Source organism: Apostichopus japonicus, chromosome 12 (assembly GCF_037975245.1).
Source record: "Apostichopus japonicus isolate 1M-3 chromosome 12, ASM3797524v1, whole genome shotgun sequence".
NCBI lineage: Eukaryota > Metazoa > Echinodermata > Holothuroidea > Aspidochirotida > Stichopodidae > Apostichopus > Apostichopus japonicus.
This window is the reverse complement of record NC_092572.1, coordinates 16,578,228-16,650,316: the sequence shown is the minus strand read 5'-3', so window position 1 is coordinate 16,650,316 and position 72,089 is coordinate 16,578,228. Positions and strand designations below refer to the sequence as shown.

Here is a 72,089-nt window from a genome sequence, read left to right as displayed (position 1 = left end):
CTAATACTTACAGCTCCCCGTGCAGGCACTTGCTGTAAAAGATCGGCAAAAGACGTCATCACCCGGGGTTCAAATTACGGATGCAAAAGAGAGTCTCGATCATCAGCTCGTACAGTGCGCCGAGCCATCGCGCCACTGTATGGACTGAGATATGAAGTGGATTAACTAATACTTACAGCTCCCCGTGCAGGCACTTGCTGTAAAAGATCGGCAAAAGACGTCATCACCCGGGGTTCGAACCAGGGATGCAAAAGAGAGTCTCGATCATCAGCTCGTACAGTGCGCCGAGCCATCGCGCCACTGTATGGACTGAGATATTAGGTGGATTAACTAATACTTACAGCTCCCCGTGCAGGCACTTGCTGTAAAAGACGTCATCACCCGGGGTTCGAACCAGGGATGCAAAAGAGAGTCTCGATCATCAGCTCGTACAGTGCGCCGAGCCATCGCGCCACTGTATGGACTGAGATATTAGGTGGATTAACTAATACTTACAGCTCCCCGTGTAGGCACTTGCTGTAAAAGATCGGCAAAAGACGTCATCACCCGGGGTTCGAACCACGGATGCAAAAGAGAGTCTCGATCATCAGCTCGTACAGTGCGCCGAGCCATCGCGCCACTGTATGGACTGAGATATTAGGCGGATTAACTAATACTTACAGCTCCCCGTGTAGGCACTTGCTGTAAAAGATCGGCAAAAGACGTCATCACCCGGGGTTCGAACCACGGATGCAAAAGAGAGTCTCGATCATCAGCTCGTACAGTGCGCCGAGCCATCGCGCCACTGTATGGACTGAGATATTATGTGGATTAACTAATACTTACAGCTCCCCGTGTAGGCACTTGCTGTAAAAGATCGGCAAAAGACGTCAATACCCGGGGTTCGAACCACGGATGCAAAAGAGAGTCTCGATCATCAGCTCGTACAGTGCGCCGAGCCATCGCGCCACTGTATGGACTGAGATATTAGGTGGATTAACTAATACTTACAGCTCCCCGTGCAGGCACTTGCTGTAAAAGACGTCATCACCCGGGGTTCGAACCAGGGATGCAAAAGAGAGTCTCGATCATCAGCTCGTACAGTGCGCCGAGCCATCGCGCCACTGTATGGACTGAGATATTAGGTGGATTAACTAATACTTACAGCTCCCCGTGTAGGCACTTGCTGTAAAAGATCGGCAAAAGACGTCATCACCCGGGGTTCAAATTACGGATGCAAAAGAGAGTCTCGATCATCAGCTCGTACAGTGCGCTGAGTCATCGCGCCACTGTATGGACTGAGATATTAGGCGGATTAACTAATACTTACAGCTCCCCGTGTAGGCACTTGCTGTAACAGGTCGGCAAAAGACGTCATCACCCGGGGTTCGAACCACGGATGCAAAAGAGAGTCTCGATCATCAGCTCGTACAGTGCGCCGAGCAATCGCGCCACTGTGTGGACTGAGATATTAGGCGGATTAACTAATACTTACAGCTCCCCGTGTAGGCACTTGCTGTAAAAGATCGGCAAAAGACGTCATCACCCGGGGTTCGAACCAGGGATGCAAAAGAGAGTCTCGATCATCAGCTCGTACAGTGCGCCGAGCCATCGCGCCACTGTATGGACTGAGATATTAGGTGGATTAACTAAAACTTACAGCTCCCCGTGCATGCACTTGCTGTAAAAGATCGGCAAAAGACGTCATCACCCGGGGTTCGAACCAGGGATGCAAAAGAGAGTCTCGATCATCAGCTCGTACAGTGCGCCGAGCCATCGCGCCACTGTATGGACTGAGATATTAGGTGGATTAACTAATACTTACAGCTCCCCGTGCAGGCACTTGCTGTAAAAGATCGGCAAAAGACGTCATCACCCGGGGTTCGAACCAGGGATGCAAAAGAGAGTCTCGATCATCAGCTCGTACAGTGCGCCGAGTCATCGCGCCACTGTATGGACTGAGATATTAGGTGGATTAACTAATACTTACAGCTCCCCGTGCAGGCACTTGCTGTAAAAGATCGGCAAAAGACGTCATCACCCGGGGTTCAAATTACGGATGCAAAAGAGAGTCTCGATCATCAGCTCGTACAGTGCGCCGAGCCATCGCGCCACTGTATGGACTGAGATATGAGGTGGATTAACTAATACTTACAGCTCCCCGTGCAGGCACTTGCTGTAAAAGATCGGCAAAAGACGTCATCACCCGGGGTTCGAACCAGGGATGCAAAAGAGAGTCTCGATCATCAGCTCGTACAGTGCGCCGAGCCATCGCGCCACTGTATGGACTGAGATATTAGGTGGATTAACTAATACTTACAGCTCCCCGTGCAGGCACTTGCTGTAAAAGACGTCATCACCCGGGGTTCGAACCAGGGATGCAAAAGAGAGTCTCGATCATCAGCTCGTACAGTGCGCCGAGCCATCGCGCCACTGTATGGACTGAGATATTAGGTGGATTAACTAATACTTACAGCTCCCCGTGTAGGCACTTGCTGTAAAAGATCGGCAAAAGACGTCATCACCCGGGGTTCGAACCACGGATGCAAAAGAGAGTCTCGATCATCAGCTCGTACAGTGCGCCGAGCCATCGCGCCACTGTATGGACTGAGATATTAGGCGGATTAACTAATACTTACAGCTCCCCGTGTAGGCACTTGCTGTAAAAGATCGGCAAAAGACGTCATCACCCGGGGTTCGAACCACGGATGCAAAAGAGAGTCTCGATCATCAGCTCGTACAGTGCGCCGAGCCATCGCGCCACTGTATGGACTGAGATATTATGTGGATTAACTAATACTTACAGCTCCCCGTGTAGGCACTTGCTGTAAAAGATCGGCAAAAGACGTCAATACCCGGGGTTCGAACCACGGATGCAAAAGAGAGTCTCGATCATCAGCTCGTACAGTGCGCCGAGCCATCGCGCCACTGTATGGACTGAGATATTAGGTGGATTAACTAATACTTACAGCTCCCCGTGCAGGCACTTGCTGTAAAAGATCGGCAAAAGACGTCATCACCCGGGGTTCGAACCAGGGATGCAAAAGAGAGTCTCGATCATCAGCTCGTACAGTGCGCCGAGCCATCGCGCCACTGTATGGACTGAGATATTAGGTGGATTAACTAATACTTACAGCTCCTTGTGCAGGCACTTGCTGTAAAAGATCGGCAAAAGACGTCATCACCCGGGGTTCAAACCAGGGATGCAAAAGAGAGTCTCGATCATCAGCTCGTACAGTGCGCCGAGCCATCGCGCCACTGTATGGACTGAGATATTAGGTGGATTAACTAAAACTTACAGCTCCCCGTGCATGCACTTGCTGTAAAAGATCGGCAAAAGACGTCATCACCCGGGGTTCGAACCAGGGATGCAAAAGAGAGTCTCGATCATCAGCTCGTACAGTGCGCCGAGCCATCGCGCCACTGTATGGACTGAGATATTAGGTGGATTAACTAATACTTACAGCTCCCCGTGCAGGCACTTGCTGTAAAAGATCGGCAAAAGACGTCATCACCCGGGGTTCGAACCAGGGATGCAAAAGAGAGTCTCGATCATCAGCTCGTACAGTGCGCCGAGTCATCGCGCCACTGTATGGACTGAGATATTAGGTGGATTAACTAATACTTACAGCTCCCCGTGCAGGCACTTGCTGTAAAAGATCGGCAAAAGACGTCATCACCCGGGGTTCAAATTACGGATGCAAAAGAGAGTCTCGATCATCAGCTCGTACAGTGCGCCGAGCCATCGCGCCACTGTATGGACTGAGATATGAGGTGGATTAACTAATACTTACAGCTCCCCGTGCAGGCACTTGCTGTAAAAGATCGGCAAAAGACGTCATCACCCGGGGTTCGAACCAGGGATGCAAAAGAGAGTCTCGATCATCAGCTCGTACAGTGCGCCGAGCCATCGCGCCACTGTATGGACTGAGATATTAGGTGGATTAACTAATACTTACAGCTCCCCGTGCAGGCACTTGCTGTAAAAGACGTCATCACCCGGGGTTCGAACCAGGGATGCAAAAGAGAGTCTCGATCATCAGCTCGTACAGTGCGCCGAGCCATCGCGCCACTGTATGGACTGAGATATTAGGTGGATTAACTAATACTTACAGCTCCCCGTGTAGGCACTTGCTGTAAAAGATCGGCAAAAGACGTCATCACCCGGGGTTCGAACCACGGATGCAAAAGAGAGTCTCGATCATCAGCTCGTACAGTGCGCCGAGCCATCGCGCCACTGTATGGACTGAGATATTAGGCGGATTAACTAATACTTACAGCTCCCCGTGTAGGCACTTGCTGTAAAAGATCGGCAAAAGACGTCATCACCCGGGGTTCGAACCACGGATGCAAAAGAGAGTCTCGATCATCAGCTCGTACAGTGCGCCGAGCCATCGCGCCACTGTATGGACTGAGATATTATGTGGATTAACTAATACTTACAGCTCCCCGTGTAGGCACTTGCTGTAAAAGATCGGCAAAAGACGTCAATACCCGGGGTTCGAACCACGGATGCAAAAGAGAGTCTCGATCATCAGCTCGTACAGTGCGCCGAGCCATCGCGCCACTGTATGGACTGAGATATTAGGTGGATTAACTAATACTTACAGCTCCCCGTGCAGGCACTTGCTGTAAAAGATCGGCAAAAGACGTCATCACCCGGGGTTCGAACCAGGGATGCAAAAGAGAGTCTCGATCATCAGCTCGTACAGTGCGCCGAGCCATCGCGCCACTGTATGGACTGAGATATTAGGTGGATTAACTAATACTTACAGCTCCTTGTGCAGGCACTTGCTGTAAAAGATCGGCAAAAGACGTCATCACCCGGGGTTCAAACCAGGGATGCAAAAGAGAGTCTCGATCATCAGCTCGTACAGTGCGCCGAGCCATCGCGCCACTGTATGGACTGAGATATTAGGTGGATTAACTAAAACTTACAGCTCCCCGTGCATGCACTTGCTGTAAAAGATCGGCAAAAGACGTCATCACCCGGGGTTCGAACCAGGGATGCAAAAGAGAGTCTCGATCATCAGCTCGTACAGTGCGCCGAGCCATCGCGCCACTGTATGGACTGAGATATTAGGTGGATTAACTAATACTTACAGCTCCCCGTGCAGGCACTTGCTGTAAAAGATCGGCAAAAGACGTCATCACCCGGGGTTCGAACCAGGGATGCAAAAGAGAGTCTCGATCATCAGCTCGTACAGTGCGCCGAGTCATCGCGCCACTGTATGGACTGAGATATTAGGTGGATTAACTAATACTTACAGCTCCCCGTGCAGGCACTTGCTGTAAAAGATCGGCAAAAGACGTCATCACCCGGGGTTCAAATTACGGATGCAAAAGAGAGTCTCGATCATCAGCTCGTACAGTGCGCCGAGCCATCGCGCCACTGTATGGACTGAGATATGAGGTGGATTAACTAATACTTACAGCTCCCCGTGTAGGCACTTGCTGTAAAAGATCGGCAAAAGACGTCATCACCCGGGGTTCGAACCAGGGATGCAAAAGAGAGTCTCGATCATCAGCTCGTACAGTGCGCCGAGCCATCGCGCCACTGTATGGACTGAGATATTAGGTGGATTAACTAATACTTACAGCTCCCCGTGCAGGCACTTGCTGTAAAAGACGTCATCACCCGGGGTTCGAACCAGGGATGCAAAAGAGAGTCTCGATCATCAGCTCGTACAGTGCGCCGAGCCATCGCGCCACTGTATGGACTGAGATATTAGGTGGATTAACTAATACTTACAGCTCCCCGTGTAGGCACTTGCTGTAAAAGATCGGCAAAAGACGTCATCACCCGGGGTTCAAATTACGGATGCAAAAGAGAGTCTCGATCATCAGCTCGTACAGTGCGCTGAGTCATCGCGCCACTGTATGGACTGAGATATTAGGCGGATTAACTAATACTTACAGCTCCCCGTGTAGGCACTTGCTGTAACAGGTCGGCAAAAGACGTCATCACCCGGGGTTCGAACCACGGATGCAAAAGAGAGTCTCGATCATCAGCTCGTACAGTGCGCCGAGCAATCGCGCCACTGTGTGGACTGAGATATTAGGCGGATTAACTAATACTTACAGCTCCCCGTGTAGGCACTTGCTGTAAAAGATCGGCAAAAGACGTCATCACCCGGGGTTCGAACCAGGGATGCAAAAGAGAGTCTCGATCATCAGCTCGTACAGTGCGCCGAGCCATCGCGCCACTGTATGGACTGAGATATTATACGGATTAACTAATACTTACAGCTCCCCGTGTAGGCACTTGCTGTAAAAGATCGGCAAAAGACGTCATCACCCGGGGTTCGAACCACGGATGCAAAAGAGAGTCTCGATCATCAGCTCGTACAGTGCGCCGAGCCATCGCGCCACTGTATGGACTGAGATATTAGGCGGATTAACTAATACTTACAGCTCCCCGTGTAGGCACTTTGTGTAAAAGATCGGCAAAAGACGCCATCACCCGGGGTTCGAACCACGGATGCAAAAGAGAGTCTCGATCATCAGCTCGTACAGTGCGCCGAGCCATCGCGCCACTGTATGGACTGAGATATTAGGCGGATTAACTTATACTTACAGCTCCCCGTGTAGGCACTTGCTGTAAAAGATCGGCAAAAGACGTCATCACCCGGGGTTCGAACCACGGATGCAAAAGAGAGTCTCGATCATCAGCTCGTACAGTGCGCCGAGCCTTCGCGCCACTGTATGGACTGAGGTATTAGGTGGATTAACTAATACTTACAGCTCCCCGTGTATGCACTTGCTGTAAAAGATCGGCAAAAGACGTCATCACCCGGGGTTCGAACCACGGATGCAAAAGAGAGTCTCGATCATCAGCTCGTACAGTGCGCCGAGCCTTCGCGCCACTGTGAAATATTAGGTGGATTAACTAATACTTACAGCTCCCCGTGCATGCACTTGCTGTAAAAGATCGGCAAAAGACGTCATCACCCGGGGTTCGAACCAGGGATGCAAAAGAGAGTCTCGATCATCAGCTCGTACAGTGCGCCGAGCCATCGCGCCACTGTATGGACTGAGATATTAGGTGGATTAACTAATACTTACAGCTCCCCGTGTAGGCACTTGCTGTAAAAGATCGGCAAAAGACGTCATCACCCGGGGTTCAAATTACGGATGCAAAAGAGAGTCTCGATCATCAGCTCGTACAGTGCGCTGAGTCATCGCGCCACTGTATGGACTGAGATATTAGGCGGATTAACTAATACTTACAGCTCCCCGTGTAGGCACTTGCTGTAACAGGTCGGCAAAAGACGTCATCACCCGGGGTTCGAACCACGGATGCAAAAGAGAGTCTCGATCATCAGCTCGTACAGTGCGCCGAGCAATCGCGCCACTGTGTGGACTGAGATATTAGGCGGATTAACTAATACTTACAGCTCCCCGTGTAGGCACTTGCTGTAAAAGATCGGCAAAAGACGTCATCACCCGGGGTTCAAATTACGGATGCAAAAGAGAGTCTCGATCATCAGCTCGTACAGTGCGCTGAGTCATCGCGCCACTGTATGGACTGAGATATTAGGCGGATTAACTAATACTTACAGCTCCCCGTGTAGGCACTTGCTGTAAAAGATCGGCAAAAGACGTCATCACCCGGGGTTCGAACCAGGGATGCAAAAGAGAGTCTCGATCATCAGCTCGTACAGTGCGCCGAGCCATCGCGCCACTGTATGGACTGAAATATGAGGTGGATTAACTAATACTTACAGCTCCCCGTGCAGGCACTTGCTGTAAAAGACGTCATCACCCGGGGTTCGAACCACGGATGCAAAAGAGAGTCTCGATCATCAGCTCGTACAGTGCGCCGAGCCATCGCGCCACTGTATGGACTGAGATATTAGGTGGATTAACTAAAACTTACAGCTCCCCGTGTAGGCACTTGCTGTAAAAGATCGGCAAAAGACGTCATCACCCGGGGTTCAAATTACGGATGCAAAAGAGAGTCTCGATCATCAGCTCGTACAGTGCGCTGAGTCATCGCGCCACTGTATGGACTGAGATATTAGGCGGATTAACTAATACTTACAGCTCCCCGTGTAGGCACTTGCTGTAACAGGTCGGCAAAAGACGTCATCACCCGGGGTTCGAACCACGGATGCAAAAGAGAGTCTCGATCATCAGCTCGTACAGTGCGCCGAGCAATCGCGCCACTGTGTGGACTGAGATATTAGGCGGATTAACTAATACTTACAGCTCCCCGTGTAGGCACTTGCTGTAAAAGATCGGCAAAAGACGTCATCACCCGGGGTTCGAACCACGGATGCAAAAGAGAGTCTCGATCATCAGCTCGTACAGTGCGCCGAGCCATCGCGCCACTGTATGGACTGAGATATTAGGCGGATTAACTAATACTTACAGCTCCCCGTGTAGGCACTTGCTGTAAAAGATCGGCAAAAGACGTCATCACCCGGGGTTCGAACCACGGATGCAAAAGAGAGTCTCGATCATCAGCTCGTACAGTGCGCCGAGCCATCGCGCCACTGTATGGACTGAGATATTATGTGGATTAACTAATACTTACAGCTCCCCGTGTAGGCACTTGCTGTAAAAGATCGGCAAAAGACGTCAATACCCGGGGTTCGAACCACGGATGCAAAAGAGAGTCTCGATCATCAGCTCGTACAGTGCGCCGAGCCATCGCGCCACTGTATGGACTGAGATATTAGGTGGATTAACTAATACTTACAGCTCCCCGTGCAGGCACTTGCTGTAAAAGATCGGCAAAAGACGTCATCACCCGGGGTTCGAACCAGGGATGCAAAAGAGAGTCTCGATCATCAGCTCGTACAGTGCGCCGAGCCATCGCGCCACTGTATGGACTGAGATATTAGGTGGATTAACTAATACTTACAGCTCCTTGTGCAGGCACTTGCTGTAAAAGATCGGCAAAAGACGTCATCACCCGGGGTTCAAACCAGGGATGCAAAAGAGAGTCTCGATCATCAGCTCGTACAGTGCGCCGAGCCATCGCGCCACTGTATGGACTGAGATATTAGGTGGATTAACTAAAACTTACAGCTCCCCGTGCATGCACTTGCTGTAAAAGATCGGCAAAAGACGTCATCACCCGGGGTTCGAACCAGGGATGCAAAAGAGAGTCTCGATCATCAGCTCGTACAGTGCGCCGAGCCATCGCGCCACTGTATGGACTGAGATATCAGGTGGATTAACTAATACTTACAGCTCCCCGTGCAGGCACTTGCTGTAAAAGATCGGCAAAAGACGTCATCACCCGGGGTTCGAACCAGGGATGCAAAAGAGAGTCTCGATCATCAGCTCGTACAGTGCGCCGAGTCATCGCGCCACTGTATGGACTGAGATATTAGGTGGATTAACTAATACTTACAGCTCCCCGTGCAGGCACTTGCTGTAAAAGATCGGCAAAAGACGTCATCACCCGGGGTTCAAATTACGGATGCAAAAGAGAGTCTCGATCATCAGCTCGTACAGTGCGCCGAGCCATCGCGCCACTGTATGGACTGAGATATGAGGTGGATTAACTAATACTTACAGCTCCCCGTGCAGGCACTTGCTGTAAAAGATCGGCAAAAGACGTCATCACCCGGGGTTCGAACCAGGGATGCAAAAGAGAGTCTCGATCATCAGCTCGTACAGTGCGCCGAGCCATCGCGCCACTGTATGGACTGAGATATTAGGTGGATTAACTAATACTTACAGCTCCCCGTGCAGGCACTTGCTGTAAAAGACGTCATCACCCGGGGTTCGAACCAGGGATGCAAAAGAGAGTCTCGATCATCAGCTCGTACAGTGCGCCGAGCCATCGCGCCACTGTATGGACTGAGATATTAGGTGGATTAACTAATACTTACAGCTCCCCGTGTAGGCACTTGCTGTAAAAGATCGGCAAAAGACGTCATCACCCGGGGTTCAAATTACGGATGCAAAAGAGAGTCTCGATCATCAGCTCGTACAGTGCGCTGAGTCATCGCGCCACTGTATGGACTGAGATATTAGGCGGATTAACTAATACTTACAGCTCCCCGTGTAGGCACTTGCTGTAACAGGTCGGCAAAAGACGTCATCACCCGGGGTTCGAACCACGGATGCAAAAGAGAGTCTCGATCATCAGCTCGTACAGTGCGCCGAGTCATCGCGCCACTGTGTGGACTGAGATATTAGGCGGATTAACTAATACTTACAGCTCCCCGTGTAGGCACTTGCTGTAAAAGATCGGCAAAAGACGTCATCACCCGGGGTTCGAACCAGGGATGCAAAAGAGAGTCTCGATCATCAGCTCGTACAGTGCGCCGAGCCATCGCGCCACTGTATGGACTGAGATATTATACGGATTAACTAATACTTACAGCTCCCCGTGTAGGCACTTGCTGTAAAAGATCGGCAAAAGACGTCATCACCCGGGGTTCGAACCACGGATGCAAAAGAGAGTCTCGATCATCAGCTCGTACAGTGCGCCGAGCCATCGCGCCACTGTATGGACTGAGATATTAGGCGGATTAACTAATACTTACAGCTCCCCGTGTAGGCACTTGCTGTAAAAGATCGGCAAAAGACGTCATCACCCGGGGTTCGAACCACGGATGCAAAAGAGAGTCTCGATCATCAGCTCGTACAGTGCGCCGAGCCTTCGCGCCACTGTATGGACTGAGATATTAGGCGGATTAACTAATACTTACAGCTCCCCGTGTATGCACTTGCTGTAAAAGATCGGCAAAAGACGTCATCACCCGGGGTTCGAACCAGGGATGCAAAAGAGAGTCTCGATCATCAGCTCGTACAGTGCGCCGAGCCTTCGCGCCACTGTGAAATATTAGGTGGATTAACTAATACTTACAGCTCCCCGTGCATGCACTTGCTGTAAAAGATCGGCAAAAGACGTCATCACCCGGGGTTCGAACCAGGGATGCAAAAGAGAGTCTCGATCATCAGCTCGTACAGTGCGCCGAGCCATCGCGCCACTGTATGGACTGAGATATTAGGTGGATTAACTAATACTTACAGCTCCCCGTGCAGGCACTTGCTGTAAAAGATAGGCAAAAGACGTCATCACCCGGGGTTCGAACCAGGGATGCAAAAGAGAGTCTCGATCATCGGCTCGTACAGTGCGCCGAGCCATCGCGCCACTGTATGGACTGAGATATTAGGCGGATTAACTAATACTTACAGCTCCCCGTGCAGGCACTTGCTGTAAAACACGTCATCACCCGGGGTTCGAACCAGGGATGCAAAAGAGAGTCTCGATCATCAGCTCGTACAGTGCGCCGAGTCATCGCGCCACTGTATGGACTGAGATATTAGGTGGATTAACTAATACTTACAGCTCCCCGTGCAGGCACTTGCTGTAAAAGATCGGCAAAAGACGTCATCACCCGGGGTTCGAACCAGGGATGCAAAAGAGAGTCTCGATCATCAGCTCGTACAGTGCGCCGAGCCATCGCGCCACTGTATGGACTGAGATATTAGGTGGATTAACTAATACTTACAGCTCCTTGTGCAGGCACTTGCTGTAAAAGATCGGCAAAAGACGTCATCACCCGGGGTTCAAACCAGGGATGCAAAAGAGAGTCTCGATCATCAGCTCGTACAGTGCGCCGAGCCATCGCGCCACTGTATGGACTGAGATATTAGGTGGATTAACTAAAACTTACAGCTCCCCGTGCATGCACTTGCTGTAAAAGATCGGCAAAAGACGTCATCACCCGGGGTTCGAACCAGGGATGCAAAAGAGAGTCTCGATCATCAGCTCGTACAGTGCGCCGAGCCATCGCGCCACTGTATGGACTGAGATATTAGGTGGATTAACTAATACTTACAGCTCCCCGTGCAGGCACTTGCTGTAAAAGATCGGCAAAAGACGTCATCACCCGGGGTTCGAACCAGGGATGCAAAAGAGAGTCTCGATCATCAGCTCGTACAGTGCGCCGAGTCATCGCGCCACTGTATGGACTGAGATATTAGGTGGATTAACTAATACTTACAGCTCCCCGTGCAGGCACTTGCTGTAAAAGATCGGCAAAAGACGTCATCACCCGGGGTTCGAACCAGGGATGCAAAAGAGAGTCTCGATCATCAGCTCGTACAGTGCGCCGAGCCATCGCGCCACTGTATGGACTGAGATATTAGGTGGATTAACTAATACTTACAGCTCCCCGTGCAGGCACTTGCTGTAAAAGATCGGCAAAAGACGTCATCACCCGGGGTTCGAACCAGGGATGCAAAAGAGAGTCTCGATCATCAGCTCGTACAGTGCGCCGAGCCATCGCGCCACTGTATGGACTGAGATATTAGGTGGATTAACTAATACTTACAGCTCCCCGTGTAGGCACTTGCTGTAACAGGTCGGCAAAAGACGTCATCACCCGGGGTTCGAACCACGGATGCAAAAGAGAGTCTCGATCATCAGCTCGTACAGTGCGCCGAGCAATCGCGCCACTGTGTGGACTGAGATATTAGGCGGATTAACTAATACTTACAGCTCCCCGTGTAGGCACTTGCTGTAAAAGATCGGCAAAAGACGTCATCACCCGGGGTTCGAACCACGGATGCAAAAGAGAGTCTCGATCATCAGCTCGTACAGTGCGCCGAGCCATCGCGCCACTGTATGGACTGAGATATTAGGCGGATTAACTAATACTTACAGCTCCCCGTGTAAGCACTTGCTGTAAAAGATCGGCAAAAGACGTCATCACCCGGGGTTCGAACCACGGATGCAAAAGAGAGTCTCGATCATCAGCTCGTACAGTGCGCCGAGCCATCGCGCCACTGTATGGACTGAGATATTAGGCGGATTAACTAATACTTACAGCTCCCCGTGTAGGCACTTTCTGTAAAAGATCGGCAAAAGACGCCATCACCCGGGGTTCGAACCACGGATGCAAAAGAGAGTCTCGATCATCAGCTCGTACAGTGCGCCGAGCCATCGCGCCACTGTATGGACTGAGATATTAGGCGGATTAACTTATACTTACAGCTCCCAGTGTAGGCACTTGCTCTAAAAGATCGGCAAAAGACGTCATCACCCGGGGTTCGAACCACGGATGCAAAAGAGAGTCTCGATCATCAGCTCGTACAGTGCGCCGAGCCTTCGCGCCACTGTATGGACTGAGATATTAGGCGGATTAACTAATACTTACAGCTCCCCGTGTATGCACTTGCTGTTAAAGATCGGCAAAAGACGTCATCACCCGGGGTTCGAACCACGGATGCAAAAGAGAGTCTCGATCATCAGCTCGTACAGTGCGCCGAGCCTTCGCGCCACTGTGAAATATTAGGTGGATTAACTAATACTTACAGCTCCCCGTGTAGGCACTTGCTGTAAAAGATCGGCAAAAGACGTCATCACCCGGGGTTCGAACCACGGATGCAAAAGAGAGTCTCGATCATCGGCTCGTACAGTGCGCCGAGCCATCGCGCCACTGTATGGACTGAGATATTAGGTGGATTAACTTATACTTACAGCTCCCCGTGTAGGCACTTGCTGTAAAAGATCGGCAAAAGACGTCATCACCCGGGGTTCGAACCAGGGATGCAAAAGAGAGTCTCGATCATCAGCTCGTACAGTGCGCCGAGCCATCGCGCCACTGTATGGACTGAGATATTAGGCGGATTAACTAATACTTACAGCTCCCCGTGTAGGCACTTGCTGTAAAAGATCGGCAAAAGACGTCATCACCCGGGGTTCGAACCACGGATGCAAAAGAGAGTCTCGATCATCAGCTCGTACAGTGCGCCGAGCCATCGCGCCACTGTATGGACTGAGATATTAGGTGGATTAACTAATACTTACAGCTCCCCGTGTAGGCACTTGCTGTAAAAGATCGGCAAAAGACGTCATCACCCGGGGTTCGAACCACGGATGCAAAAGAGAGTCTCGATCATCAGCTCGTACAGTGCGCCGAGCCATCGCGCCACTGTATGGACTGAGATATTAGGCGGATTAACTAATACTTACAGCTCCCCGTGTAGGCACTTGCTGTAAAAGATCGGCAAAAGACGTCATCACCCGGGGTTCGAACCAGGGATGCAAAAGAGAGTCTCGATCATCAGCTCGTACAGTGCGCCGAGTCATCGCGCCACTGTATGGACTGAGATATTAGGTGGATTAACTAATACTTACAGCTCCCCGTGCAGGCACTTGCTGTAAAAGATCGGCAAAAGACGTCATCACCCGGGGTTCGAACCAGGGATGCAAAAGAGAGTCTCGATCATCAGCTCGTACAGTGCGCCGAGCCATCGCGCCACTGTATGGACTGAGATATGAGGTGGATTAACTAATACTTACAGCTCCCCGTGCAGGCGCTTGCTGTAAAAGACGTCATCACCCGGGGTTCGAACCAGGGATGCAAAAGAGAGTCTCGATCATCAGCTCGTACAGTGCGCCGAGCCATCGCGCCACTGTATGGACTGAGATATTAGGTGGATTAACTAATACTTACAGCTCCCCGTGTAGGCACTTGCTGTAAAAGATCGGCAAAAGACGTCATCACCCGGGGTTCAAATTACGGATGCAAAAGAGAGTCTCGATCATCAGCTCGTACAGTGCGCCGAGTCATCGCGCCACTGTATGGACTGAGATATTAGGCGGATTAACTAATACTTACAGCTCCCCGTGTAGGCACTTGCTGTAACAGGTCGGCAAAAGACGTCATCACCCGGGGTTCGAACCACGGATGCAAAAGAGAGTCTCGATCATCAGCTCGTACAGTGCGCCGAGCAATCGCGCCACTGTGTGGACTGAGATATTAGGCGGATTAACTAATACTTACAGCTCCCCGTCTAGGCACTTGCTGTAAAAGATCGGCAAAAGACGTCATCACCCGGGGTTCGAACCACGGATGCAAAAGAGAGTCTCGATCATCAGCTCGTACAGTGCGCCGAGCCATCGCGCCACTGTATGGACTGAGATATTAGGCGGATTAACTAATACTTACAGCTCCCCGTGTAGGCACTTGCTGTAAAAGATCGGCAAAAGACGTCATCACCCGGGGTTCGAACCACGGATGCAAAAGAGAGTCTCGATCATCAGCTCGTACAGTGCGCCGAGCCATCGCGCCACTGTATGGACTGAGATATTAGGCGGATTAACTAATACTTACAGCTCCCCGTGTAGGCACTTTCTGTAAAAGATCGGCAAAAGACGCCATCACCCGGGGTTCGAACCACGGATGCAAAAGAGAGTCTCGATCATCAGCTCGTACAGTGCGCCGAGCCATCGCGCCACTGTATGGACTGAGATATTAGGCGGATTAACTTATACTTACAGCTCCCAGTGTAGGCACTTGCTCTAAAAGATCGGCAAAAGACGTCATCACCCGGGGTTCGAACCACGGATGCAAAAGAGAGTCTCGATCATCAGCTCGTACAGTGCGCCGAGCCTTCGCGCCACTGTATGGACTGAGATATTAGGCGGATCAACTAATACTTACAGCTCCCCGTGTATGCACTTGCTGTAAAAGATCGGCAAAAGACGTCATCACCCGGGGTTCGAACCACGGATGCAAAAGAGAGTCTCGATCATCAGCTCGTACAGTGCGCCGAGCCTTCGCGCCACTGTGAAATATTAGGTGGATTAACTAATACTTACAGCTCCCCGTGTAGGCACTTGCTGTAAAAGATCGGCAAAAGACGTCATCACCCGGGGTTCGAACCACGGATGCAAAAGAGAGTCTCGATCATCGGCTCGTACAGTGCGCCGAGCCATCGCGCCACTGTATGGACTGAGATATTAGGTGGATTAACTAATACTTACAGCTCCCCGTGTAGGCACTTGCTGTAAAAGATCGGCAAAAGACGTCATCACCCGGGGTTCGAACCACGGATGCAAAAGAGAGTCTCGATCATCAGCTCGTACAGTGCGCCGAGCCATCGCGCCACTGTATGGACTGAGATATTAGGCGGATTAACTAATACTTACAGCTCCCCGTGTAGGCACTTGCTGTAAAAGATCGGCAAAAGACGTCATCACCCGGGGTTCGAACCACGGATGCAAAAGAGAGTCTCGATCATCAGCTCGTACAGTGCGCCGAGCCATCGCGCCACTGTATGGACTGAGATATTAGGTGGATTAACTAATACTTACAGCTCCCCGTGTAGGCACTTGCTGTAAAAGATCGGCAAAAGACGTCATCACCCGGGGTTCGAACCAGGGATGCAAAAGAGAGTCTCGATCATCAGCTCGTACAGTGCGCCGAGCCATCGCGCCACTGTATGGACTGAGATATTAGGCGGATTAACTAATACTTACAGCTCCCCGTGTAGGCACTTGCTGTAAAAGATCGGCAAAAGACGTCATCACCCGGGGTTCGAACCAGGGATGCAAAAGAGAGTCTCGATCATCAGCTCGTACAGTGCGCCGAGCCATCGCGCCACTGTATGGACTGAAATATTAGGTGGATTAACTAATACTTACAGCTCCCCGTGTAGGCACTTGCTGTAAAAGATCGGCAAAAGACGTCATCACCCGGGGTTCGAACCACGGATGCAAAAGAGAGTCTCGATCATCAGCTCGTACAGTGCGCCGAGCCATCGCGCCACTGTATGGACTGAGATATTAGGTGGATTAAGTAATACTTACAGTACTAATACTACTACTTACTATATTATAATATTACTAATACTTGAGCTCAGCCAGAATAGGTTTGAGTAGTTTTCTGAAGCTAATCCTCAATTATACAATCTCTCTTTTTAAAGTTACCAATAATTCAAAATTTGGAATTCACTGTCAATAACTTTAAAAACTAAGAAAACAAGCTCCACATTTAGTAAATTGCTTAATCACATTAATTAAAATATCATATAATTGATTTATTGTCGAAACGTTTAATTTGGTTTTTAATTTTTTCTTCTCTTTTCTTTCTTCAGGGAGTCTTCTACATTATTAAGCTATTGTATGCTTTATAGAAGACTTCCTTTCACCTTGTATATTTGCACGTGAAAAAACAAAATAAACCAAATCAAATCAAATCAAACCAAATTCCTACCAAGAATAGCAGACCAATGAACTTCATGTACAGGCGAAATTATAAACCAGATAACATCAGGCGTTTTAACTATGAAATCGAAAACAAAAACTGGAACGATGTTTTAAGCCAAACTGATGTTAATGCTGCTTACGACACTTTCTTTGAATCCTTTAATTATACCTATAATAATTGTTTTCCAATATGTTATGTAAGCAAAAAGGAAACGACGTAAAAAGAAACATCCATGGATTACAACTGGAATGTTGACATCTATCAAAAGAAAGAACAAGCTCTTTAAAAGTTATTTAACAGCACCTACTGATGTTAACAAGGCTACGTATAAGCATTATCGCAATAAGCTTAACCATATTATAAGATTTTCTAACAGATTGTATTTCTATGATAAATTCAAAAATAATAGAAATAATATAAGTGTAACTTGGAATACAATTAACGAAGTTCTAAACACCAACCGAAAAAAGGTGGATATCCTGCTGCTTTTAAAACTGGTGATCAAGAAATCAGCAACGAGAATGACATTGCCAGCTACTTTAACAAATATTTTGTAAACATTGGACCCTCACTTGCAAGAAATATTACAAATAAAGGTAGAACAGAATATATTATTCATAATAATAACAGAAACAGTCAATCTATGTTCATTAATCCTGTCAGTGAGGAAGAACTTTCAATAGTTGCTATTTACAGCCTGAAACCCCAAAAAGCAGCGGGATATGACGATTTTAAACCAGATATAATAAGAAATGTTATTCACTTCATCGCCAAACCATTGACTTATATTTGTAATTTATCTTTTACTTCTGGTACATTTCCAGATAAACTAAAGATTGCTAAGGTTATACCAATTTTTAAAAAAGGTGACCAAGATGTATATAAAAATTACCGTCCTATTTCTTTTTTATCATGTTTTTCAAACATTATCGATAGGCTTATGTACAATCGTATCTTTAAGTTTCTAACCAAGTTTAATATCCTGTGCAACAATCAATATGGCTTCCGCCCAAAGCATTCTACAGAACTTGCTTTGGCAAATGCTATTGAAAGAAATATGTGCTAGTCTTGATAATACCAAAATATTTATTGGAGTGTTCCTTGATCTCTCCAAGGCATTTGATACTATTGACCATACCATTTTGCTAAGTAAATTATCTTTGTATGGTGTAAGGGGAACAACCCTTGACTGGTTGAGCAGCTATTTATCCAATAGACATCAGTATACTTCATATAAAAACTCTAAATCCGAACACGCTTTAACCCGTTGTGGTGTTCCACAGGGCTCAATATTAGGACCACTGTTGTTTATAATATATGTCAATGACATTTGCCAGGTGTCAACAATTGCCAAGACTATTTTGTTTGCTGATGATACCAATATTTTCTTCGAGTTCGAAAACGTACATAGAGTACATGATACCGTCTCTACTGCATTAACTAAATTCACTAACTGGTTTGCTGCTAATAAGTTATCACTTAATGCAGACAAAACTAACTATATAGTATTTAATGGAAGAAGAACGCTTAACTGGAATAATGACATAATAATGGACGGTAAAGTAATGAAACAAGTATCAACTACTAAATTCTAGGGGTTAATATTGATAGTAAACTTCCATGGAGTGACCATATTACAAAAGTTTGCAACAGCGTTGCAAGAGGTGCAGGAATTTTATTTTTTATTTATTTTTTCATTTTTTGGCCACAAAAGCCACAAAAGTTTTAGCAATGCTAAAACATTTCCTTCCCAGAATATACTCAGAATGCTTTATCAAACTTTAATAGCACCACTGACATCTGTATTACTGCTTGATTATCTGGTCTGGTACAAGTGTTTCTCATTTAAGTCACCTTAAATTACTTCAAAAGAGTGCAATACGTCATATATCTCACGCAGCAACCCGTGAACATACAAGCCCCCTCTTTAAGAAACTCAATTTATTGAAATTAGATGACATTATAAAAGTTAATATTGCAACATTTACATACAAGGCTTGGAATGGATCATTGCCAATCAGTTTTCGAAATTTTATAAATAGCAACACAGATTTCCATAATCATAATACCAGAACGGCTAACAACGCACATTATAAATCATATAAAACACGCACTGGTATGTTAAGCCTCAGAAACCGTGCAACCAAAATTTGGAATTCTCTGTCAATAACTTTAAAAACTAAGAAAACAAACTCCACATTTAGTAAATGTCTTACTAAAGAAATTATCATGTCTTATTAATTATGATTTAGCTGCATAGTCGCATAGCAGCATATTCACATATTTAAGCATATACGTATTGTTATTAACATTATTTTCACTATTTTCTATCTTTTCTTCATGGGAGTCTTCTGTTTTGTTAAGCCAGCATAGGCTTTTCAGAAGACTTCCATTCACATTGTAATATTTATGTGAAAAAAAAAACAAATAAATGAATGAATGAATATATATATATATATATATATATAAACATTAGTGAGAGAGGAAAAATGTCCATATCTTATGGATGAAATAAATCTCTGTCTATCTAATATCCTCATCAATAAAAATACTGTTAAAAAGAGTTTCATCGTTCTCTTCGCGTAAGAGAGGGTTATGTTAAATTGGTTGGATAAGCATCTCCTCTCTTGGCATAAAGGGGACTTATAGGGTGCGAACACTCGCGCAAAAAGAAACGTATAATGCCGGTAATCTAACCTAGTTTCGAATGAGATGTAACAAAAGTGTTGGACACCACCGTCGATCCCAGAAAATACACACACACAGCTTGCTACCATCGGTAATTAGACACTAGTTTACAGTCAGTGCATACAGCTGCGGTCAATACCTACAACACAGTGTACAGACAATACAGCGATGGACATCTTAGGTCCAGCTAAAATATAACAAGGTATCACGTTTCATTACCGTACTGTACTGTCTGCACTTTGTAGCGACACGAACAAATCGTCACTTGCAAGCCACGGAAAGTTAACTTTTTCAGCTCGCCGAACGTGGTTTTGGGCGACTCTCCAATGCCTTTAAATTGAACCAATTTTGGCTCAACTACAAAACTCCCCAGCCCCCTAGCTCCCATCCATGCACTTAAAAGCTTCTTGAAGGATCTTATTACTTAATTTCTGTTTTCATACGTTTTTAAAATAAACAATTAAGATGACAAGCAAGAAACATAACATATGTAAAGACATTCTAGTCATTCATGCTCTTCAACATGCAAGCCACAAAAAAAAAAAAAAAAAAAAAAAAAAAATCAAGATTGATAACGGGTCAAAAAAGATGTTCTCCTGATGCTTTTTGGAACATTTCCCGAGATAGAATAACAATCGGGCGGATCGATATCGACTCTAATAGGAGTCGTCGTCGTCGTCCTATGAGTCATGACTGACCCTTTGTGACCCTATTGATGATGACGTTCCAACCACTTCTATCCTGGGCATATCGGTGAGCTGCGCAGATGTTCATGCCGGTGATCTCTTTTATCCCGTCAGCCCATCGAACTTTTGGCCTACCACGTTTTCGTTGACCCTCAACATGACCTTGGGTAATGATCTTCTCCAAGTTGTCACCTTCTCTCCTAGAAATGTGTCCAAAATACTGCAGCTTGTTCTTATCTATCTTCTGACATAAGGTAGCCTTTGCTCCAATTTGGTTCTTGACAAAATCATTTGACTTACGTTCCTTCCATGATATCCTCAGCATCCTCCTCCAACACCACATTTCAAAAGCATGGATTTTCTTTCTGTCTACTGCTCCAAGAGCCCACGTCTCAGACCCATATGTAGCGATTGGAAAGACCAAAGCATTCATTATATGGATCTTGGTGTTCCTTGAGATCCCTCTGTCTTTCCAGATGTCGGTGAGGTTTATAGCAGATGATCTAGCCATGGCGAGACGCCGTCGTATTTCTTGTGAGCATCCACCATCATCTAATAGGAGTATGCCACCCTAAATCAAAAAACTTTATTGAAATGTGCAGACGACACTGCCATACAATTTTACAAACACATATTTTGTATAAAACGTGCGTAGGCTAACAATGGTTTTGTATTGTTTTAAAGAAAACATCTTGCCTTGCTGTGCGGCCTGATGTAGCTACCGAAATGGAGATGGAGTTCGTTTCTACAAAGACGAAAGATTTAGGAGACAAAATTTCAACTGCATGACGGTCTAGAGGCCTACCAAGCTGTTTGAGGTGGGGATAGGCATAGGGCCACAGGCACTACTACTAATCGGTACTAGGCTAGGCTTCAACAACTAGTATTACGGCAGTAAGAGTAGATCGGCATGTTTTGGTCATAAAGTCCAGGATTTCCTGTTAAGTTCCATTTTAGGCTTGGCTTACTACTTATTTGAGATCAAAGCAAACAAGCATAGGCCTATGGCTTCCTATGTCTAGGCCTACGACTGAGTTATACGACTGAGTTATAACAAGCCTAGCCTAGCCTAGACCTACAGTAGTTATACCAGTGCAACCAATGTAACCAAGATTCTAAAGTCTGACTGTAGCTGGGCTGAGTTAGGCCTAATGGACCTATATGCAGACAATTAGCTGTGTATCTCAATCATAGGAATTGAAGTTGAATATGGCCATAAGAAGTAGCCTACTACTAGTACTACTATGGGCATAGCAATACATATTCAAAGTGGCTATTCTTACGACTAGTCGTAAGAATAATTTCCGACTACGCATGCGCAGTTGCTATTTTCACGACCAGAAGTACTATTTTTACGACGAGGAGTAACAATAATTTCAGGTTAGGGTTAGAGTAAGCGTTAGGATTGAGGTTTAGGGTTATATGTTTAGGGTTAGGGTTACTTTACCCCTACTACATGCGCAGTTGCTTTATTTACTTTACTGCGCTTGAATTTGCCTTTGTCGTAAGAATAGTTTATGAATAATTGTTACGACTAGTCGTAAGAATAGCCACGGCCATACATATTACTAGGTCTAATGCTATGCATGAAGGCCGAGACTGTCTATAGATAAACAGTCCTTCTCAAATTCACTTGAGCATTAAGAATTTGTTACTTGATAAACTACCCCAAATACTGCCACTAGGATTCATCCTTGAGCGCACCTAATTAATTCACCAGTCAACATGTATGATTGTAAACATAAGTGCTCTAAATCTAATGGCCAGCACTACTTTCCTGTGCTTGAAGACATGTTTGGCTTGACCACTGAAATAATACTGTGTGTGTTTAATCATGAATTTGTGCAGAGGAGCATTAAGTCTGCCTAGCATTACCAAATGGGGTAGATATTCAATATCCCCTTTTTTGGCCAACAACAGGTAGAGTCAGTTGGTATTGCAATAAGTATATGGAAGATGGTAATAATGGCTTAGCCTAAGATACTCCTAGGGTAAGCACCTAGCATGCTATGCAACAACGCTTTGATTGAAGATTTGTTAACAGACTTATCAGCCATAAGGCTAGTTCTAAATTAGCTAGGCCTTACACAGTTACAGTTTCAGCCAAAAACTCCATAAGGCCTATACAATTTGGCCTACTGCCACTGGCTGAAGTTTAAAACGATAGGGTTAAGACTTAGACTAGACTCAGTACATCAGCAAATATGGTTTAAGTCGAAGACTATATTGCTAGGGTTTTGCAGGCCTGCCAACTCTCGCGGTTTATTGTACTGTACAACTCTCACTGCAAGTCTTCAAAATTTTACGAAAGTTTGTTATACCTTTGAGTTTGACATCAGCGTCCTCGAAATTAGGTCTGTTCACGTTTCACGGTTGCCAAAGGTAGCAAATTTTCAAATTACAGTACAGAACTTCTATTCTAAGTGAAAAAAATATAATTAATATCTGCAATTCATGAATTAGAATTGACCAGACCTTAAAACTATTCTGGAAATTATATTCAAGATGGTAGAAAAGTGTGACAATCTATAAATTTTCTAAAAGTTGTTCTTTTCTTAATGGTGGTGCCACTCCACCATTAATCAAACATATGTTGTTCATTTAAAGGCAATAATAATGAGTAGACAAACATGTTATTAATTCATAACCTTACTAAAAAAGATATATAAACTCTGAATAGGTTCCAAGTTCGAAACAAAGAAAAGTGATCAACAAGACATAAATTTATTAAACACAAGCCATGCTTGTTATTATACTAAGCAATACATTTCAATGTGTAACGCACATGCACACAAAATTCTTAGTAGTTGAATATTTGCACGCACTGTTCTGGCCTTCGGTTAAACATTAGGAGTTGAGACCATTAGCTTACTTAGCCCGATCTGATATTACAAGATGACTTCTCCTGAGCTGGATACCGATGAAGAGTACAGTATCATTGGAAAATATCGTTCGTCAGGACTGTGCCCTGAAAATTCAACATTAAATCTAAGAAGATCGATACGGAAAAGATCAAAGAGTTTAGACTAACAGGAGCAATAAACAGCCACCGAGCTTTGTGCTGCAAAGTGTGAGCAGTAATACTTTTAAATCAAGAAAAGCCAAAATCATGCAATTTAAATCATTGAAATTAAAAAAGCTTCACTGTCCAGTATCAAAAGTATTTGCAAACTTTGATACAGCATTCTGTTCTGTACAAGAATTGTTGATTGTACGCACCTTATTAGCAGTGTAAGAATACCTGCTTTTAGCACATTCAGTCATCGAGTAATCTTTTGTTAACTTTCAATAAGTATATATAAGCATGATTGGAAATCCTTAATAGCAGTATATTGTCTACAAAACTCAGACATAAATCACTTGAACATCAGTTGGTATGATTGTGTATGGTTCTGAATGCTATTTTCCTTTTTTTTTAGGTGGGTGTGGATATGATTGGACCCCTTGCAGAGACCATCAATGGAAATAAGTACATCATAACCCTATGTGACTATTTTTCAAAATGGCCAGAGGCTGTTGCTGTAAGAGGCAAAACAGCATAAACCGTTGCAAACTTTCTGTTTGAAACCATGGCCAGGTATATATCCATCTACTTTGCTTTTACTTTACATAACATATTTTTGAAGTTAGTTATGCAGACCTGCATTTGTTCTCAGTTTTACCTGTGACCCAGAAAGTGGCCAAATGGTTACAGGAATTTCTTGAAGTTATTTTATAAGTTAATGTTAATAAAATGTTATTGGGATAACGGTCAGTGCATCCAAGACCAGGTGTTATGTCAGTGCTTAACTTACTTGTTTTGAAAGAAGTGCTAAAAGAATCTCCTGATTAAACCACACGGCCACTCTGAAGATGCCAATGGTTTACTGCATTACTCATAACCAGTTCTTTAACAACTTGTTTAATTTTTCATTTATTTAGATTTGGGTGCATGAAAATTGTCATCTCAGACCAGAGAGGAGAATTTGTTAATGCTCTGAACAAGTCCCTGTTTGACATGACAGGGGTGGGCCACAGAGTATCCTTCAGCTACCACCCACAGACCAATGGGCTGGATGAAAGATTCAACCAAACTCTGCAAAATGCAAATGTCACTCATCAAAGTTGTCAATCAAAACCAAGATGACTGGGATGAAACACTGTCTCCCATTCTCATGGGGTACCGTACAGCAAAACATGGTTCTACAGGTCTTTCTCCTTTCGTTGTGGTTTGGAAGGTTTGTAATAATTCAAACCTACCATTGCTGAATAGAGGTTTACATTTGTAAAGGTCATATACGGAGAAAAGCAATCAATGACAAGAGAGTTTGGAAAAATCCTGCATAGCTACAGTACACTGATCCTCTATAGGATAAAATCTCATTTGACACATCCCAGGTCCTGGGAAAAACTGCTAAATAGAGGACCACCAATAACCCTATTTAAGTTACAAAACCTTAGTAAGTACAGCAAGTACAAAAGATGAACATTCATTAAACTATAAAAGCATGCCAATTAATTTAGATACATGCAATTAATGCCACTGATATTGGTTTTGTTTTTCAGTTATATATCATATTTTGGGCTGGTATGCAATTTGGACCTATAACAGCACAGAATATACTTTTGTTTTATATTTCTGCTGGTTTGAGTATGTGATGTGACTCAGATTTATGGTTCCAGGGTCTTAATAGTGAAAATAAAATATATAAAAATTTATTTATTCTTCAGTCAACAAAGTGTTGTGAATAATTGATTGTTAATTATCTTCATATATCCAGAGAGCCATTGTTACCAGTCGACATTGAAGACTCCATTGTCCAACCAGAATCTCCTGCTGCAGCGATGCACAGCGGGAGAGGGTTTTTCAACTCATGTCACAGTCGCAGGACATAATCAAAGGTTTTGTAAAAGAAAATATTGGCAAAGCCCAAGAACGGCAAAAAAAGAATTTTGATTAAAGGCAGCAATCAAAACAGGTAATTACATAATGCTATGTTGTGCATTGAAAACTGCACTGTAGTTAAATGAATGGCAACATATACATTGTATTATGATGTTTACGTATATATGCTGGATTTTGTTTTATTCAGAGCTTCAAAGTTGGTTCTATAAGTGTTCTCGTCCGGAATGCTAGAAAGGATGCCCGAAGAGGAGGGAAGCTGGAAAACTCTTGGCTTGGGCCGTATGAAGTCAAGGCTGTGAATGAGAAAGGGCTGTACACACATATTAACATTTCCACAGGCCTTCCTTTGAAGAAGAAATTCAATCCATTTTACTTAAAGAATTTCGCACAAGTAAGATTCCTTTACAGTCTTTTTATTTGGGAGAGGGGGGGTCGGGAGAGGGGTTTGATTGGCATGATTCCTCCATAATTTTCTTAACAATAATCAGTAACTTGATGAGTTCTGTGCTGGCTTATGTGAGGGTAAGGGCTGTAGCTGTCTTCACACAATAAATCAATTTTGACTCAATGGCTTTAAAAAATGAAACATAATTGCCAACAATAAAAGAGAGAAGAATAAGTTAATTAGAAAACTCCAGTTTCCAGACAAATGTTTTCAAATATTTGATTTTATTTGCTTAGTTTCAAGAGGAGAATTTTATGTGATGTCAGTTTGAAACTCAGCAATTAAATGTTCAACTTCTAATTAGCTTCTTGCCAGATCAACTTGGTAAAATCACATATAGTAACTATTTTCTTTGGTGTAGATATCATGCATGGTAATGAGTGGGCAGGGTTAACATGAAACTAGTATCAACATGTTGCTTGACCATTACAACATTTTTAATCTCTGGTTTATTCTGCTGATTGAATGTTTGTAACGGGCGGGACCAAAATAGATTTTAGCTGACGTTCTCTTGTTAGCTCCAATCTGAAGAATGGTAGGTTGGTTTGAGGTGATCCTTGCAGCAATGATGAGCTAAGGAGGGTCGTTATTGCTTTTGGTGCAGATATTGTGCAACAAAATGAGTGGGCAGAGCTTAACATTAATAACTGTTAGCTCCAATCTGAAGAATGGTAGGTTGGTTTGAGGTGATCCTTGCAGCAATGACGAGCTAAGGAGGGTCGTTATTGCTTTTGGTGCAGATATCGTGCGACGAAATGAGTGGGCAGGGCTTAACATTAAAACCTGATCTGCAATTGTTCACCAACCATATGTGGTATGACTAAATTTTATTGTGCTGAGCAGGTTGGGTACACAATGCAATGTTTTCAGTGCTATTATTTTGCTGCATATTGATGAGATGTGTGATAAAATAAGGTTCAGCTGAAATTTCCTTATAAACACAGAATCGGAAGAATTTTATTCCATTTGAGTTGATACTTAACATAATGATACCTCATAGCATGCAGGAATGGTCCGTCTCGTTTTCTTGGCATATATTTTCCACTTTCGCCCATGTTTGTTGCATCTCAATCATCATTTCCAGCTTTTTCTAATATTTGTAGAGCCTTAATTACTATTAAGTGTGTGCAAACCCCCTTCCCCCACACACAAACAAACGCATACACAAATTACTCATGTTACATCATGGAAACCATAATGCATTTTACCTTGGTTGATTTTTCATATATTGAACAAACTAAATATTAAGAAAATGTCCCTTAACATTTTACTTAATTCAAAAGGGAATTGCGATATAGCATCATTCCGGTAATGTTGCTTTACCATTCCAATGTTGTTGTTATAGGAGAAGTGATATACTGCTTAAATCTTCATGGTGGTGGCAGCAACCCAATGAGATTCCTGGCTTGCAGCCGACAATATCAGGAACTTGGCCAAAGTTGGTTGAGTTGATAATCTAACACACTGTCTAGACTGAGTTTGCAGCAAGAACAGCCATCAAATTACCATTTCCCCAAAGAGTGGTGTAGCTGGGAACCACATTGCACTTTGCATGTGTTGTTGGAGTATTAATTTTATACAGGTTGTAAAACACTGCATGAAGTCACATTTATTCTTTCATCAACATTGATTCTATCATCACAGAAATCCTCATAGAGGCATAAATTTCCAGAATAGGGACTGATATTGACCGAATTAAATTTCATCTGATCTTGAATTTGGTATGACCTCTATGTATTAACATATTCCTTAATTAACAAAGAAAAAAATGCAAATTTGTATTCAATAACCAATAAATGTCTCGGAGCGTTTAATTATTTTATTGCAAGAAAGAATTTTTTAACAAAAGGAATCGATATACATATGAACATATCCACAGTGTACTAACACAAATAATTGCTGACCTGTGCTGTGATAGGTTGTTGAATATAGCTGTTGCATGTAATCCATAAATTTAATTATTCCATATTTTAGGAACTTGCAGCCAGTATCATCAGTACAAACACACCAGATGAGGTTAACAGCCCAAGTTTGAATATGATTCAAATATCCAATAGAAGAAATTTGAATTAAAGGTAGTCTGTATAGGCAACAAATTAAAGCATACTTTTCTGAAGATTTCAAAAATTACATTCCTTGAGATTCTTATTTCCAGATTGGTCTCAGACATTCTAAATGAACACACAAGATGACTGAATGTCTCAGTGAGGTAAATTTCCTCCAGGGTGGTAATGACAACAGTTTAAAATGTTGACCAAATGTGGCCGTATTGGAACTTTTGGTATATTTGGGGCCAAACAAACCTCTGCCCCCCTGCACAATTTCCCACCCCAACCTATGTTCTATATTTCTCTTTCACAATATATGTTACCTTCTTACAGGGAGAAACATGATCTAGGTCAATACAGCCCCACAGTTATTGCATATATATCCAACTCTTGCAAAGAATACTGGTTTTTCTATTTCAAATTGAGTTTTCCATTTCATTATTTTATGGATATAGATCCATGTTATTGTGAATTTCTTGATCGTGGAAAATAACTGGCCATGCTCGAAAAGTCACATTAAATATTGTTAAATGTTTTTATTTCAGGAACAAAGCAATCCTGTTACTGTAAAGGTAAGTAACCTAAGACAACCCATGCAGCTTTAGAAATAAATTCATTAAGGCAGGGATTGCAAGCTACGGAGGTGCAAGACTTCATGTGACTTGATCCTCCCCACCTGGAAATGTTGAAAAATGGAAGACTTTTACTGTGCCAGGACCATATCCTTGACAAACTCCTATGCCTGGAGAAGGGAAAATCCCAACCTAAATGGGCACAATTGCAAGGGGCATTTTGTGATGTTCCAACCCCATCCCAAGGATTGGCACTTATTGCAGAATATCATAATTCTCACTTCAACAATGAAGGTTTTAAGTTTTATTATCCCCCAAATATACTAGATTTCCAACATGGGCACTCTCTTTGTCAAGTTCATGATACCTCTACTCCTTTCTCCCAGTAGCATATTCCAACAAATGGTTATTAAGATATGATGTGTTTATCATTTTACTTGATGAGAGTAACTTTTCAGCTACAGAAGCTAGTGACAGACTTCCAAGAAAGTGCTTTGAAACATCAAGCAATCATAAAAAATAGATACAAATGAAGGCTGCAACCCTAAAATTTTCCACTTATATTGATGAGCCACCCATGTCAGATGTAGATTTCCTACAAATCTAAATTTTCCTTCTTTTATAGCTTCTTTGCAGCATCATTCAACACTATGATGGACATAGCTCTGAATTAATGGAAGTAATCAAAGCTCTCTTCCAAGCAATTTCAACCTGAACTTCATGGGCCTCCTGTCTCGCAAGGTTGAAACAGATTCTTCCAGAGTTTGATTCAACTGCACAGGGGGATACATTAGAATTCCTTGGTGCAGTTTACACATCATCATGCACTTCCTGTAACCAAAGCCAGTGCAAACTTTTAGATGAGTAAGAGATATAGATCGTTCTGTGAAAAGCATCAAAGCAACCCCCCAAAAAATAAGTGAACTTTTCAATGTTTTATTTAAATTTATGCCATGTTGGCCCAAATATTCAAATTTGGTCACCTTTGGTCAAAATTCTATAAACTTTTTTTATTACAACTTTTGAGGAAGTTTACCTCACGGGGACATTCAGTCATCTTGTGTGTTCATTAAGAATGTCTGAGAACAATTTGGACTAAGGGCCTACATGAAAGTAACTTGTTAAAAACTTCTAGCAATTATAGCATCCTATAATTTGGGGCATATACAGACTACCTTTAACATTGAAACTGATTGGGAATTTGCTTAGGTTTGCAGGGAAGTAGTCATTTTTAAAAGAGGTATCATGGCACCAGTTAGATCTGACTGATAAACTTGCATCAATACAATGAGGATGCACATTTTGTAAGGCTGGGTTTAGATGATAGTCTGTATCTGATTTATAAGTTTGTTGCTCTTAATAGTAATTCTGATAATTTTAAGTAAAAGCTGAATGAAAGTTTTCATTTATACCTGATAATCCAGAGGGTAAAGGAACAAATGGAAATTGCAATAGAAATGCAACATTGTTGTAATGAGTAACTTATTTTTTCCTTTCCAGGTACTTCTTCTTACATACAACAAATGAGATGAAGTGGACTTCCTGCAATGAGACTTGGCACTGTCGGGCAAACTCATATCCAGTAATTCCAATATATCCTAGTAACAAGGGCTGTATGTCATGCTTGAGTATGCAGGGGCCTCTTGAGGTGTGTCTAGATTGCAAAGATCTTGAAGGCTTTAGTGAGTCCTGGTGAGTTCCTGCAAACTCCCTGTTTTTGTCATATTGTTTTCATTCCATGCTGTTTTGTGTTATGTAAAATTGTTTCAATATGTAACACAATGCATTTTTGTGAAGTAGCAGTATGTGTGTTTATGAGTGTAATGCTAAGAGCCTTTCATTACGATAACTCAATAAACTGACAAATGAACAGTAGTCAAATTCTGAAACTATTAGTGATGTAAGTTAATGGCCAGAATTCATATGTTGGAAATTTTCAGGTTTAGAATCCAGCTTGAGTTGAAATGATCCCATTGAGCAGTTCTAAATACTGTATACAGGCATCTTTTCATATTGACTGTAGATCTCTGGTGTTATGTCTTTCACAATTTATTAATTTATTAAGTGTTGTGGAAAGAGTTAATTTCACATAGGGTGACATGTATATGTGAAATTAATTAACTAGTTAATTGTATTTAATCATCCAGTGTGACGAAATTACACTAAATCACCATTGTCGCCCTAAGTGGTGAGTTTATGCTATGTCGTCCTAAGTGTTGTGAAAAGAGTTAAATTTACCTAGAGCAAAGATGTCGCCTTAGGAGCATTATGTGCAATTATATTTTTTAATTAAATACTTTGGTATTTGTATTAGGCAGAGGGATTATTATAAATAGCACACCATCAGTACGGTTCTCCTTCAATACTTCTCTCCAGAAAGGACACAATTTTCTGGCCAATGGTTCAAGAACGGGATTGATAAAGTATACCGTTTGTATTAGAAACCATTACTTCATCTAGCCAAGGATGTGAAGAATTATTAGTCTCCAGTAGTTCTTGATTCAGTGGTTCATATTCAATTCATGTTGAGTTTTCAGGAACTATTACCAGTTATGCAACGAGTCAGGGCTAGAGTCACTAAATTTCAGAGAAATAAAGTAACTCAAACACAAGTTCATGGACAGTCTTCCCATAGATCTAGATTATGCAGTGACCAAGACCAAGATTCAACTCAAACGTAGGTTTCATAAAAGTGATATCTTTATTAAGTATCTTGATAGTCACTGACTTTTTCATGTTTGCTGATAGTGGTTGTACCAGATGTCATTGTCTTAAACTCCACAAGTCACAAAGTAGCATTAATATTCGGCATAATTTTTTTTCTAATAGGTTCGTGAATGAGTGGAATGGTTTGCCTGAGAAAATTGTACTTGCAAGTACTGTAGTGTGAATGGGTTTAAGAATGCATTGGACAAGCACTTTAAGCATTGTAATCGGGTCTGATCGTTTGTGTCATCAGTTTTCTTCCATCTCCTATAGGGTCTTTGATGGGGACTTGAGTGTCCCTCCTGATCCTTTTTCTTTACTAAACTAATCTAAACTAATAAGGTCAAGCATAAAGTATGTGTGCTGTAGGCCTACGCAATTGCAGAAGCCAACCTTCTTAACCTTTTTGAACTAGCACTTTTAAGGTTAACTTAACCTTTTAGAAGGTAAGCTTAACTTTTTCTTTGCAAATGTAACACGAACACGATTGAGCAAGAGTCGTGCCAGCAATGCCACTGCATGAGGGAAATTCACAGTGACAGAGTAAATAATTTCTTTCCCACCCACGGATGAACACATGTTAGGTATATTACTATAACTAATCTGGGGAAATTGCATTTAAAATATAAATATGTTTATCAGCTGGTCAACAGTTATTTAAGGTATCATTTAATTGTTTTCATTTACTCCATTAGTGGTCTTCCCTTTTCCAACAGCTTTACTGGAAAGACTCTTGCTCAGCCGCATTACACAAACACTTTACGAACAGAATACTGCAGATAGCTGATCGTTAACTATGTTAGGAATCCACATGCAGTTCTGGTTATAAAAACAGTAAAGAGACAAGATCTTTATTTCAATCTATGTTTATGGTTAACTACGATTAAGAATAATGAATTGTAATTTTAATAAATGAGCCCTTCAGTACTGATAACCAGGATGTTAGTTATCTATTTTTTCTTTCTTTACAGTACAGAAATGCAGGGTTGCACTACACCATTTCCCACAGAGGAAGTATGGCAGAAAACAGGTGGAATTTTACATATAAATGCCAAAAATGTGCTGGACAGAAAGGTTGTATAAACTTTTGGAACATTAACACCTCATTCACTTACATGAGGAAACCTTTTCTCATAGATGTTGAATAAACAGTTGTAAGAAGATTAACATGTAGAATTGGTTCTGAAACTAAATCAGTATTTATGAACTCCTCACATCTATGATCTCACCATAAAAGAACAGAAGCAAGTTGTTTAGTTTGAAGAGTTTAAGCAACTTAAAATTAGGAAAAAGTTTCATATTCAAGAAGAAATCAAATTTCAACTTTATGATAAAGAATGGGATGATTGCATGGGTAGGTGTGAAAAACCTCTCAGCTACCTCAAAGGGGAAAAGTGAAAGTAATACCCATCACCTCAGAGCTTATACCATCACAGACTTACACTCACTAAGTAGTACATGTAGCTTATTTGATAGGGAAGTTGTAGATCTGATGAGTAGCCTACTTCTGTGCAGTGTAGCAGAGCAAAAGCGACAGAAGTTTAAAAGCATATATTACTACACAATGTGGTGTAAGAATCAGCTGAACTGAGCCCCAAGCTGCATTCAGAATAAGCTTAGGCCTATATACATTTAGAAATATGTAACTGGAAAGCTCACACCTTTGCAATTTCAGACCAAGATTGGATGGCATGGGCTGATGACATAAATGAAAAGTTGGCAAAACATACATCAGCCCCAGCAAGTTACACAGAGGGATGCAGAATGTGGACAGGTGCCTACACCATCAGTAAGCCAGGGGCACCAGCATATGGCATTATTTTCACAATGCTAACCCTGGCAGCTAAGAGAAGAGGCAGCAGAGTCCACATTCTGACATATATGCTCTTCAAAGTATTGTGCAAAGTAAAGAAATCTTAAGGACCAAACCATTTGACATCTCCTACATATGCCACAACAGCCTACGTGTGGAGAGAGGTGTCACATCTCTCAACAGTATCTTTCAGTGCAACACAGCAGAAAGCCTTGAAAGTTTGATGGCACTTGCCAAGTTTGTGGCCATCAGCTTGATTGCCTACTTCCCTGACTGAGTGATACTGTCTTAACTCATAACAGTGAGTGTGGATAGACTCAGTTTACAAATTACTGGCATCACTGATAAATATTGTCATCTTCATCATCAGTGTAGTTTTTCATCCTAGAGTAACTGGTCATGAATCAGTTGATCTTTCTTATAGATACTAAACTGGTTTATGTTTTTAGTTCTACCATGTAGCTTGTACTTTCTCTCTCTGAGTTGTGCTCTCCTCCATCTGTATGCTCTGCCTCTCTTACGTAATTCATCACATTGCTGTTTTCTTTGCATCTTTTTCAGAGTCTGGATACATGGACTATTTGAGCTCACCTTTAATACTGCAGCTTCCCATTATATGTTATGTGTATGGAACTGTAGTCCCTGTACTGACCAATGCACGAAAGTGTGGTACTATGTTTTGGATTGGTCACAGTGAAAGCCTTATTGATGACATCTGCTTTTGAGTGGAAGTCTCAAAACGAGTGGACCATAATCATTTGCTGCAGGTGGGTGTCTCAGATATTTTGTTTAGCTTCCTGCTGTCAGTGTGGGATATTAGCAGAGAACCCTTTGCAGCATTTGGCATACATGGAAATGTGTACTTCCTGCCCCTCTTGCATACAAATGAATGCTTTTGGCAATATAAATGATTTCCACTGTAGTACTTTGCAAGACATTCTAAACATGTTGATAAAGCGCTTTTGATATTTCAGATATAAGAAATTTATTGACCATAAAAATTGGCATTCAGTCCATCTCAGTAAAACAGACAATAAAACAATCATAAATACACTGAAAATACATAAAAATCTGATTCCTAAAACGAAAAATTAAGACTACTATGTCCTTGTTCTGACACATATATTTGGCCTATTTCCTACATAATTCATTGGCAAGATTGAGAATAGCCCTTTGCAAGAAAGAACGCCTGTATCTCTCGGTTCAGCATCTCATGACAATTAGTCTGCCTGTTTGATTGCTGTAATCTACCCGATGCCCCAGAGGATGTTGGGATGACATGATTGACTTCATATTACTCTGTGATACTCTGACAAGCAAATCATCTACTGAACTGAGGTCATGTGACCGACAAACTTTCCTTGCTTTAGAAACTAGTCTACTTAACTTGGTCATGTCTCTAGCAGTAGTATTTTCACCCCACGCGGCTAAACAGAATGTAATGGTGGTCTTGATTGCGGATTTTAATATAGAACAGAGAACTAAGAGTTGGTCTAGTCCGAATAAATTAAGCTTCTGTAATAGGAACATACGCTGATTAGTTTTTGCTAGAATACGTTTTACATGTTCATCCCACTCCAATTTATCAGTGATGGTTTCTCCCAGGTATTTATAAGATTGTCAAGCGCTTCTTAGTCACAGTTTTTGCAGGAACATATCAGAGGAGATTACTGCTTTAATATAGTCAGTGCTCTGCGGAGTGACTTGAGTAGGTGAACTTGATCTAACAGGTTAAGTTCACTTTCAGAATGAGTAGTTACAGCCATTGTACTACTGAACCTTTTACATGCCTTGCCATCAGCATCAGTTGTGAGACACTTGACCATTAGTGGATTCTTACCTGTAGGTAATTTGGATTCACAAATCTTTCCACCATTTTGTTCATCTCCGAAATAGGGCATCTTTGCTGAACAGCTCTCATTGCCTGGACTTTGTACCTTGTGATCCCTTCTTCTTTTCATTTCACCCATTAAGCACAACTTGTTACTGTGATGGTAACCAATAACAAATGTATCCATGGTGACATTCGCAACTATTACATCTCTGCATTGGCTTGCAGGAGCAAATGGAGTCTTACTTCTTGCATTATACTTAGAGGGTTGTGATATTGATGATCATAGTTTGCCTGAATTGGAAAGTCTTTGGAGAGGCCATGCAGTTGCAGTGTCTTCTTAATTAGAACCCTCTTTTGTGCCATATTATTTTTGATTAATTTCTTTCATTACATGTAGGTACAAGCTGGTTGTAGTGTACTGACCACAGGACTGGGAAGAGACATGCTGTAGAGCAATCTACGAGCTGCACTTGAACTGCCCACTACTCAGAGGCAGCGGGGGCTACCCGTTCCTGGGAAAGGCATCCATACCTGGCGCTTATCCTGTAGTAAGTAATGTTTATATGTACATGCTATTGTGTCTGGGCTGGGTAAAATATAATTCCTTATCCAAGGTTGCCAGGGTCAGCTCTGTGCATCGTTGTCTTTGTAGAGAGTTTCAGAGTATGTTTGGTAGACCAAACCAACTGTGAATGGGAAATAACGGCTTTCAAACAGCATGTGTGTGTATTTGATTAGATGTGTGTGTGCGTGAAGCTATGGGGTTGGAATGGGATTTATTGTGATTGGTGATTACCCAGTATGTGAACATAGAGCATTCGATATTATTTATTTCTTTTGAATTCCTTTTGAAACAGGATTACTGGAGCATGAAGTTGATGGACAAATTTAGGAATGAGAGGAACACATGCAAGCAGTAAAGAGGAGAAGAAACAGTTAAGTGACACCTGTTCCACTGAAAAATAACCAAGTAGATGACCCAGCTAGCAAACAAAGGCATAACATGTAAGTACAGGTATAACTTTTGAGAATGAAGCTCATCTTGAGGAAAATAGACATCATTAAATAATTAACATACTAGACTAAAATTGCATTATGCAGTCCTATTCACAAATTTGATTTGTTTATCACGTGAATATATTCAATGTGATAGGAAGTCCTCTAAAAAACCTTCAGATGTCTTAACAAAGTAGAGGACTCCCTGTAAAGAAAAGGAAAAAGAAAACAAAATATATAAGAAAAAATGAACATGTTCAATTAATAAGATGCAATAATTCTTTGAATAAAGTTTCTTCTGAATGATTTTGCAGAAGGTTTATTTGTAATATTGTCTGATAGAGAATTCCATGTTTTGATTGTACGTGCCCTCAGTGATAACATCCCCATTGTAGAATTATACCTGTTATAATGTGCATTGCCTGAAGATCTGGTATTGTAATGATGAATATCACTGTTACATATTAAGTAGTCATTAAAAGCATTTGGTAACAGTCCATTCCATGCCTTAAAAGCAAATGTAGCAAGGTTAACCCTAATAATGTCATCAGCTTTTAACAACTTAGAACGCTTAAAAAGAGGATTTGTGTGGTCCCGTGGTTTGGCATGTGTTATATGGCGGACTGCTCTCTTCTGGGTAATACAAATGGGATTCAGATTGGTATATCTAGTACGCTACAACAATACGTAATATGTGGCTGGACTAATGTCTGATAGAGAATCTTTAATATATGTTGTGGCAGATAATGCTTAGGCTTAGCTAAAACACCGGTGTTTTTTGCAACTTTTTTTTAATACAGACAGTTGTAATGTGGTCACACCATTTAAGTTAATGATCTATATATACGCCTAAAAATCTAGTACTATTGACTTGTTGTAGTCTTTTACTACCCATAGTAATATCAGCATTCTGTGTAAAATTTTTAGAAGTATTAAAAACTATATAGTTTGTTTTATCAATATTCAATGATAATTTGTTGCCAGCGAACCAGTCGCTGAACTTGTCTAATTCAGTCGATACTTCAATATGAAATAAAGTTCTCGATTGTGATACGAAGAAAATATTTGTGTCGTCAGCAAACAAAACAACTTTAACTTTATCAGAAACATTGGTAATGTCATTAAAATATAGGATAAAAAGCAATGGACCAAGTATAGAGCCTTGTGGCACACCACATTGAATTCTCTCCGGTTGGGAATGAGCATTTTTGTAGGATGTATATTGGTAGCAGTTTGCTAAGTAACTGTCGATCCAATTAAGAGGGGTTCCTCTTATGCCGTAACGGTGTAATTTATTAAGCAGAATTGTGTGGTCTATTGTGTCAAAGGCCTTTGAGAGGTCCAGGAAAACCCCGACACAGGTACTATTCTTGTCAAGATTACTATACAAATTGTCAATGGCATCAGCTAGTGCTAGCTCAGTGGAGTGTTCAGGACGGAATCCATACTGTTCCTGGCATAAAATGTTATATTTTGAAATAAAGTTAAAAATACGATTATACATAAGCCTTTCAACTATTTTGGAAAAACATGATAATAGTGATATAGGTCGATAATTTTCAAAGTTTTCTGAATCCCCTTTCTTAAAGACAGGGATGACCTTGGCAATTTTTAGCATATCAGGAAAAATACCGGTATTGAATGACAAATTACAAATGTGGGTCAATGGTTTGGTAATAAATAGGATAACATGTCTTACAAAACCAGGCTTAAAATTATCGTATCCAGCTGCTTTATCGGGTTTCATGCAAGAGGCTGCTGTTTTTAACAACTCCTCCTCACTGACAGGATGAGAAAACATGGAATGAGTGTTAACATCAATGTTCACAGATTCCTGTGATTTACGTTTGTGGTTGATTTTACTTGCCAGTGATGGCCCTAGATTGACGAAAAAGTCATTAAATTTATTAGCAATGTCATGGTCGGTGTTAATCTCTTTGTCACCATCCTTGAAAAAGAGACAGATACGATGATTGTTTCCGACCTTTACGGAGTAGTTGGTTAATGGTATCCCATGTGCCTTTTGGGTTACTCCTCGCATTATCAAATTTATTGTTGAAATATAATTTTCTAGAAAATTTGATAACATGATTGAGCTTATTGCGATATTGAGAATAAATAGTTTTATTTACACCAGACAGGTTCTTAATATGTCTTTTAAATAGCTTATCTTTTCTTTTGATAGAAACTAGAATACCTGCAGTAATCCACAGGTGTCTCTTTCGACGTCTCTTAGATTTGGTGACGCGTTGCTCAGGAAAGCATTGATTATATATGGCATTGAAATTGTTATAAAACATAGAATAGGCAATGTTTGCATCAGTTTGGGATGAAACATTTTCCCAAGAAGCATCTCGGATTGTTGAGAAGAAATTCTGTACATTTGTTTTGCAGTAGTTCCTCACATACATAGGGCCCCTTTGCCTACTTTTGTGTATGGCAGTTTGGAGAAATAATGGATAATGGTCACTGAGATCGGTTACAAAGATACCAGTTATTAGTTTGCAGTCATCATTGGTTATAACATTATCTAAAAGAGTTGCAGAAGTGCAACCCACACGGGTAGGTTTGGTAATAGTAGGAAAAAATCCACTGGCATATAGTAAGTTTAAAAAGTTAGCAGATTTAATATTGTCAGCAAGATCGATATTATAATCACCCATAATGTACGCACTATGTCGTTCATTCGGGAGTTGGGTTAAAATTTTGTTTACGTATGTCAGAAAAATATGCAGTGAACTTTTTGGAGGCCTATAAATTATGCCTATGGTATAATTTTTCATTGCTGATGTTATGTCAACCTCTATGAACATTGACAGAATCATTGAAAATGCTTATATCATTTCTGAGTTTGAAATTTAAATCGTTGTTAACAAATAAACAAACACCGCCACCTCTCCTTTCGAGACGATGCCTTTCAACAAGCGTATTGTTATTGATATGGATTAGGGGGGATATATCTGCAGTAAGCCAGGTTTCGGTAAATCCAATGACAGAGAAATCCTCCTTCAATAGAGACGTAAATGTAGTTATGTCGTCTAAGTTTTTGTTAAGGCTTCGACTATTATGATGGAATAAAGACAATATGTGTTCGCTAGACATCTTGTTGTATGAAACAATATCGTAGTAATTGCATGTGATAGCTTCCTCCCCTGTTTCAAGGTATTTTGCAGCTTGCATCGCTATAAATAAATAAATGTATAACATGAACGCCATCATCTTTGCATAGGTTCTGCTGAAGAATCCTTTGTTCTGACATTTCTCGCTCTGCTGAGATTAGGAATAAATGTTTTCTTCTTTAGTCTGATAGTTTGAAAGCCGTCTTCGTCTAGGGATATTTGCCTTTTGTGGGGTTGGATGTTTCCCCCTTTGTGTGCTTGCCCCCTCCATACGCTGAGATCCAGTCTCCGGTTGTGTTCTCCGTTGTTCTACTACTTTTTGTGTTGGCAATGTCATCTTTTGTTCAGTTCAACTGTTGTTGGTGGGTTTTCTTTGACTCCTGGTTAGGATTACTCGGGTGCCTGGAGTTCGCGTTATTTTTCTTCTTTGCTGTTGAATCTGTGTTTTGTTCGGATTTCTGTGCCCTGACCTTGTTAGCTTCTTGAATAGCGTGATCGTCCTGTTCAACTGACCCAGTGACTAATCCCTCAGACTGATATTGTGTTTCGTTTTCATGTGTATCTAGGGTCGAGCCAGCGTCTGTGTTGTCATGGCGATACTCTTCAAACGTCTCAGGACAATTAAAGTAATAAAGCTTTTATGTCCAAGTTCTTGGCATTTAAAGCATCTGACCTTTGGGCAATTAGCTTCCCGGTGCCCTTGGACATCACAAACTTTACATTTGTAGTTAGGACAGTTTTTCCTGATGTGATCACTTTCCAAACACAGATTGCATACTTTAGTTTGACCATTGTGCTTTAAGTTCATATTAATCCTGTTAATTCTAATCGCGTAAGGCAAACTCTTGTGTTCTTCAGGTAGTTCTAACTGTACATATCGTATTCTGTTCTTGATATTTGGGAATCTGGGGAAGGTCTTTCGTTTCCATTCGCCTCTTATTTTACACCGATACTCAAAGTTTTCCTGTTAGATCTTTGTCGTGTATGAATGAAGGTACTCCGAAAACACTAACAGTTAGGAACGTTCTGTTGACACCAGTAGAAACTGATTCCCATTCACGAGGAGTCCACTGTCCAAAATAAGATCAGCTTGTTCCTTTGCTTTTAATGTGATAATCCAGCATCCCAAAGATTTCACACAACTAGCAATTCCATCTCTACCAACATCATTCATGATAGCATACAAAATCTCAGTATCTTTATATGAACTGTCGGCAACTCTGATGCTACACTCTTTTAATTTCTCCACTCTCGCAGAATCGGTACTAACAATCTTGTAGGCTAACGAACGTCGCAAGACGTCATTGCCGAGATCTCCAGTGGAAAAAGTATTCCAAAATTGGAATAAAATAAAATTTTCTGCTAAATATTGTCTCAATTAGTGTCTCAAATAATACAATTTGCAATGATGTAGTGAAAACCACTCTATTTAACCTCGGAGATCATTAGAAAGTAGAAAATATAAGAGCTCCTCAAGGAACAGTGTTAACAGGTTGACGGTTGGTTATCCAATAACGGTTGGTTATCCAATTTTTTGACTTCATGAAGTCAGACCAACTTAAAATTGATCTCAAGGATTGGGCTTTTTGATAGGTCTATTTATATGTAGAGATATGCACTAGTTAATTGCAATTTCAGCCCTCCAAACTAGTGTAGGGATATGCACTAGTTAATTGCAATTTCAGCCCTCCAAACTAGTGTAGGGATATGCACTAGTTAATTGCAATTTCAGCCCTCCAAACTAGTGTAGGGATATGCACTAGTCAATTGCAATTTCAGCCCTCCAAACTAGTGTAGGGATATGCAATAGTTTATTTGCAATTTCAGCCCTCCAAACTAGGGCAGGGATATGCACTAGTTTATTTGCAATTTCAGCCCTCCAAACTAGTGTAGGGATATGCATTAATTTATTTGCAATGTGACCCTTCAAACTGGTGTAGGGATATGCACTAGTTTATTTGCAATTTCAGCCTTCAAAACTCCAGGAAGTTGCGGGTAAGGAACCTGAAAAAGTTTGTGGTCAGGACCATTGACAACGTGGTTTATACACGAAATCTAAGATTTATGTATATATCCAAAAATATCAGTTATTTTTATTAACCTTCCCTGCGTCAGTTTATCATCAAAAGCTCTATGAGGTAATAACATGTTTCATTTGTAACTTTTCTAAGATTTTGACTGATATGATGCTTTTTTTGTAGTTTGACGTGAAGTTAGGCGTTGCAGAAAATGTACGTTTGCAGTGTATGCTGAGGGCAGCTATGGAGACCAGGTACAATCAGGTAAGTTCGTTCCTTACTTTTTAAACATCTTAGGTCCAAGCATGTGTTATATTATGTGATATGCCTGCTACTACTGTACTAGATGGAATAATTATTTCAGTATGTGAACGAAGACGTTACAAGTATTCATATTTGCTTGCATTTCATTTTTATATTGTAGGTGATTTCTGTTGGTAGACAGCATAAGGCTAGATAGGTTGTACATATTCTGCGGTATTTGCCAGTAGCACCCTCAGTTTTATCACAAGTTTTTGTAGTATAAGATGGCCGTGTCCATGTGTTCGATAAAGGTAACTGTTGTGTACATAATGTTGTTGGCGTTGGTACATAATAGTATTCCATGGCATTGGGATTAGTTGGTCATATGTACACTAAGAGTTGTAATATATAAGCTGTATTGATTCCCTTCAGCTATCATCTATTGACAAAGCAAATACTTTTTTAGATGGTTATGGATTTTGGACAAATTTAAGATTTTATATCTTATTTTTTTTTATCATATGTCGGTTATAGCCATGATTTTTAGAATAGAAGGTTAATTTTTGACATGAGATGCATTGTGGGTTGCATGGCATAAGCATTTAAAAGAGCCCTTCTACTCCTTAATATTAAAGGAGCCATTCACTCTTTAATATTTTCTGAGCATTAAAGGAGTGTTCCAACATTTAAAAGCTAGTTTATGATTTTATCAAGCATTGTTTATTACACATTTGTTTTCCTTTTCCTCCTATTTTTTGATGTAGAGCTTGCTAGTGGGGAACAAAATACCAGCGCTTAAAGAGAAAAACTGAGTTCTGCCTTCCCTTGCCATACTATATCTCCCCCCACCCACCCCCCCCCCCCCTTGGATGTCGCAACCAGACTTCTCTAACCACCCAATCCTTTATATATAAACAATGTCCAATCAATTGCCAGGTAGTGTTTATAGAGTTATAGAACAACAGTGTTTGTTTCAATTATCAAGGAGACTTCTCTGCATATGCTGGTCTTCTCTACTGCTTTCAAATGCTAGCTAATGGTTAACTTGATCAATTGTCTTGCATTCTTTTGTTGATATAGTTTTGCCTTCTTTTGTGTAATCTAAATAATTAAGTCACTCACTGTTTTATTTAAAGGCAACAATGAGCTAAGGGATTTTTTTTTGATCAACAGATAACTTCTGGAGATGAGTGGAATAACCCCAATGTTCGATGCTTCTCGGCCAAAAGATGTTTTTCTCATCAACTTCAAAGCAGTTGCTACATATTGATAGATAGTGTTCAAAGTTAAAAGTCTGCCAAAGCAATAGTAATAATAATAATAAATCCAGACCAGGTACTAAATGCATTTAACATGTGCACACTTCGGCAGCCGCTGCTGTGAGTATCCACCTTATTAATTACTTTAATGATTCTTAGAGCAGGTTCCTTTTTTCTTTAATTGGATTTTGATCACTTTTTTGTAAGATCTTTAGCTTGACTTGTCACATTTCGATTTGTTTTGATTAATACCTGGTTGACTTTATAAATTTGCTGACCACTTAAAAGAAAAGAAAAAGAAGAAAAAAACTACCTTAAAAGCAATGATGTCATAGATTATGGAGGATTTTAAATGTTCTTTGAATATTCAATATGTTTGCCTAGCATTACCCTTCCTGCAAGTTGTTGACCAAAGCAAATCGTTAAAAGCAAAGATGTCATAGAATATGGAGGATTTTGAATTTTTTGCTTTGAATCTTGACAGGTCTCAACTATGAAGTGTGGCCTATTGCCGATCAGTCAAGATGCCTTGATTTGTGGTGAGATCTCTATACTATGACTACACGGAGATCGTGGTCGAGGAGGAACAGAAGGATCAAATCATCAGGGCCCCTGGACCCAAAAACAAGATCCTATTCTTGCATAACCATGGTATCGTCTGCTGTGGTGGGTCCATAGAGGAGGCGTACTTCCTATCCCTCAACTGTGTAGCAGCATGCGAGATACAGGTAAAGAATTAGCTGGACTTGGTCCAACGTGGTCGGATTGCTTGTAAAACTTAGCATTGTGAGGCCAAATGTTTTCTGGTTATGTTACAGTTTGTTCATTCTCCTCAATTTCAGAATATTTTGGAGACCTGTGAAAGTTACAGAGTTTTCCTTTTTTAAGCTGTTTTTTAAAGAGCCGGGAATGGGGTAAGGGGGGGGGGGGAGGGGGTTAGGGTTGAAAATGGACAAGATTAGTCAACTCTAAACACAAAGTAAATGGTATGGATTGAGTTAATCTTTGTTATGACCCTCTCCTCTGAGAAAAGTTATGTGAAATTTTCCAACTGTTTCCAAACAGATAGATAGAGAGATAGATAGAGAGAGAGGTGGAGAGAGAGGTGTGGAGAGAGGTGGAGAGAGAGACAGAGAGAGAGAGATAGATAGTCCGATAGATAGATAGATAGATAGATAGTCCATAAGATATGGAAACTTGTCGCCCTGCAGCAAAACACATAAGAAATCAAAGTTTTGAAGTTACAATATGAAGTTTACAATATAATCAATTTGGAATTTTTATTGTCTTGGGAATGATTGTATCTCCTAGCCTACACGGAACTTGATTTTGCCATTAGCATAGTCTACTTCTGTATCAATATGTAGTCATTACACTCTCCTCAACTCTCTCCACCCCCGAAGATTCCGCTTCTGTACAAACTTTTGTTTGCTATTTCCTGAGTCAAACTAGGCTCTGAGTAACAGCAGAAAGCCACCCGCAATAGCAAAGCCTGCTCCATGAAATGAAAAGAAAATAACAGCGGTTGAAAAAGTATGTTTGACTGGGGTAATTGCTAGTCTTGATGCGACTTGCCGACTCTAAATCGGATTTATGGATTTGGATTAAGGCATAGTAGGGGATATTTGCTTTCTAACATGTATGTGCACTAATAATGTTGACATTCAGCGATAAAGTTCCCATAATATTCTTTTTGATGTGTGACCCCAAGGGCAAGGTTACCCACCTGGGAGATGTGTTTCATTATTGACCTTGGAAACCAGGGTTTTTTGGCTAATGTAAATCCTTAGAAAAGCTACCAGTTGAAACTGTGGGAAAAATTTCCCTTAGAGATCATTCATGAAAGTCATAATTGAGTTTTCTATTTGTATGCCTTGAAGGTTCAGCAACACACTTTACTAGTGGGTTAGGATTTCAAGTGGTGGGGGAAGTGGGGGGTGTTGATGGGCAGGAATGGGAGTACTTGGTCCTCTCTTCTCCCTGCAGCATCAAGAGTTGGTTGTCTGGGTTTTGTCAACCTACAATTTTATCAATCGGTGTGTGTGTTTTTTTTTGTCGAGTCTGGGTAACAAACAATGGTCGTTACAAAGCGGATTATCTGCTTTCTAATAAAGTTACCCTTACCTAACACGAATATAGTCGATAAGTATTCAAAAAGTATTCAAAGATTTCCTTAGTATTCAGAAAATTTACCATATAACACCCAGTACAAAATAAGTATTCCAATACTAATACGAATAACTATAAGCCTTCATCAGAGCCAAAATATGTAAATGAGTGAAGTATTCGAATACCTGTTAGGCATTCAAATAGGTATTCGAATAGGTATTCGAGTAGATTTGGAATAGCTATTTGAATACTTAGCTCATTTACATATAAGTATTTGCTAATTTAAATAATTCGGCTCTGATGAATACTTATAGTTACTCGAATACTTATTCGCTAGTATTCAAATACTTGTATGCTAATTAGTTATTTTATGAAGGCTTAACAGGTTTCTGAATACTTACTCGAATACTTATTGAATACTTGTATGCTAATCAGTTCCAAGTAAGGAGAGTTAGGAATTTGGCCAGCTTGTTGTCCTAGTTATTGATTAAAACTCTCCAAACAAATAATGAGAATAACCAGAATTCTGAAGTCTCCTTTTTTATTCAACAACTATAAAATTACAAAACAAAACAAAACAAAAATAAAATACAGCTTCTTCAATTTCATGTATCTTGGAGCATTCGTGCACTTGTATGCAAACCGTTTGTTCATCTCTTGTGGCTGTGGCTCTGTCCACTGGTTTCTGCCACACATACTGTGAATGTACTCTGAACAAAAAACAAATAGAAATAATTAATAATGATAGGGCACAAATATACATTGGCACAATAACCACCCACCAGAAACGGAAAATATAATATATAATATTCAGTGCATAATATAGGGACGTCGCAGTGCAGGGGAGAGATGAGTGGCTTTAGACCCCACTTTTTTTGCAAGCAAGCATGTTTACACATGTCTTACAACATGTCACAAAGTTTATATATAACCTTACTAGCCCTCCCCCCCCCCTGTAATAATTATTAAAATGATGAAAAATTTGGCTCCTTGCATATAACCACATATGAAAAACAGAAATGTAATCACATTAAACCCTGCATGCCCAACACTTAAATATTTTGCATTTTTATAACGCTATTTCAATGGTAAATAAAATCTCTGTAGTACGGTAAGAGAAACGTCAGACTTGAACGTGAAGTTTGAATAGGTAAAACTAGGAAAATCCAAGTACTGAATGTCCAAATAATTACCAAACATGGGCATTGCCCCATGCACCCATAAGAATAAGCTTAACTGTAGTAACCCTATAAGTTTAGGCCTAAACAAGAAATATACTACACATGTAGCCTTGTCTTATTTTAATTTGATTATTAATTTGATGCTGTTTATCGTGGCACAAGACAGGAGAAAATTAGAAGTTGAACTTGGTTATTGTGCCACTGTCAGAAAGTTTCAAATGATTACACATAGAAATGAAACAGAAAAAAGGTCAACATACCACTTATTTTGATGATTTTTCTAGAATACGGCCCCTTTCCTCTCCACTTTATCAAGCAGACTGCATTTTCAGTTGCATTTTCTTTGTCCATCACCGACTCTGTACTAACTTGTTGATCTTTCATCCAATAAATAACACATTTTTGAGGCTTGGTCTTCTTTGATGGGTCAACAATATTTTACATATTCTTGGATAACTGCAGCAAGTTCTGAACATTCATTATTGGATATTTAGGCCTAGGCCTATCGCTGTGGGATAAAATTTATTTTCTTCCAAGTTTCAGCCTAATGTTTATAAAGTTCAGTCGGGCTGCAAGGACTGGAATAAATTTAGTCCGACTCAAAAACTGAAACATTTATTTCTGCTAACTCAAATTCAATCTGCTAATAAAAGTTGAATAACATTCAAGAGGAATAAATATCTATTCAAAACGGAGTATTAAGCACAGAATACTAAAACAGTAAGTCTATGAATATGATCGATGAGATTTTGGAAAGGCTTCAGTTTTCAATCCTCCGCGGTATATTCAAATACTGCCGCGCCTGTGCACTTCACCTTAGCCAGAGAGCGTATTATAAATACATGTGATGACACTAACATCATGAAAGGAAAGCTGGGATGCTCCTGAGGGTCTTTGTAAGTTTGATGAGCTCAGCTTGCGCCCGCAGGCGTCCACAGGATTCTGTATCAAATCGTTTGGAGAAGAGGCTTATAAACACAAACTTCCGTTTTCCTGATAGTGTTACAATGCTTCTATTGTACCTCATACATATTGTACATAATGCTTTTGCCTATTTGCTATCAAGGTGCCTTGCAGAATCCAGGCATTGGTTATATCCACCATAGAGAAGAGACATCTTTTTGTTCATTAAAGAGCAAATTATCAAATAGCCAAGTTTGGTCCAGTTTTGTTGACAGACAAATTTTTGTTGTTGGATAGGAACAAATGAAGTATTATTGCCCAGACAGACAGTTCCTTAAATATTTGCCTGTTGAAGGAGAAGTGCATTTCTGTGTTTGTTCTGTAATGGCAGTATTTAGCTCTTTTGTCCCTTGACAGAGAGATGGAAGACAAAATGCTTCAATTGAGAAGGATTCAAAGGTTTCATCAAAAGGACGAAAGTTCAAACCGGATTTAAGCTAAAAACGACCCTTTAGTGGGTCTTGTATTTTTGAAGCATGAACGCCAAACGGATGGTTTCTTCGGCAAATCATGTACGATGTTATCGTTCTCTTATATGAAATTGTTGAGTTTCACTCCTCGGATGGCATATACAAGATGACAAATATAAGAATCTCCTTAGTAGTGTTAGGACCAGCAGAGCAAAGTCAGCGACGAGAAACGACATAGGAGGAATAAGAGTGATTAATAGAGTCGCTCGTAAGACTTGTGTTCGATAATGTAACAACAAACTGCATTCAAACGCATTACCGTATGCTAATTATTCGTGACAGATACATGCCGTAGGCCTGGATAATGTCATCCACCTACCGGATGAAGTCAGAGACAAGGTCGGCGAAGGGACTGCCAAGGACGCAGGTGGGGTCAGTGAGACAGGACACAAACTGAAGGTCGGTGAACTGGAGTTCAAAGCCATGATGAGACATTTGGACAATATGGTAAGATTTCAAAATGCAAAAATTCCAACTCACTTGGCCTGCAACGTCTGTGCAGCAGACCAACTAGCCTTATTTGCATTTAAAGATCTGGGCAGATATAGCAAGCATTTACTATGCTAATTGCCAACCGATGGCGTCGCTAGTTAACGTATGAGGTTTTTGATCATATGTGTACCAAGCTAATACGCTTTATTAAGTGAGATAATTCAGTGAGAAGTGAGTTGTAGGAAGTCAGTGTGGATAAGCAGGTAGCTTCGTTCAGTCAAAGTAAACAGCTGTGACGTATCAGGATGGTTGGATACACCATTTGATTTGATTTGTGTCTTACTTGAAACTCTAATTGTTACAGCTTGATACTCTCTTAGATTCAATATATATATATATATATATATATATATATATATAGTATTGGCAAGCTCTTGACTTAATAATCAGAATGGTTTCATACGCTATTGAACATAATCCAAACTTTATCGGTTTGGGGAACTTCATGAAGCTCCCTACAAGTGATCTGTCGCACACCCCACCCATTTTGAAAATAGTTTCAAGATCACCTGCATCCAAAATTGTGCAGTATTTCATGGAAATGGCATAGAAACGGAATGTTCCAATTAGTTTGTCCTGAATGCACCAAAGACCAAATGTGTGAGATTTTCAAAGAGATACTTGTGGAAGACTTGATATGTAATCATTTCATAAGTAAAACAGCAAAGAAGACAAAGATGGAGGAATGTTGTGCTGCTGATGTTAGATGTAAGAGTGACTTAGATCTGCAACCAGCACAAAAATTTGATCACAGGAACTTTTTAATTTGTTACAGGGTTACATAACAGGCAACGTGTACGGCCAGCCGTTTGTGATACACGAACTGAAGCCCAAGAGCGAGGTCGGCTACCCGGCAGCCTCCACCAACTTCATCTACATCTACGACAACGAATTTGAGAAGAGCAGATACGAGTCACCGATCAAGATGTTGAACAGGAGGCAGGCAGAGGAGAAGACGAAACGGCTGAACACGCCAAACACATACTCCAAGGTGGAGGTAGCTCAAAAGTACGCCAACTGGGGAGAGAAAGGGGAAGACGAGGGCTACAAGACAAAGATACACCTGAGTAGTAGTGACATGTAATTGGTGGTAGGCACATCATCCGTTTGACAGAATCACCCGACACAATCCTTAATTTTGGGCAACTTGGGGACTTTGACAATTCAAGACATCGAAGAGGCACTTGCCAAGGTGATGAAAATGTTTTGATTTTAGCACTTTCCAGAAACAAAAAAATCTAAATCTAAAATGTCCTACAGATGGAATTATCAGAAGTTAGTCATCCTTTGTTTGTTTGCTATTTATTTAGCAAATGTTTGATCTTTTCAGAGGGAGAACAGGGATAGAAGGGTTGTTGGGGGGGAGGGGGAAGCGGGATTGTCACCATTCTGGACAATGTGATCCGGGGCGGTGATTTGTTTCAAATATTGATGGGGTACATTTGCTTGGGTGCAGGCGCGTAGCAACTTTCATGCCCCAAGAGGGCCACCATCGGTTGGCACGCAGCGTACAAGAAAATTTCTGGTTTTGATAGCCCCCAGATCACCTAAAATGACACTTCTCAGGCTTGAAAATGACCAACCAGATGAACACTTTTGCCTGAGAACCAAGTTTTTTCCAAATAGTTTTTTCTTTCATCCATTACCTACTTTAAGATTGACACCAGTCACACATCATGTTGGACCTCATTGCATCTTCTGTGGATCATTGCTTTTGTAGGTAATACTACGTAACGGCCCACAATACCCGTCAGCCCCACTTTTTGAGGTTTTCAAGCCCATTATTTGTTCAGAATTTGAATAAACAAATTCACTTCAAACATGCCCATAATGTTGCACAAAATATCATCTATGGACAACCAATATAGAAAAAAAACCTTCAACCCCTAACAGACCGGTCAAAATTGCACGAGTAGAGGGAAGTATGATGAAGAATGTTGGTCAGGGAATTTTCGAAAATTCAGACACAGTTAATTTATTGGTGAACAAATATTAAAACCTCTTATAACAGCTACTATAAAACTTCGATATCATAAAACAAATCCAAAAAAAAAATCGAGGGGGGCGGTCTCCCCCTTCGCCCCCTGGCTACGCTCCTGCAGTTAGAAATCTTGTAGGAAACAGGCCAAATGGAAACCCAGTGATTATGCATCATCCACAACTCTTCTCTCTGGTTACATTTTTCACAGTGGGTAGGTGACAAGGACCCCAAGAGTGGTGATGCAGTCACTATCACCGATCCACAACAGTTTGCAAGACAGGGACAAGATCATAAGGAGTACAAGAAGAAGGTTTAAACTGTACGTTGATGACGTTATACACTGTTATTTCTAATTGATTGTTTTATTTTTGTTATTTGTCACCACTTTCTCCTTCCTCTCACTTCTTTCCCATTTTTGGCCTTTCCCCTAATTCGGTCTTCCGAGGAGTGAATGATGTATCTAGTATGTTATAGAAAAAGTGGTAAAAAAAAAGATAATGTAAAAGTGTATCAGTGGGTGTTGCCCTGGATTCGTTGAAGCGGACTCCCCACGTAGGTAGGGTTCTCCCCTTGTAGGGAGCGGACTCCCCATTTAGGGAGCCATTTCCACATGTAGGGAGGGTTCACCCAAGAAAGTTTTTTAAGTTGTGCTATTTACTACTTTTGTATTTTTATGGTAGGTTTAAGCGGATGGGTGTATATTTCCTCACGCCCCCGACCCCCTTCCCACCCAGGATCATTTTACACACAGCAGACCCTTAGCAAGCCTCAAAAATTTGCTGTGAGAACTTTAAACATTCTTAAATCTCTCCTCCTTAGTATCACTATTCAATGTCCTCTTAGTGTTATGTTATGTGTCTTCTTAGTGCTATGTTATGTGTTCTGTCATTCTGACATCTTTGGTAGATGTCCCAAAGAGTGTCTGCCGGTGAAATTTCCGTAACCATATTACCCAGAAATGAAAAATTGATGAGGTCACACCTGCATCCAACAGAACGAGGCATTTAGCACTCATGCCACATGCTCCTTGCAGCTGATGCCAGGACCGCGGTGGCAAAAGGCATGGATTTTTAATGCCTCATCCTTAATGGCAGAGAGACTATGAATAGAAGTGTTATAATGTTACCAACGAGGATGTTGTCTACTCTTTGAATTTCAGATTAGGCAAGAGCGTTTTGGGGATAAGACGCACCCTGGACCCATCTCTGAAGATCTGGCAGGTATAACTTATGGAGATGCTTGCAGAACACAGGTGCGTTGGAATTTTCCTTGTCTCTGGCCCCCTCTACTTTCCATTCTTCTCCCCACCCCCTCTGCATTTATCTATTAAGTCCACATTCTTAAAGAATATCTCTTGTTTTAGATTATGAAGAGCAGAGCCACCCACCTATTTCTGTTTATGATTTGCATACTAGTATAAAGTATACCGACTAAGTTCGGTAGTATGTCAGCTGATAAGGCTTTTTGTTTCATGGACAAGACCGTAATAAGTTGGTGTAGGGTTACACAGCAGTTGTGCGGGTATGCTACTGTAGACAAGGACAGAATAAAGCGCCCTCGCTACCTGTTGTGTTCTAACGCGTCTCATTCCAGCACAACTGTCCTGTTTCATTTAAGCTTTTACACTGGTTCGAGAGTAAACCACCTGTATCAGCCCGATGATCCTCTAGTAATATTGTAAACATTGATCAAGATCTAATAATATGGTAAAGTTTGATCAAGGTACCAGTTTACTTAAGAATAGAAAGTCTTTTTTTTTCTGTCTGTAGTTAGGTAATAGCTTGGCTGGCCTATCCCCCAATCCCAACAATTATTTTTATGTTATTTGATTAAGCATTATCTTGACCGCACCTACCAATGGGCTGCCAAAAACTTAAGTATCCTTGCTTAGAAAAATTGTAAAAATCTTCATCATTAATCCAAAACAAGCACTAAGTAATAGAAAGAGAGAAAATAAAAGGGAGGGGGGGGCAATTTTGTTTTATCAATGTGCCTGGTGTGACAGTCGTTAGGATACGATTCATGTGTACTTATTAAAGAGTGGTGAAAATGACGGATGGTCTCGACATTCTTTCCGTTAGGTTCTATGTAAGTAATATCAGTGAATGTACCACAAGAAAGTACATGAGCTACGGGGAAAAGTTGAGATATTAGCCACTCCCCCCTCCTACCCCCACCCCACTCCACCCAGTAAAATGTGTGGGTAAATTGACACTGAAGCTAGTACTTGGACATGCCACTGAAGTTGCACTTCACTTCATGTTAAAATCAATAGGTTGAACAAACTTCCATTGATAAGATCGAATTAATTGATGAAGCTCAACTTACTAAAGCCAGCTTACTCGGAAACAAATATCTTTCAGTTGTGGCTTGTTTTGATATCCTTCATTAATGATTACACAAAGTGATTGGTTTTAAGTGTAGAAATCATGTCACCTTTTATGTGAGTCATAAATCAATGCTTTGCTTTACTTTTGTTGGTGAACTCGGTTTGATCAGTGCTGTTCTACCCAACCTCTACCCCCCACCTATCCCCACCCCCCAAATTGCAGTTGTTTTCGGATTGGTTTGACTAGACTCACATGTTTGAAAGACTTGCCTGCAGCTATTGTTTACTTTTCAATTGAGTGTTTTGTTTTGAAATTATTTTTGAAGTGATATTGTTTTCGTAAGCTTCACTTTCACCCTTTTTTTGCATGACAAAATGTTTTTATGGTAATGTGTGTATCTTTGCTGAACATCAGAAAGAAAAAAAATACAAGAAGATAATATCATAATGAAACTATAGTTTAGAGAATTAATACCCAGGAGATTCTCAAAGAATATTATTTTAGATTTGCCAGATTTTCTGAAAACATCGGTTCTGATCCTGTCAGACTCTATGTTTATTGTTCAGTTAAAGTAGCATTCAGCTTGAAAAATCTCAATAAAAAACCAAACCATGTATTCCATATCAAATACGAACATAATTGATGTTCAAATGATAGAAATTACACAAAGAGGAAGTTTTAACCTCCAACTATGTCCATATTAGCTGTTAGCGTTAGTCTTTACAATGTTTTTACTGTTTCTAGCTTTAGTGTTTGGCTAACGAACAGTTTAAAACAAAAACAATGGGGAAAAAAGTGCTCCTTTAATCTAAATTGCCTGCATGGAATATAGCTCCACTTTTAGTCAAATTGCAGTAGTGCATGTCACCTTTAAACCCTGTCTTTCTTCAATCTCCTTAAACTAGATCCCCCAAAATTGCTTGACTTTCTCTCCAAACTGGGATGTTGCCTCGACCAAAAAGAGGGGAGAAAGGAGAAACTGTTTTCTTTCTTAATTCAGCCATCTTTTTGGGCATTTGTTACAATGATGTGATTTTGCTGTGACGTTGTCACACCTTGTCACAACGTGTCACAAGTCTGTATTTACTCTGTCGTTGTCGTTGATGTTGTTGCAAGTTTTGGTTTTCCTTCCCCACTCGGTCGACCAGGATGCGCCACTGTCGGATTCTCGTGACGGTATGTAACCAGGCCAACAGGAATAGGAAATAAATTTAATAACAAAACAAGAACAATAGCGCATCTTGGGAATAAAAGCAACCGAAATATCATCATTTTGTCACAGTGGATTTATATTGCAGACTTGAGGTTTCTGTATTATCTATGAGGACATTATTAGAACAAACATCAGTAGCAACTGAAGTTCTCTCTCACCCTGTTTACTTCATCCATTTTCATTTTTCTTGGTGGTGAAGGGTGATGGGTGTGGGGAAGTGGGGAGGTTAAATGCCACCCTGAATATTTAAAATATGCAAAATTCTTAAAACCACAGAAAGATCAAATGTAAGAGAGGATTAAGATGTCTTACTTTACTTTTCATATAGCAGAAGGGACAGAGGTGATCAGGCTAATTAGCCATGTGAAGTTGCACCTCTTTGGGTGTGGGTTGGAGGGGGAGAAATACACCAAGGGTTTCGTACAGAAATATTGCATAATATTGCCTTCACCTGGTGGTAATTAGAATCGAATGAAAAGTGTAGTACGTTAAATGCTACTTCACAAAATTGATTGATGTTTTAGCTTTCAATTCAGGCTTCGTCTCTGAAATGCTCTCTCAACCGATTCTCCATTCAGTCAAAAGGACATCTGGATTCAACTTTAAGTCTCTGCTTGTTTGTTTGTTTCTGTCCTCTCTAAATATGAAAGTCTCAATATCTGTCCCATCCATGTTTTGCCATGCCAAGCATCATATATTTACGGACTAATTGCACCCATTTCGACGGTGCTGAAGTAAAACTCATTAAAGTGTTTTTAGGGAACTATCCAGTAGCTACTTGACCCGACTGTCAACTTATTTTCTATGGTTTCAATTTTTTCTTTTAAATCCATTGGGATATGGGTATTTTGAGTTTTTCATATGACGTAAACACAAACAAAAATGTTGGTCATGAATAGCACACAGCTCCTCTGTTTTTACTTAATTTCAAAACTGAGTAAATTGGTTGGTTTTATAACTTGCCTCGTAGTTGTGTTCTGATGAATATCCTTCATTGTTTGTACTTACTTTCATGTGATATTTAGGTATAAAGCCCCATGATGCCTTCCATTATAAACACAAACAAACTGTTCCCTAACCCTGTTTTGGTACCATTGTGTAGTTAATAAGCAGACAATCTTGTAGGTGCATTGTTTGCCAAATATTTTGGCCGAATCTCAGAGAACGAGCGAGAATAGAAACCTCCAAAACATTATTATTCAGACCGTCCAGATGGAATGCATAGTGAGACTTTAACATCAAAGGACAAGATGTACAGTGACCTTCGAGTTAATGTTATATATTCTTTGATGGTATGATATTCCTTTTATTAACCCTATATTTCTTACATCATGGTGAAGCGTGTAAAACCTACCTTTATAATCCCCACCGGTTTCATACACAGTGTATCAAAGACTGGAACAGTATGAACTATCTTTTTAACTGTTTCCATTCATTTAGAAGATAGTACAGTATTCAAATGGTGGCCTTTACTGTTGAGTTGTTTACTCTGTTGTTCACACTGAAAGTTGAGTATAATTAAGTTACATAATATATGCTGCAAGACACTTGGGGCGATATTTTATGAAGGAAGTACGTTCCTTTGTAGCTACTTGTTCTGTTTGCTATATGATCTAACTGTTAACAATGAATTATTTGACAACCTGTAGGCTTTATTTTCACACTCAAATGAGTACTTATTAATGATTACCCACATTGTTGATTATTATAGATGTGATTGAACACACAATATCACAACCTAATTAAAAGGCTTGTATTAGTATACATCTCTCTCCAGAGGCTCCAGTTCACTGTACTTTCATCAAGGGATGTCATTTTCTTATCATGTTTTCAGTTTTAGTACTTTTATCTTTTATGTTACTGTTTAATTATCATTCACTTATGGTGTGTATGTATGCTGTTGATAAATAAAAAGGATTCCAGCTTCCACGGAGTGGTAAAATAAATGGCTGTCCTTTGAGTATTTCTTATAAAGCTAAGATTTATATCAGAGCTGTAACATTATGTAAATGTGGTTTTCTGTTTCTTAATCTTAGCGTCCAATTGCACTACACATCCAACAAGTGCAGATACCCCCTCCCCCCACTCCAAAGATAAGAATGGGGTTACACGGCCATTGTAATAATAATAATGAGCAGTTATTTTTACAAAGCTTAACCAAACACAAATGTGGGAGAAGCCCGCACAGGCGTATGGATCACAACTTACACTACGGGTGGCTTCCAATTCAACATTTTATATAAAATTTAGAAACTCATTTCAGATGGGAAAACTGTAGACTGCTCTTGGATGATAAACCCACCTTACATAGAACCTCCTGATTGCCAAACCTCATTGCTTCAAATGCCATTGCCTTTATCCACTCGATCACAGCACCAGTGGTTCATCCTAGATGAAACCTGGCAGAGGGAGGGGGGGGGGCACCTAAGATACAGTTACAGCAACTGAAGTAGATATAACTATTGATTCTATTAAAATTTAGCAAACCTCTACTTTACCCAACCTCTACTTCAAGACATGCATAAGGAACAGATGCTCTAGAACTCTGCACAAAAAGGTTAGAATGTACTTTAAGAACAAAACCTCTACATGGATCACAGAAACAGTGAATTTCATTTACCACCTTCATTTATATTGGAGAATGGGTTAAAAATTCAGACAATATATCTAAAAAATCTCAAATGTGACATTTTATCACAAAATTCAAGCAGTTTTTGCCAAAATTTGTTGTATCTGAAAATGTTCATGCAGCTAGCTAAACAATTTTAGGCTGACATTTTTATGTCAAGATTCGCCCCAAGAGTCCCCCTCAAAATGTGTAAATTATTATCTTTAGAATGTCTGTCCCATGGATACGCCAGACCTACACCCTCCCCCCCCCCCGGGTTGATCATGACAGTAGGCCTACTGTCCCGCCTAGGCCTAATGCCAGACCAACCCATTCGGGTAATGATATATTGGTCATTAAAACAACTTTTCTGACGAGATTCGCAGCGAACTCAATAAATTATCTTGACCAACATGTTTAATGACCTTAGGCCTATGTCATGAGACCATTTGAATTGTTTCGTTGTAAATGTAATGATTTCAAATGGATATGCATCTAGCATGTCATTGCTAGTTTATTATTTTTTTTCAATTAATACGTTGATATATTATGCGGTGTTTGTCCCACATGGCTTGCCATAGACGCACACGGTCATGGTCAAAGGTTAAGCAACGGAGCGCGAATTATGATCTGTATATAAAGCTCACGAAAGGTTACACGAGCAGTGCAGTTCGCTTCTTGGCAGCCGTTGGCTAACAATTCATACGTAATTGTAATTTCTAGCCTATTCTGTATTGGGGGTAATTGCCAAAGAATGTGAATGGCAGATATATTCGCCAGCTCGAAGGTTGTGTATTAGTTTTGTGGAGCAAGTTAGTACTTCACCTTGTTTGTGTCAGCGAGCGTGAGAAATTACGCTAGCCTATCATATAATAGTATCGCTTAGGCCTAACGATAGGCTAGCTCACGTAGGCACTGGCGTCTATACTAGTTGGAATGCTAATCTAGGCCTAATATGATATTCACTAGACAATTAACGTAAGTAAAGTAAGTCACTTTATATCTTCCGACAAAATACTAGACCTAGCTGGTTGGGCCTAATTACTTTCTGTTTAAGGCTAGCCTAGTACAGTTAGGCTAGGCCTAACTTAATTAGCCTAGGCCTAAATGTCTTTAAATTCCTACCAGGGTAGCCTACCATAGCCTAGGCTATGCCATCTAGCACTTAACAGTAACACATCCTAAAGAAACTAACTCGCAGCCGGACAAATTAGTTTAGGATGAAAGCTCTCTTTCTTTCCTTTTTTTTTTCCATCATGACAGGCAAGGCCGTTGGTTTCTTCTCCAACTTCTCAAGAATAAAAACAGTAGTTTCCTCCCTGAAATTATTTTCAGGGGTTGAAACCAACGTTTTCAGGGGAGGAAAGAAAGACGGCTTGGCTGTGGAAAGAATTAATTTAGGTATAGTGAAGCAACTGTACGTAGTAAATGTGTCTTGTGATTTAGGAGAGTTTGGTGAAAGAAAGGAACATATTTCAAAGAGACACTTGTACTTGTAGTAATTGAAGAAACTGGTAAATAGGAAAACAAGGAGAGGAACCAAGGAGGGCATACCTACTGTATAGGCTAAACTGTCTATGTTATTTCATTCCCACAATGAATGCCATACAAGCAAACAACCCATTACCACTATGAATTCCACGCATGTAAATTACCCCATGTTCGCATACAATCCTATGCAAACAATCCGGCCTATTCACAAACATTTTTTATCTTCCAATCACTGAACAGTTACACAAGGAAGATACCTGGTCACATTTTCTATTTTCATACTATCACAACTTTCTTTAGCTTTACTCTACAAGAATATGCAGTCAGAGCCTACAGAACAACAGTCTCCTCCCTTGAAAATAGTATGTTAGTTTCCTTAACCATGTTATTTTTCACCCTTAAACTTTACCTTTCTCCCTTTAAATCTTTTCTTACAGTTATTCCACTTACAACATCTATTCTTTCCACATAGCCTAGCCAATATGCCTCCCATGAAAAACCTTAGTTAACTCCCCTGGAAATGTTAGTTTCCAGTGAAAACGTACTTGACTCCCCTATGATGTAGGGGAGGTAAGTTACTCAACTTTTAAGTGGGAGGAAAATAACGTTGTTAGGGGAGGGAACAAATGGCCCCAGGCTAGGCCTACCACCAAATGAAAATGGGAAACCTAGGCTAGCCTACCAAAGCGAAGGCTAGATAGAGATGAGGACGAACTAGCCTATCCTAGGCTTCTTATACAAGCAATGGTACTTTGTAAAATGAAATTCTCAAGCAATTAGGCCTAGCTCTGTGGTCTAATTGATGTTAGTGACAGGCTTGGGGCGATTACATCTGAATGTAATCGATTACGATTACTTGAGAATGTATGATTACGATTACAGCCTAAAGTTGAAGTAATCGATTACGATTACATTGTAATGTAATCGTGATTACAATCATGATTACATTGTGGTTACTTGCACAATCCTCTGCATATCTGTTTAATATAACTCTCTGCCGGGAAATAGGGCAATGAAATAGGGCAAAGGAAGGGCATTTACAGTATATACGGACAAAATTGTGGAAGTATATCTACAATTCCTACCAGGCATTACACATTTATGCCTTAACACGTTTAAGATGTGTAACCCATAAGTCCAGTAAAATATACAATTTAAACAGACAAAGAGTAAACAGACAAATACTAAAGTAAAACAAATGAAGATTTTCATGCAGCACTATATTTTGTAAACTAATAGTTTCTGCATAGCAGCAAAACTAAAAACTCTTTTACATTATAACACCAAAATAAAACTAAACAGCTTTGATATGGGGCATTCCACAGTACATGGGACATGGAAGGCCAAAGTAAAAGTAAATTATTTTCATCGAAAAGTGGTCAACTCTGGTAAAGCAAATTCTGATCCACCAAAATACTTAATTTGCAGTGATTTTTTTTTAACAGAATAATTCAGGTGATAAAAATCCTTGAATATGGCGATCAAATCCCCAGTAATTTATGTTTATTGTGCTAGAGAATTCTAGAAGCAGGAACACTTCTTTGGTCACACTAAAAGCAAATAGTAAGAATTAGTTTTAATCATTTCTACTAATTTTGCCCTTCTCATTCAAATTTCACTGTAATCATAAATGTAATACGATTACGATTACTTTGCCCTTGTAATCGATTACGATTACTTTGTAATTACACAAAAGTAATCGATTACGATTACTTCAAAAAATGTAATCGATTATAATTGATTACGATTACTGATTACGATTACCCCAAGCCTGGTTAGTGATGGTTCAAGTATGGAGAAAACTCTCCATGAAAGCTGATGTTACCTAGCATAGGCAACTAAATTGATATACATGTATTAATTTGATCAACTAGCATAATTTTGACCTGACGCTAGGCTTAACAGTATTGGTCCAACTCTTGGCATATCTTTATCAGATCATACTGTAGCCTTCTTTTGATGCCTAAGGCATGATTTTATGGTCTGCAGAACTGTTTCACTGAAACTTTGATTATTATTAAACCGAATTCAAACTTTGCTAAGTCAACCTCTCATTGTTGAGTAATTGTCTTTAATTTGGTTTTTAATTTGAAAACATTGATTGAAAGTTGTGAGAAACACAACTCATGGTAAACACATATTAAGAGTATTGAGAGATAAGTACAAGATATAGTATCTCTGTCCTTGTTGATATAGAATATTATTACACAGGTGCTAGAAGTCATGGAAGCACATGAGGGTTTACCATGAATATACTAATATGTTGTTGGTACTTGTGTATTGGCTGAAAAGCCAGTTTTCATCTTTGCTAAGTGTACATGTTGTAGCTTAAGTGTCGGTCCTTATTTCACTTGTCAAGTTTCTCGTTTCAAGAATGATGATTATTTCAGACATTTTTCAATTTTCCAGTTCCTCATGAATGCTCTCCAAATTGTTTGGCTGATGAAATGTTCTCAAATTGTGTTGAATTCATTCCTTTCAATCAGCTTGACCATTATAGTGAACAATATACATCAAAGGAAGTTTTGGCATTTTACGAAGTACTCCATAGGTTTGATAGCAATGTCTAGTAAGGTTCATTAAAGAGTCATATTGCAAGTATTAAAAATAAACAGGCACTTAGTAACAAAAAGAGGTACAGTTTATTCATGTTTGTAAACATTCATCAAAAAGGTATCTGCATACGCAAACTGGAAGATGATCTTATGTAAAACTACTTTAAAAAAAATACTAACATTTATTTCACACCAAAGGTATATATATACTGTACATATTGCTTTGATATTTGTCTTTACAGCATTGCATTGGCCACACTGATTCACAAGGAGACTCCATGAACTGTGACTGTAACATCCTGCTGGAGGTCTGAGACATTGAAGATTCTGTAATGCTTCCGTTTGGGTATGCAGTTTACTATAGTAACACAGAAATATTTAAGCTCAGGTATTTGTTTCATTTATTTCTGCCATTAAACCACAATCATATACATTTGTTTATACATAGTTATATCAATGAGGCAGCAGTCAGGGTTGTTTAGGTAGTCAGGGGGAGGGAGGGGAGGAAGGGAGGGAGTGTATAAAAATGAGTCTAGTTGCAATGTCTATCTGCTTTCCAATATATGAAATCTTATCTTTTACAATACTGTCTCAGGTGAAAGAAGAAGATGAAGAAAATTGAAGGAAAATTGTGAGTCTTGGATGTCTGTAATGAAGCTGGATCAGGCTTAGAAGAAGTGGTTGAAAGATCATAATCTCCACCAAATACGAGAAGATCCTTCAAGCCTGTCCTCTACAGAGAGATCTGGAAGTGTTATCTGGAGGTGAATTAACAGAAATTGGAGAAAAAGTAAGATTCAAGGAAAACATCAGTGTGAGCCAGTATCATGAACATCAGTCTTGTCCTCTCAACAGTTGATTGTTGTCAAGATCATTTCTAAATGTAGGAGACACGCCTTAGCCTGTTGGAACCAGTCGGTATTTGGTGTGGTCTGTTTTTGTGCTAACTGTACGAGACACAGTGCCTTAGCCTATTGAAAAAGGTATTTGTTGTGGTCAGTTTTTGTGCTAAATGTACGAGACACAGTGCCTTAGCCTGTTGGAACAAGTTGGTATTTGGTGTGGTCAGTTTTTGTGCTAAATGTACGAGACACAGTGCCTTAGCCTGTTCGAACCAGTCGGTATTTGGTGTTGTCTGTTTTTGTGCTAAATGTATGAGACATGGTGCCTTAGCCTGTTGGATCCAGTCGGTATTTGATGTTGTTTTTTTTGTGCTAAACTACTATTCTTACAGAAAGGCTGAACAAGTTCCATGATATAGTTTGTACAGAGTAACACATTCCACTCATTCCAAGCAACCATGACAACACCAAAATGAAGCTAATTGGTGTTTTAGTTTATTGGCATGAGATACTAATTAATGTAGTCTGTTTTTGTGCTAAATTATTGAGACATGGTGCCTTAGTTTATTGGTATTAGTTTTTAATTAGAAATGTAGGAGACATTTTTGTGCTAAATGTATAAGACCTCAGCCTTAGCCTATTGGAACCAGTCGGTAGTTGGTGTGGTGTGTTTGTATTAAATTGATAAGTTCTGCCTTAGTTTATTGATATGAGTTGCTAATTAGTGTGGTCTGTTTTGTGCTAAATTAATGAGACCCCGGTGCCTTAGTTTGTTGGCATCATTTTGTAATTAGTAATTTGGTTGTCTTAAATTGATGATTGTTGCCTTAGATTGTTGGAAAGAGTTGCCAATTAGTGTGGTCTGGGTTGTGGTAAATTAAAAAGACAGTTGATTGTTGTCAAGATCAGAAAATTCAAAGATGAGCTGATTTGATGGAAAAACACCAGCTAAGCTGGAAAGCTGCAATATACAGTCAAGGTTAGTCATAAGAAAGAAAGGTTCATAAAAATGTAATATATATTTAATTATGTTTCCACCAGTAAAGTTTCAATCACAGCCTAAAATTTGTTGGAATTAGTTGCTAATTAGTGTTTAATGTTTTGTGCTAAATGTACGAGACTTACTTTGAAGAAAACTGGCTAATTTCTTTTGCATTCCTCTCCTTTCCTTAGGATTCTGTGGATTATGTTGGCCAACAGTTAGCTTTTTGACATAGCGCCACCCCATCATCCTTCTCTCTATGACTTACTCGCCATTTACAAAACGTACGCGTCCTTGGATACCAACACAACGCTGCCGAGTACACTTTCGATTCATAGTGTGTCTCTTCAAAAGGAGTTCCTATTCTTTCTGTCCGCCGTCTTAGGCTGGAGACTAATTCTTTCTGGTAAGTGAAGTTTATGATCAATTTCATTGTATAGAAGCCATTTAAAACCCGTAGGAAGGGGCTGTTTTGCCAATATGACAACCCCTTACCCACCTATAACCGCCCCCCTAGTCGAAAACCTAAGCCTCTCTGATTTTGACATAGACATTAATGACTGGATCCCTGTACAAAAATAGCCAAAAAAGACAACGTCCAATCTACGTTGAAATAAACCCATCTCCTAACTCCAAACCAACCACCAAAAAGTCCGCTCAAACAATCATTGTATCAGGAATCTTACCAGAACTATCAAAAAACCCAATAAACACTTGCTAAACTAATCAATGAAGAAAAACCAAATGCCATGATCTCAAATATAAACCGTCTTCGTAGTAACGACATCCTAATCACCCCCATGACCCTAAATCTGCAAATATCCTCCTGAAACCATGGACTCAAAAGACTAAACTAGGCAACCCCAAACCAAGAATCCCAAAAAAAGTATGACAAAGAAACTTCTCCGTAGTAGCCTGTGGCATAAACCCTGAAATTCAAATCAAAGATATTGAACAAGAACTCAAAGACCAAGAATACACCCCAATACAAACTAAAAGACTCACTAGTCATGCCACAAACAATACAACTTGGAAAGTAAAAATGACGTTTGAAGAACAAGAGCCTCAACAATCCCTAATCAAACAAGGTTTCTACTTAGGATACTCTAAACACAAAACAGAAGAATACCACGAACCCCCCCAAATCACTCAATGTTTCAAATGTCAACTTTTTGGACACACCCACCATACTTGCAAAAATCAAACCATATGTCTCAGATGTGGCGAAAACCACAGAGTTAAAGACTGTCCCAAACCAAAAGAAAACCCAAAATGTGCCAATTGCTCAGGGACTCATGTCGCCCTTTACAAAGGATGCCCAAAATTTAAAGAAGCTAAAACTGAAAATAATAACAAACAACAAGAACAAAGAACCTACGCAAATGTAACCAATTTTACCCCTAAAATTGAAATAACAAATAAAATCGTCACTGAAAAAAAACTTAATATCGCAACCTTTGTAATTGAATTAGTACAATACACCTTCCAAAAAGCCAACATTAATATTAAATCTGAAGACCTTGCCAGTTACGCCACCGTGTTAGCACTAAAACACCTAAACTTAAATATCCCAGAAACTGTAATTATGGAACGTCTCCACCATCCTTCAATATTTAGCCCCCCTCAATCACCTACATGACAAGCACACTCCCTCCTTCGGTCAAGTTCCTCCACCTAAACATCAACAGTATCCTTCCAAAATTAAGCCTCCTACTTACTATGTTCGCCAACCACTCCCCGGATATCATTTCGTTAAACGAAACTAAACTAAATAAAAATTCCCACCTTAGCATCCCTGGTTACCAAACTTTCAGACGCAATATCTCTCGCTCTATGGGAGGAGTACTTATTGCTGAAAAAAACAACCTCAAAGCCACCCTCCTCCCAAACAAACCCAAACAATTGAAATTGTACTCGAAAGAGACAATAAACCTCTCCACATTATTAGCTATTATAGTCCCCAAATGAGCCCATATCCACAATCAAAAAAATTTCTAATAAAAATACAATACTACTAGGAGATTTAAATGCCCACCACATCATTTTTGGTAGCACCAAAATATCTGAAAAAGGCATATCCCTCTTAGAAATATGTGATAAACACAACTTAACAATAATTAACCAAAATACCAAAACTAGGATAAACCCAATAAACAATAATACTGAACTACTTGACTACGCCATAACCTCAAACCACCTTGCAACTAAAACTCATTCGATTCAAATCCTAGAAGATGACCTAATCAGTGACCATTTTCCACTCCTTTTTGAGCTAGACATAAACCTCAGTCGCATCCAAAATAACGAATTAACGTATAATTACAATAAAACAGACTGGACATCATTTAAAAAGGGATCATAACAAACAACACTATTGCCAATTACCACAACAACAAGCTAAATTACATTGGCATATATTGTGACAGCATTGCCCAACATATCTTTAATACTTTCAAACAACACTGCCCATTAAAAACAAAACAGAAATCCAAAACTAAATAGGAATATTCTTACACTAAATAACTCAGACGTCGCCTACATAGAACCTATATGATCTCCCCAGATCCAACTCTAAAAACCTAAATTAACCAACCTAAAAAAACAAATAAATAGACAAATATCGGCAGTCGACCAAAACCGAATCCAAAACAAATGCGATTCAATCATTAATGACAAAAACCCAAAACACTTTTGGAAAAATTAAAAAAATATCATAAACCCATTACAACCCAAACACAGGTAATACAGACGAATGCCTTAGAGATAAAGTAGGTAACCTCATCACAAAAACTTAAGACCGAATAAAGCTTAGTGAATCATACTTGAAAACTATATTCAATATCTTAGATGGCCCTCCATACGATAACAGATTCCAACACAAAATAGACCGTACAATTATCTCTAATGCAACCAGCTTTATCCCCAACTTCTAAGGATGTCTCAACAAAAACATCCCTCTACTCAAAGAAATAGATATAAATGATTGGTATAGTGCCACTGAATATGCAAAAATGCCTCCTCCCCTGGTCTTGACAACATAAATGACCTAATGCTAAAAGATTCCCCTCCGTCGGCCTCCGATATTCATTAACTCTCATATTTTACCATTATTTAACAAACTCCTTAGACTGGGTCATTTCCCAACCCTGTGGAAATCCGCCAAAATGATTTTAATACCGAAATAAGTAAAGACACACCAAAATTCAAAACTATCAACCAATTAGTCTCCTACCAGCCTTAGGTAAGATTTTCGAAAGAATTATAGATAACCGCACCAGAAACCACCTTGAGCAAATTAATCACTTTGCCAGTATCAGTCAGGCTAATTCCGCGCACACAAATCTACAATAAACCAAACTTTCCACCTTTCCAAAGAAAGCATCGGCTTCATAAAAAAACATGATACCACTGCCCTCTTCCTTGATGCCGAAAAGGCGTTCAACAAAACTTGGCACAACGGCATAAGAATTTAACTACTTAACTTTAATCTCCCCTCCAATTACACCAGACTTCTTTCCTCTTTCTTTAGTGAGCGCAATGCCAAAATATGCTACAAAAACCAACAATCAAAACCTATTCCACTTGGTGCAGGTACTCCACAGGGCGCTGTTCTCAGCCCCCTCCCCTGCACCCTATTTGTTAATGATTTGAACATCCCCCCTCTATCTGAATGCAACTATAGTGAGTACACTGACGACATAGCCATTTGGAGCACCAGTAAAAATATCTATGTGACGGAACTAAATATTAAAAGAGCAATTACACATCTCGAAAATTGGTGCTCAATGTGGAGAACAAAAATATATCCCTCAAAATCTAACCTAGCCAATTTCTCCATAATAAACTCAAAGTACCATAACCATATTTCCAAAATTAATCTTTTCAACACCTCAATCACTGCTACTCCTAATGCAACCTTCCTTGGTACCACTTTCGATAGCAAATTATCGTTTAATCTACTTTGTAACAGAACTGCAGGACGCTGCTGGTTCCAACTTAAATCCATTCAAATCCTCTCACACAAATATAACTTCCCTCCAAAAACAATTATCCAAATCTATAAATCCAAAGTAAAACCGATTCTCAGTTACGGGAGAATCTCCCTGCTTACCATCTCTAATCCCAACAAACAAATTTTAAACAGAATCCACACCACAGCTTATCGACTCGCACTCAAAATCCCTACCTATATTGCTACTTTGTACGTTCTCCGTGCAGGAAACAAAATCTACTTTCACCCGACTTGAAGAATTCAACACCAAGTTATACAAAAACAACCTCGAGAACGACCCTTTGATTGAAGACCTCCCCCTGAAATACAGAGTCGCAACAACTCACTACCCAAAAACCAAACCCTTTCTGTATTCACAATTGTTACTACTTAAAGTCTCATTCCATTAAAAAAATCCTTTCCTTAATGGGTCTAGGCCCAAGTATACTTATATATACAGATTATATTGTTACCAAACAATAGAAACCACAACCACTCCCTACCCAAACAATAGAAACCACTCCGTCTCTCAGTACTTAAAAAATTCCTCTCCTTTAGAAATCCCTCCCTAATTGACTCTTCGACTCTGACCTCGGGTATCATTATGGCTATCCTGTCCTATGTAAATATATAAGACTTCATTTACCAGCAATTCCTTGACTGAACATAGACAACCTCTCCAAGAAAAAAAAAAAAATGTCTATTCTATAAAAACAAACTTATTATCCCCCGTAGGACCTCTCGCCAGGTCGACCAGGGGTTAAACTCCTTTTGTTTTGATATCAACAACAACAAAAACAAAACTTTTACGCGAATTAAAAAAAAAGGTAACTAATTTCATTTATTTCATTTCATTTATTGATTTTTGTTCTATTTTAACATAAGTATGACATATGACATAGAAGGAGATAAGAAACAAAACTTGTGAAAGGAAGTGTACTAAAAAAAACCTATAGGGCTTGTCGGGTAGTGACACTCCCTAAACACTTAATGTGGAAGACATCATGATTAGATTTTGGTTTCATTTAATCAATAGGTGGAGGTAGAGGAATTGGACACTCTTGCACAAGATATCAACGGCTTGAAGTACTCTGCTCAGGTGGCCTCCATTCTAGGTATGTACTTAATAATAATATAATAATAATCATAATAATAATATAATATTCAATTTACTGTGTTTGGAAAGAAACTTTTTGCTGCTTTGGATGAAGATTAAGGATTCTTGTTTTTCAAAAGGCAAAATGCAAGATGGACTATATATGAAAGGATGAATACCAAAAAATTAAGAAAAGAAATTGGGTGGGGGGAGGGGGAATCAGGCAGAGACCATCATGTTACTACCCTGTTAATTTTGTGTAGGACCCTGGTTAATTTAAAAGGAAGAAATCCCTTTAGTACCCTTGAGTTTCTGAAAGGGTTCTTCTTTGGGATAACGGTGGAGAGACATGTCGATGTTATCTTTTGGGTCTGATCGTCAGGAAAATGCAGATTAAACTGCCGTGTCCATTTGGAACCTGGGAATTGAACCCTGCTACTGGAACAAATGTATTCCATCAGAGCATAGACAATGATTCAGAGAAATATGGCCTTTATATTAATAATCTGTTGTTTTCTTTCCCAAATTTTTCTTTTTGGTTAAACAATGAGTGAAAAGATTCATTCGGTTGGAAGCAGCACCGTCCCTTTTCACACCTTTTTTTTTTTGGGGGGGGGGGGTGTGGGAAGAGACCTATTAGCCCTTAGGGTCTGAAAATATTACAATAGGATTATTGTGGTGGACAGGACAGACAACAGTTATTTTTGCTTGTAGCTGAATGTATGATGTCCAGGGATCACAAGGAAGTATCAAAAGCCCGATCAAAACTGCCGTTTTTTGTACTATCGAAATTTGTCAGAATAAAGAAATTGAAAGCAAAAACATAAAGAGTTTATCTGGCCTTGTAGACTGTGATTGAACCAGTCTCTGTCATCTACAAATAATAGAAAGTGGGTATCCATTTCTGTTTGTGACAGCAATAACAAAAAATGACTGCAAATTAACAAGTTTTTGTAAACTTTCTCTATTCAGGGATTCGAATTCCAAATTCCACTCGAATATACCCCCCCTACTTATGAACTGTCACGTAGCTCAAGGTGACAAAGTTACTACAAAGATGAGAATAGGCCATAGGTGGTTCCTAATTCAATGACATTTCTCACAGTTAATTGAATTGACTTCCCCCACCCTCCGGATTATCCTCACCCATAGCAAATACCCTCCACTCAAGAATACTTAAAAAAAAAAACCATGGCTTACCAAGAACCTCTCTGCGTTCATTTTTCAGATTCCAGTGAACCTTCCATCAGCAAAGGAATGGCGCAACTCGGTCTGAAGGACAATCGACCGCTGGCGGAATGGCTTGACCGGTACAACGCCAACCAGCCGGACCTGGCCGCCAAGCCCAACTTCACCACATTTCCACTGGACTTTAAGCCGTCACCGTGCAAACCGCTCTTCTTTGACATAGCTCTGAACCATATAGAGTTACCCTCCTTGGACGAGAAACTGGAACAGAATAAATCGTCCCCGCAAGGGGGTCTGGGTGGGTTCCTGCGTGGATGGTGGAGCGGTGGTGAAAAGTAACTCTCGATTTGCCACGATGTCGGAAAAAGGATTTTGGAAAAAAGGTCTTTTGTATACATAAGCCGGTAGTATTTGGGAGGGCTCTCACTCTTCTCCTGCATGTGCTGTAATCATCTTTTATTTAAGTTTTATTTGATTTGATTTCTTTTTTTTTAGTATAGAAAACTACACCTTGTTGCAATGCAAACACAAAGATGGGGGAAGGCCAAAAAGAATAACACTCACTTTTTTAACGTGGCTTGGCAAACAAAATTTGAAGAATATTCAAAATGGGAATTGGAATTTTATATATTTTGGATTTGGTGTTTGTGTGTTTATCTTGTTTAGAGAAAAAGAAGAAAAAGACAGCATCTTTATTTGATGGGGCTTTAAAGTTTTAAAAATGGGTTTCGGTTGTTGATTTCTTGGTCTACAAACATTGTGGTGCTTGACTGACTGACACTTTATGGGGGGATGTTAAGGTGACTGAATTTAATATTGGCAGGAGTTATGGATGGTAGTTGGAAGGACCAGGGGTGGGGGGGGGGGGTGGTGAGGCGAAGGATAGAGAAGGAGAAATGAAAGTGAAGAGGGAGAATCTTTGAATTGAATTTTCAGTTTGCAGTAGCACAGGTTTACTGATAAGGCTATATTTAAAGAAACTTTCAATAATGCACTCTTCGTGTATATAATTTGGGGTGTGGTAGTCGGAACGGGGGGGGGGGTGTGTGTGTGTGTGTAATTGAGACAGCAATGAAAGGGAGCAACCTTTCCACATATATGTTGTTTGTGCTATGGTAGTATCGTTTCCTTTTTCAAACTGGAGGGCAAAAATGTAAAAATTAAGTTATCTAGAATTAATTCAAAATCAGGTTTAGTTAATAAATGAAAGTTAAAGACAATTTTATTGATGGTAGCAGGGGTGCCATGGTATTGTAAACTGAATCATCAATCAGCCATGGAAGGCCAACTCCTTTTTGTTGGGAAATTGTCGTCAAGCAAACCTATGGATTCAAGCCCTGTCTGGCTAAAGTAAGATGGGGTTATTATTTTTATCTAGGAGAAATCAATTCTTTTTCCCCTCACGTTGAAATGGTCTTCCAAATTTAAAAAAAAAAATGTCCAAAAAGAATGTACTGGTGTGAATTGGATAGCTACCTGGTGTGAAGTAAAAAGGCCATAGGCTTATCCCATATGTACATGTGACTGCTTAGTATCATTAAATAACTGCCCGCCAGGCTGATATTATAATAATAGAAACATTATAGAAAATAACTGTCTGTTGTCAACCAACCATCTCAATAGTAGATGCAGGTATCACTAAGAATGTTTATGAAATATGTATTGCATGTGTTGATTAGTATTTGCATAATAATTTGATGAGGGATAACCTGTGTCTGGACAGGTAGTTGAAGGGTATTAACTGTGGTGGGAGGGATGAAGGTATATCCTGTCCATGAACTGATTTGTCATTAAAAAAAAAGACGTCATTTCAAAGTATCACTCTTATTTTTTTCCTTTTTTTTCTTCCTTTTACATGAGTATTGTAAAAGGAAAAGCAGAGGTTGAATTTGAGCCAGGGACCTTGAGATGCAAAAGCAAAAGTCTTTACCACTAGACCCATTAGGTGGGCCTCTGGTTTTTAAAGCTTTACAAATATTTAAAGATCCTGCTGTGTGGACTTCGTTTTTATAAAACATTTTCTCCACTACTACTCCTCCCCCGACTAGCTAGTCAGGGGGGAAGGGGTGGCGGCGAACTCCACTTGTCCGCGCCTTTACCTTGTCAGGGGGAGGGGGCGGCGACCTCACCTTGTCCACACCTTCACCCCCTCTCACCTCTCACCTTGGTACTCACCTTACCCACCTGTCAGGAGGAGGGGGACCGCCCACCTTTGGGATTCACCTTATCCACTTGTCAGAACTCCTTTTTTAAATACTCACCTGGGACTTGAACCGATGCAATCCAAACCAATCGCTTACTGAACGATGGAATAACCAATTACACCATTTCGGTTCCCTCTGGAGAAACTTCGTTTCTTATATTTATACTTCCACTCCCTCCAGAGGGTTGAAAAGTAAAAGGCTCTGTCTGGACATGAACCACAGACATGGTGCTCTGTCTGGGAATCGAACCGGAGACATGGAGTTTGTCTGTCTCTCCAGTCCAGAGCACTACCAACTGCGCCACAAGAACTGTTGAGAATTAATGCTCGTTTCTAATATTTAAACTTCAGAGTCCAGAATGGAATCAGTAAAGAGCAAAATATAAAATGCTCTGTCTGGGGTTTGAACCGGAGACATGGAGTTTGTCTGTCTCTCCAGTCCAGAGCACTACCAACTGCGCCACTAGAACTGTTGAGAATTAATGCTCGTTTCTAATATTTAAACTTCATAGTCCAGAATGAAATCAGTAAAGGAGCAAAAATATAAAATGCTCTGTCTGGGGTTCGAACCGGAGACATGGAGTTTGTCTGTCTCTCCAGTCCAGAGCACTACCAACTGCGCCACTAGAACTGTTGAGAATTAATGCTCGTTTCTAATATTTAAACTTCAAAGTCCAGAATGGAATCAGTAAAAGAGCAAAATATAAAATGCTCTGTCTGGGGTTCGACCGGAGACATGGAGTTTGTCTGTCTCTCCAGTCCAGAGCACTACCAACTGCGCCACTAGAACTGTTGAGAATTAATGCTCGTTTCTAATATTTAAACTTCATAGTCCAGAATGAAATCAGTAAAAGAGCAAAATATAAAATGCTCTGTCTGGGGATCGAACCGGAGACATGGAGTTTGTCTGTCTCTCCAGTCCAGAGCACTACCAACTGCGCCACTAGAACTGTTGAGAATTAATGCTCGTTTCTAATATTTAAACTTCATAGTCCAGAATGAAATCAGTAAAAGAGCAAAATATAAAATGCTCTGTCTGGGGTTCGAACCGGAGACATGGAGTTTGTCTGTCTCTCCAGTCCAGAGCACTACCAACTGCGCCACTAGAACTGTTGAGAATTAATGCTCGTTTCTAATAGTTAAACTTCAGAGTCCAGAATGGAATCAGTAAAAGAGCAAAAATATAAATGCTCTGTCTGGGGTTCGAACCGGAGACATGGAGTTTGTCTGTCTCTCCAGTCCAGAGCACTACCAACTGCGCCACTAGAACTGTTGAGAATTAATGCTCGTTTCTAATATTTAAACTTCAAAGTCAAGAATGGAATCAGTAAAAGAGCAAAAATATAAAATGCTCTGTCTGGGGTTCGAACCGGAGACATGGAGTTTGTCTGTCTCTCCAGTCCAGAGCACTACCAACTGCGCCACGAGAACTGTTGAGATTTAATACTCGTTTCTAATATTTAATCTTCACAACATTAGAAGGCAAATAAATAGAAAATCAAATGCATCCTCTGGTGTTTGAATTCAAGACAAGGAGTATGTCTCAATTTTTTTTTTCAGTTTATTGACAATTTCATTGTAAAAAACAATAATAAATATGCAAAATTATACAACATAACAACTTCGCCACAGTAACTGTTAATTGAGAAATGATAGGCTTTTCTAATATTTTAACTGCAAAATGAGGAAAAGAAATACCAAAACAATACATCCTCTGGGAGTTGAATTCTAGACAGAGAGTTTGTCTTACTTTCTATGTACATAACACTATCCACAGTAACTGTTTAGAAATAATTATTAGTTATTTGATTTGATTTATTTTGTTTTTTCACGTGCAAATATACAATGTGAAAGGAAGTCTTCTATAAAGCATACAATAGCTTAACAATGTAGAAGACTGGTCAGAAAAGCATTATTTGGACAATTGCTTCTCATCTAGCAAAAACATATCCCTAACAAACAGTAAACCGGCGTCGTAAAAGCTTTTTGTCATAAACAATGGTATTATCAATTCTAATAAAATTATTAGGGATTTGCACACCCAATTTCCGATGGTTTCTTAAAGGTAGCTAAGCTTACTCAAAACCATACAAATTTGTTCAATGAAGGTATTTTTAAATGCAGGAAATATCC

General features: G+C 40.3%; 1 protein-coding gene and 1 long non-coding RNA gene across 3 annotated transcripts; both read left to right on the top strand.

The window, feature by feature from the left end:
* The first annotated feature begins 19,487 nt into the window (after positions 1 to 19,487).
* On the top strand, positions 19,488 to 24,525 carry LOC139978067 (uncharacterized). 2 transcript variants are annotated; one of them, XR_011796899.1, is made up of 3 exons: positions 19,488 to 21,141; positions 23,743 to 23,900; positions 24,245 to 24,525. It is a non-coding gene; the product is annotated as an uncharacterized lncRNA (long non-coding RNA). The 2 variants fall into 2 exon arrangements; XR_011796900.1 differs by having other exon boundaries at positions 20,284 to 21,141; positions 23,743 to 23,844.
* A 6,090-nt stretch (positions 24,526 to 30,615) lies between these two features.
* LOC139978065 (gamma-adducin-like) lies at positions 30,616 to 68,485 on the top strand. Its single transcript, XM_071988022.1, has 18 exons — positions 30,616 to 30,950; positions 31,696 to 31,813; positions 31,951 to 32,053; positions 33,354 to 33,559; positions 35,024 to 35,174; positions 35,484 to 35,631; positions 40,943 to 41,023; positions 42,176 to 42,381; positions 42,746 to 42,989; positions 47,267 to 47,431; positions 48,252 to 48,668; positions 49,666 to 49,776; positions 50,617 to 50,709; positions 57,537 to 60,000; positions 60,250 to 60,444; positions 61,670 to 61,884; positions 66,506 to 66,584; positions 67,794 to 68,485. Exons 10-11 carry the CDS (start codon positions 47,408 to 47,410, stop codon positions 48,558 to 48,560), a joined length of 333 nt encoding a protein of 110 aa, XP_071844123.1. The 5' UTR covers positions 30,616 to 30,950; positions 31,696 to 31,813; positions 31,951 to 32,053; positions 33,354 to 33,559; positions 35,024 to 35,174; positions 35,484 to 35,631; positions 40,943 to 41,023; positions 42,176 to 42,381; positions 42,746 to 42,989; positions 47,267 to 47,407; the 3' UTR covers positions 48,561 to 48,668; positions 49,666 to 49,776; positions 50,617 to 50,709; positions 57,537 to 60,000; positions 60,250 to 60,444; positions 61,670 to 61,884; positions 66,506 to 66,584; positions 67,794 to 68,485.
* Positions 68,486 to 72,089: the final 3,604 nt, after the last annotated feature.

Excerpts from the sequence above, each read along its gene's own strand:
- LOC139978065 (XM_071988022.1), top strand. The coding sequence starts at position 47,408 with ATGATGAGACATTTGGACAATATG. Across the intron at positions 47,432-48,251 it reads TGAGACATTTGGACAATATG|GGTTACATAACAGGCAACGT; the intron begins GTAAGATTTCAA and ends AATTTGTTACAG.